Source organism: Ornithodoros turicata, unplaced genomic scaffold (genome assembly GCF_037126465.1).
Source record: "Ornithodoros turicata isolate Travis unplaced genomic scaffold, ASM3712646v1 ctg00001027.1, whole genome shotgun sequence".
Taxonomy (NCBI): domain Eukaryota; kingdom Metazoa; phylum Arthropoda; class Arachnida; order Ixodida; family Argasidae; genus Ornithodoros; species Ornithodoros turicata.
The window spans coordinates 3,386-75,474 of NW_026999439.1; the positions used below are offsets into that span (position 1 = coordinate 3,386).

The 72,089-nt window shown below is 46.3% G+C and overlaps 2 long non-coding RNA genes across 2 annotated transcripts in view; both read left to right on the forward strand.

Annotated features, from left to right (window-relative positions):
• The first annotated feature begins 8,687 nt into the window (after nucleotides 1-8,687).
• On the forward strand, nucleotides 8,688-38,837 carry LOC135376080 (uncharacterized). Its single transcript, XR_010417529.1, has 4 exons — nucleotides 8,688-8,807; nucleotides 14,572-14,692; nucleotides 18,451-18,584; nucleotides 38,750-38,837. It is a non-coding gene; the product is annotated as an uncharacterized LOC135376080 (long non-coding RNA).
• Nucleotides 38,838-60,574: 21,737 nt separating this feature from the next.
• Nucleotides 60,575-72,089, forward strand: part of LOC135376075 (uncharacterized) — a 14,085-nt gene continuing 2,570 nt past the window's right edge. The window contains exons 1-2 of the long non-coding RNA XR_010417526.1: nucleotides 60,575-60,636; nucleotides 66,113-66,233. This is a non-coding gene — a long non-coding RNA (uncharacterized LOC135376075). The remainder of the gene's footprint in view (nucleotides 60,637-66,112; nucleotides 66,234-72,089) is intronic.

Here is a 72,089-nt window from a genome sequence, read left to right on the forward strand (position 1 = left end):
CTGACTTGCCTGAACAGAAATGGTGTGGCAAATCTTCATCGCAGCGTTGTCATTGTGCGGGTCACGGCACCAGCACGCTGGTGGAATGGTCATTCTTTTCATACACCCATTCCGCTACCACACTGCCACAATGACCCGAGCTTCTCCTGTCTGCGAGAGAAGAGCATGTCTCGACTAGAACTTTTGATTCTCGATTATATGCGCGTGCACGAAGGACGTGCTCTTTGTTCCACGGTCACTCAATCCCTGACGACGATGCCTCTCTGGCTCTCTTCCGGTTTTTCCGATGCTGTACAAAAAGGGAGTACTATCGTAATGCGATACACATCAAAACACCAGGAAAGCTTACCGTATCCTCAGCTTCCATAAGGACGGAGTGTACGGCATCCACAAGATAGTGCTTGTCGTCGTAGGGGACTAAGCTCTTTTTGAGTCTCGAAATGGTGTACATTGTTTGCTTTATGCTCTGGATGGTGCACTGCTTCTGAGCGACTGTCTTTTCATTGAACAGAAAATCTTGGTACACTTCGTGCAATAAGTGTTTCCTCACCATGTCTTTCTGAACTCCTTTCGCTCTCGCGATCTGTTTGTGTGTCCCACCCAAGAGAATGCTGTACATTTTAGCTCGGATGGCTACGACTTCCTGAATGGCACCACCTCCCATCTCGTCTTTGAAGTATCCCATCTGGTTCGCGTGCTCCTCGTTGAAAAACGGGTGGTCCGCCGGATAGGAAGACAGATCTAACTCATTGTCAATCTTCATCAGCTGCTCTTCCAGGCTTTCACACGTGAGAGAAAAAATTATGCTGTCCGTATTGCTATAGATCAATTGCACTGGGCACGTCAAGTGAGAAAAGAGCGACTTGCAGATGAAGCTGTACATTCGGACTTTGGATATCTCTAAAATGGCAAAGCCCACGTAAAGGAAGTGCGTCCATTTGATGCGACGCTGTTTCATATCGTACAAGATGCACTTGTCACTCAGAATGGGAAAATGCTGACTGTCAACGGAGCTAGCTTTTCGGAATGCGCTTTGTTTGTCGTAGGCTATACGTACCTTTTCATGCGTCTCACATTTTGTATCGACGTACCGAATGTACTGTTCGACATGGTTTTGTACAGAAGTCGCTCGAATTTTGTGGTCGCTGCATTCCTCAACGTGACGTTTCTCTGCACGAAGGTTCGCAAAAAAGTTGTCTTGGCGGACCGAGAGGATGCTGTGAACACGTTTTATTTTCATGCCCAGCCTCACGTACAGTGAGAGCAATGTATAATGAACGACGTAGCATTCCTTGTCGCAGCACGTCAGCAAGAGTTTTCTTTGTGGGAGGTGCGTTTAGCGCCAACGCGTGTTTCAAATGCTGCTGGTAGGGGGACAGTTCGTTCTCGTCCACGCACCTGTGTTCGCGTGCTAGGGGAAAATCCCTGGGGAGCGCGTGCAGTTCTTCGGGATATGACAAGTCTACCACATAGACGTAACCCACTTCCGAATCGTGAGGAATGTTGAGAAATCGATCTCGTTCCAGCTCGAAGGATCGACCCACTGCTTCGAGCTGTACTTGCAAAGATCGAGGGATTTTCGTCTTGATCGTGAAAGAAAATTGGCGCGCTACAGAGAGAGAGACGCGAGTGTTTCTCCATGTCCCTCGACAGGTGTGAGCTGTAGCAGCCTGACAAAGGGTTCCCGTACGTGCCACCCCTTCGGCGTTTTCAGAGAAGAGACGTTATCCGCGAATTCTAGCGAGGCGTCCGGCTTGTGCATCTGGAAATACTTGTTGAGTGTGTTACGTAGGGACATGGTTGCGAATTCAAAGTGACGCCGCCAAAATCGACTGGTGCAGCGTGATGCTAGCGAAGCATCGAGTGCCTGAGGGAGTCCGAGGGTCCAATTCGAGGGTCTACGGGTAAGGCGAAGTCTTATCGCGATTTATTGTACATGAAAGAAACGTTACATTCCGAAAAGGCTTTTTCCGAAATCTGTCTCTAGATTCGAGGTGACGCGAAATGTTTTTCGCGATTTTCGCATCTTGACTTTCGTATCTGATATTTAAAAAATCGTTGCTTATGCTGAGATCCATCAGACCGACTTGATAGCGATTCGAGAGCTGAAGTGGGCTGTCGAAAGCTATCGTGAAGGCGTTGAGTTTATTCGACGGATACTTCTCCATGCTGGCGTTCGAGAGGAGGTGGACATAGATGTCTGACTTCATTTCCCAATCTTGACCACGTTGCTGCTCGGAACGCAACTGTCGTATTCTCTGTCTTAACCGAACCAGTGAACCAAGGAGAAGCTCTGACCATTCACTTTCTTCATTCTCAGCACTTACTGGCCAAGGCTCATTGGCGTCTCGGGTAACTACGAGTACCTCCTCCAGGTATAAAAAACCGTCCACCTCCTTACCCCGGTATTCTTCCAGATGCACGACGAGAAGGGAGGTGTCTCTCAGGCAGGAGACTGTGAAAATCTGAGGCGACCAACTCCCTTCCGAGCTCTTTCGAAAACATTTTCTGTGTAGTAGGACCCTCACTTTACCCCCCACTTTGAGCTTCTTTTTCACGAAGGGTACGACGGGCTTTCTATTTATCTTATTGAACAGGCTCCAATTCCAGCAGCTCCAACAGCTCCAACGTCCTGTGTCTGGTGTTGTTGTAGTCGCGCATAACCTTGGGAAGCACGGAAACGAAGTGATATTTTCCGGTTACCCTAAAATAGCGGAATATTCTGTTGCGTAAAGTGCGTATGACCCGTTCTGCATGCGATGCCTTGATTACAGAGAGGAAGGTGGAATACATGTGACCTTCTTTCATGCTAGGTACTCCTTGACGATCTTGTTGTAGAATTCCCCTCCTCTGTCGCAAAAGATGCGTGTTGGCGAGTTACCTCCCCGAAAAAGTCTTATCATGGCCCTTTTCATATCAGCGGGATGTTTCGTCTTTAGCGGGAGGGTGCACAGAAAGCAGGAGAAGGAATCGATCGCACGAGAATGTAGCAGTAGCCACCGTTGAACCTCTTGTATTTTGAAAGTCGGTGAGATCCATTTGCCACACTTCGTTGATCATGAGCGTGATGATGCGTCTCCTATTAAACTTTGTCCTCACCGGATGGTCTAGCGTGTAGGCGTCCCAGCTTTCTGAGAATGGCGAGAGCCTTGTTTTTGCCTCATGTGATGCGCTTTTCTATAGCTGTCCACTCCCCCCAAACCACCCTCTGGTTTCTCATATCCCTCCATAAGTCGTCCACGCAATGGAGGCTTGCTGTGGTTGCTGCTGCTGCTGCTGAGGCTCGCGAGATTTGGGCAGAGAAATCAGGCGCAATAGTTTCTAGACTTTGGGGAACCAGGAAGGTTTCTTTCCAGTCTTACGTTGCAACAAATAATTGATGAGTTCCTAAACGAAGGAGTGCCTGATTGGCTTGCCCGACACAGAGACACAACCTTCGCGATCCCAGGAAATAACCTTTTTTAATTCTGAGACGGCCGTTTCCGCTTCCTCTTCGTCCACCTCTGGAGAGAGGAGCGGATAGTCAGTCATTTGTAGAGTGGTACGCCTTGCTTTTACTGTCGTAGGGATCGAATCCGTACTGCTTGCGAATGCGATACAGTGCCTGTAGTATGGGTTTCACTTTGACCGTCATCACTCTCCTTCGAGGAAAGAATGTTTCCGATGGAGGCGGTTACTTCAGTTCTGTTGGCCATTGGCGAAATGGTTCAACACGGCGGAAAGCAGGAGAGGAACCACTCACGAAAGAACGCCCTGCCCTCGCTGCTCAGACAGGTAGCGTTTCAAACGTTGCGGATTCTTGTGAATCTTTTTGTAGGCGAGCCGACGTAAGAAGCGTTGGTGCTTCTCCAAACGCGCGAACGTGTCTGGAGCCAGTGCTACCTTTCCGTTCAATACATTGAGACAAATTTCGGAAAGGTGTTCCATGTAGGACGAAGAAGAATGTCTCAAGGCGTCGCGACGGCGCGGAGTGGGTAGAGTAGAGAGCACTTTGAGTAAAGTGAGGTGAATGCGGAGATTCATTTCGGAGCGTCGATATATTGACGTTCTCCCAGAAAGATATTGCTACGCAACCTGTGATCCTCGTGCGTATAGTTGTGAATATCAACGAGTAAATAAGCGTGGCGCAACGACATCGCTTGTTTATATGCGTCGAGAAAATGCTCCAATCTTTTTTCTGCCAAATAGCTGTTACCCGAAATGTTACATCTGGTGGACGCTGCGCACGGTGCGCCACAGGACGACGTAACTGGCGTTGTAGGATATATAGTTCTAAAATGGGGGGGGGGGGGCTACTGTTAAAAAAGATGTTTTGAACAAGTAAAACATCGACGCGTTGGCATGGTGTGAACCCCGAATGAAAAGATCGGTCACCTCCTTCAAGGAATCAGCGTCGGTCATGTGATCGTCGACGACGATAAATGTAGCGCGCGACGTGTCCCACTCTCGTGGTAGCTCCTTGGTAAATTTGACAGTCCCCAAATTTGTCCTGCATGCCTTGCGAAGCATATTTCTGCACGTAGAATATTTGTGACGGAGGCTTGTCCACGACGCCGTCAGGTTCCTCAGCACGTTCGCAATGAACGTAGATTACCGCACATGGAGAGGCCGCTTTAGATACAGCGAAAACGGCGGGCGGGAACGAAAAGGTTCGGGGGAAGACATGTTGTGTGCGTGCGTACACGTTGCACGAAAAAAAAGAAGAGACTGAGACTCGTAGTACCGCTTTTATTTAGACGTCGTCGTCGTCCTCTTGATCAGAACTGTGTTCCCAATACAGATTATCCAGGCTGCCGCTAAGATGTGGTCGACCGTCTTCATCTTGTCCTGACACATTTCTTGACGTGCTTGCAAGCATTCCAGGCGGTGCACTTGAAAGGCTTCCGCCACGATGCCGCGAATAAATTTGCGAAGTTCTTCGTTTTTGTCTTTCCTCGTCGGCGAGAAACACAGGGGAATAAGCCACACATGACGTTTTCCACGTATCGGTCAGTATGATGACGTGAGCATACTGAGCGCTGCCTTGATACAATAAACACGCGCAACGAAACGAGAGCGAAACTGAAACGGAGAACCCACCCGTTGCACCTTGCCACCTTGGAGCGCGCGTGCGCGCAGTGGAAGGAGAAGAGAGCGAAACCGAAACTGGGACGGCCCGCGACGAGATCCCCGCTGGATGCTGGCGACGCAGAGGGCGCTAGGAGCGCGCGCATGCGTAGCGGCCGCGGGGAGGCGCTCCACTCACTTGCGCGCCAGTGCCGTGTATGCCAAAGGGAGTCTGGCCATTAGGAGGAGGCCTAAAAAAGAGGCTCGACCAGTCAATCAAACTTAGGCGCAGTTCATTGGTTACCGTTTTCCATGGGAGCTGCCATGACACCAGATTTTCTCCAAAATGGAGGATGGTGCTTGGAACGGGGAAGCGGAGATTTCGTGACAAAAAATTTTCACAGTCTACTTTAATTTCATACTGTGAGTATGTATCCTCATGTACGCATGTGCAAAATCAGCTTCAACTTTCGCTCCGCCATCATTATTTACGTGAAAATTGAATATTTCGTCGTAACGTTAGGCCTAGTTAAGATCGTGATACCAGGAAAAATAGCAAGAAGGACGACTCTTATACGTAGGATTTTGCATTATATAATTGCATTTTATTTATACATACACCTTTGCTCCATTTTGATTCAATGTACTTACACTTCGTGATATAAAACTTCATACCGGCTGTCGTCTGCTACGAAGAAGCGGTTGTACTGCCATCCTGGCCATTCACTTCTGCCAGCAACCATTTCTGCAATTCTGAGCCTTCCCAGCATGCCTCTCTCCATGCAGATGGCGTTGATAAAAGTGGACGCAAAATCCGTCGTTGTGGTCTGTCACCAGTGATATCCGTTTCAATCCAAATTAATCAATTTTCTCTAAAATGGTACCGCCCAGTAAATAAGGGTGAGGTATAAGTACGGGATGGATGTAATAATAGACAACTGTATTTCGACCTGTGATTGGCTAGATCCGTCAAAAAGTGGGTGGAGCCTCAGGTATAGGCAGGTCCCATTAATGGCCAGTCTCCCTTTGGCATGCACGGCACTGTTGCGCGCTGGCCCTCGTGGAGTGAGGATGTGCGGTCGGTCGCTCCGCCGTCCCTGTGTTGCGTCAGTTGATCCTTGACTGTCGTCAGGATCGGACGCACCGTCGCCGCGGGGGCAAAGATGAGTGATTTGCCGTGTCCGATGTTACCGCGCTCGTGTTAAGCCTCTTCTCGCATGTTTGTCGTAACGGATAGGCCTTATTCCCCGTACGCGCATGTTTAGAGTTGTTTAGCAGTGACCCGTAGTGTACCAAGCCTGTTGATGCACATTTAGCGTTGTGAGCCTAGCATTTTGTGGTTGTCGTCTTGTGTTACCTGTTGAATTTCGTAGCGTTGTGCGGTGACGCTGAGGTTAGGCCTAACCGGTCGCCCTAAGCCTTTTCCACGCGCTCTGGCATGCTAGACTTGTTGAGCAGTGTTGCAATTTTACCTGCCGCTAGTATCTTGTTCTCTGTCTTTCTCGCATAGAGCTATGATGGTGGCGCCCTCTGGTGTGATGCCTTGCAACTAGGTGGCCACCTGTCGTCGATCCCTGCAACTACCGCCTGTCAACAAGCAACATGGTGGTCGCTGGTCACTCGGGTGTTCCGGAGCGGTTTCTTCGCCGCGGCATCGTTGATTTTCGAATAAATTGTTTCTCTCCACTCTATTTCTATCTATTTTTTTTTACGGACACAGGTTGCCTCCGACACACAGCTGGTCTGGGCACGAGTTAGATGCTCCGCAATTAATGAAACGCATTTATGACTCCCAGGAGGGTGCTGATTAATGTGGGGGGGTCTCATTTAACTCTAATTGCTAATTAAATCGTGTTTAGACGAAGTTGTGTGTTGGCGGGTGTCCATTCTTGTACTATGGCGAGTGCGGAAGTGAGCTCGCGCTGTCTATGCAGCGTTTGCTGGTTTTTGATGCGTGTACCCGAGACATGCCAGTAGAAACTGATAAGGATCGCTGTCGTTGTTTCGTTGGCACACACCTGGAAACTGGTTTGTGAACCCACACAGGTATTCCGTAGCACTCTGCACTGCTTCAGTGAATGAAAATTCGGGTCAGAGTACAGCTGACGACGATTCTCTATGAATGTTCCCTTTGCTCCCTTTCCTTATTCGTTTTTTTTTTGCGTCGCCGCTACTTGTGGAAGTAGGGATGACAGTTATCTAGACAGTTAATTAGACAGTTGACGTATGCTGTCTGCTTTGAGGACGTAACGGGCAGCGTGTTGGTTCTTCTCAGTGCGCGAAGCTCTCCATTTTTTGCGCTGGCGCAGAACCACTAACGATATCCCTTTGATACGTAAAAACGATAGCATACGATGCACTGAACTCTCTAGCTTATATCTTCTAAAGAAGAAAAGAAGACTTGCACGCCGTCACATCTCACGAAATGTTTTCCATTTCGTGAGCGGATATTCCATATCTGTGCGCGTGCTGACACACTTTTCACGAAACACAAATGTGCAAACAGGTGAGGTGAGAACGGGAACTCAGTAGAAGGTGGAGAGTGAGCCTGTGGTCTGTGCAACGTATACTATTCCTTGATATGCTCAAGACATCTGAACTTGCGGTGTCGCTCTGCCAAGGGTTCGTACTTGCTGACTAGCGAGTGTGCTAACGTACTCGGTGATTGCATGCCAATTTGCAGAAAGGCCAAGATGTATGATTCTGCAGGCTGAGCTCTCTTTCTTTCTTTATTGCGAATATGGAACACATACATAGTTTGAGGGGATATGCCAAAAAGCAACGGATGGCAGCTTGACTGAGGCATTATCCCGGGAATGACATTTGTTGTGACAGCAACAGCATATAGAAAAAAGCTCATAGACTGTTCCCCTCCTTCTTGCTCTTCCTCCTTGCAGCTCCTTGTGCTTGCTTCTCCTCAATATTGGCAGCATACAGATTAGTGGCAACTTCATATAAGCGGATCGAGGTGTCGAGTTCAATTCGCTCATGTAAACGACGTTGAGTCGAGCTGAAGCCACGCAGAGTCGAGTAGCGTCAACTCGACAGCGGGGCTGGGTTGACTCGCTCGACGCGATCACCGAAGTGCATGTAAATGCGCTCGGCCGAATTCTGATAGAGCGAACTGTGCGACCGAATCCATCCTATCGCTGCGTCCGAGACAGCCATACGGTCAGTGCAGGCCAGCACCAGGCCAGGTCCAGAAAGAGAAACTGGAAAACGCATTCACTGTGACCGGCTCCCATTTGAGTGACTTCATGTAAGCATGTGTCGGGTCCAGTTCACCTAGACTCGGCAGTCAACTAGAGCCGCTCTGTGGAGTTTATATAAACGCGGCTATTGATGTAGGTCCGCTGTATGAACAGGGGGGTGGGGAGGGGGGTGTATGATTTCGTCAAAAAAACTTGGCCAGTAAGGGCGACACGCTATTTCTCACGGAACATGACTGATTCCGAATCATCTCGACTTTCGTTTGAGGTGGCTTGCCGCTTCGAGTGAGGGGAAAAACTCTTCCATTTCTCCTGCGCAGTTCACTGTGCTGCTTATTCTGCGTGGCTCAATCAAGGGATGTTACGGGATGGCGTCGGAATGTCTCTTTAATTTAGGAGATCCTTGCTTGCGTCTTATCTCTTCCAGTATGATCGAATACAGCAGGACTTGTGTTCCGGAAATACTCGAAAGACAAAGATGCGACGAGACGTTTCTTCTTGAGCATTTCTTTAAGGACATCAACGCCGACTGTGGAACATCGAAGCCAGTCTGTGAGTATCAAATAAAAAAGAATGCCAGGGGCATAAATCATCTTACATGGCTTTTGTCAACAATTGTTTCTAAATCTAGCGATAAAGTGGTCATATTTCACAAGCGCTCCGGCCCCTGCGGCCATTATCTTCCCAATAATAGTCGAAAAATTTGAAGTCTACTTTTAATTCCTTTATTCTGTAATATTTATCCTAATAAAGCTGGTGGTGTGACCAGCCTAAGGCCATTCATACCACCATGTTCAACAACATGACACTCACTGCTGGTAGCAACGACAGGTAGGTACTTTGCGGCGAATTCAGAGCAACATTGGCTTCACTCTTTACGTAAGATTCAACAGTTTATGAAATAGTTGTCTCAATTAGTACCTAAATACAACTCGTGAATGAACCTCTCGTAACACCCAGAATGTTGGACTATTATTCCACTCAAAAGGCCTCAGTAAACACATGAGAACATGAGAAAAAAAAAAAAGAACGAGACAGCGTTCCGGATAAGCAGACAATGTATACAACTGCACCACTCCGACCATGACAAAAACGCCTTGACCATATTCTGCAAAGCAGAAATGACTGCACAGAAATTCGAGACCTTACCTCTACGAAATAAAAGTACCGCAAATACTTTTCCGGTATTTTCGTGCTGCAACGCTGGACGACCAGGCGTATCTGTCGATGGTGGGTTATTTAAATTCCTGAAATAACCCAACATAAAATATACAAGTTACACATAAGATAACTGTCATCGTTTACGACACAACATTGCACGACTAATTCCCTAAAATTATTTGTTTATTTGTTAAAATAGCAGATTTTGAGCCAGTCGTTATTTAAATCCTAACCCGTTTTCTAAAATCCGAAGACGAGCAGACTCGAGAAATAAATCGCAAGTGTCTTCTGTGCAAATGAGTCGAAATTAGAAGTGTACGCAGTTCTCGAGCGCCGAAATGACAAGGCCTTGGCTGTCTGTAGCTTATATGGTCCAGAAACGGGGCCGATCTATCTGAACAGCCCGTACTGCGATGAGCTCCATCGCTCGAAACCACGTGGTTCTTTGACATGGAAAGAGCGTCGCTCTTTTTGTGCTCAAGAGGTTTGAGGATTTTGTTTCGACTCATTTCCATAGCATACTTTTGCGATTTCTTCATTCCGTATATCATGACCATTAATGGGGTAGAGTATCGCCCCTCGCGATGATACTCCCCATTTATCATCCTAAAATAAAGCTGTTGTTTTACCGATTTCTGTTTCAAAGTAAGTGTTTGTTTGAAGATACGTAAGACAACTCGCGTTTTGCCCAAAAAGTACCATGTGTGCAAGATATCATCGCTGTTGCTCTCATTTTTTTCTTTTTCTTGTTACAAAAGTCTAAGCAATGAATTACCGCCCTGTACATAATCAAGCTGCATACAGGTGCACATAATCAAGGCAAAAGATAACTTTCTACTCGCTTATTTAACTAGAACCAGTTGTGCCGTTCACTTTGTTGCCTGTCACGTCATATAGTGCCACGTGATTCGCAAAACGTTGAAAGTGCAATGATACAGCCGTACATTTCTGAGTGACTGGAAGAGAATTGCACGATTTTTTTTCAATTCAATGAACTTGTGACAGTAGCTGAAATCGAAGAGGGCCGCAAAGACATATATACCAGAATGTCACAAATGAAAACGAAAATCGAAAAGCGATTAGTGTACAAGCACGAAATAAAAATGAGAAAGAAAAAAAGAATGTATTATCGGTGTCTCGGTTTGTCTCCCTCAAACTTTTCCCCCTCTGTTATGTTCCATTTTCAATTCTATGGTAAAAGATCGCAGCTGCGCGGAGTTAGGTGTACCACTAGTACACAGGGATATGCAGAAAAAGAAAAGATGTTTCATCATAAAGTATCAGATAAGTCATCATAAGTAAAGAAACCTAAAATCAAGAAGAGCTGCAATCCTTTCAATTGAATACAATAGTGAAAAGCAGGGGAGGTAAAGGACACAGGCATAATCCCAACAACGAAAAAAAAAAAAACGAAAAACGAGGCTCTGTGCCTCGGGCATTATCAAGATCTATATGTCGATGCCAATGACCACACCCTTGAAACTAATAATAATAATAATAACTCAGAGCGTTACGTCACAATTATTTTCCATCATGTTCGAGCATAATAGACGACTGGCAAAGGCATGGTTGAGGCCGTCCGCGCAATGCGTGCGCTGGAAGACCTGTTACCCGCATTTTCATCTAGAACTATACCAATAATAGATAAATAACTAAAACAATACACAGGGTGCTCTAAGATAAACAAAACAAACTGGGAGCAGCAATGCCATTTTTGCAGCCAGACAGACACTCAGCGGAAAAGTACTTGTAATTACTGGAGGACCGAATTACCTAGAAGTCACTATGGTATGGTATTGACTGTTTCCGAGAAAATGCGAGACAGCAAAATCAACGGCAATCATTATTTATTGACCCTTGTCTTATCAAAAAAGCTGAAACAAGCACTACTTTGAGGTTGAAATCGCCACATATTAATACGTAATCAGCAGACACCGGAACTACGCACTTCTCGAGCGAAGAGACATGACGTTCACCTTATCTGGTGGTGGTAGTGGTAGGTATGGGATGCTTATCGTAGTCACATTCAGGCGAGAAACATCACTATAAGGATCGAGCGCCCTTTGCGGACTTCACAGGGAACTGTGACGACATATGTCTTAAAGCGACTGAGGAAAACGCGCCGAAAACACCCAGACAGGACAGGCGGCATTCGGATTCCTACCCGGTTCACCTCCCAGTCACATAGTACCCACAATGCCATGGGAGCTGTTCTCCTTATCTGGGCCTGAAAGCGGCGTATTAGGTCAACAGATCAGCCTGTAGTTCAATCAGCATATAAAAAAACACGTGGCCCTCTGACGTGTGAACACCCGTCGCAGGTTTTGCGCACGAGAGTGGCGTGGTTTCAGTTCTCATTTTACACCACAAAACTGGGCAACTATTATTTATAAATAATATTATACTATAAGCAATTTATGTTATAAATTGTGTTATCGTTTCCGGATGTTTAAAAATAGAGGACAAATTCGTATGATGACTGGGACCAATTGTGCTGTCTTGCATTCCTCCACAAAGGATTAACTCAGTTAAGTTTCACTTTATTTTATTTCATATTCCTCTTTTGCACGTGCATAAATATTATTAGACGTGAGAACAGCGAAAAAAAAAAAACTGTGTTAAGCAGCTTCTGCGCCGCGCCGCTAAACACGATGGCGGATAAATAAGCGCCGTTATTTTGTAGATTTATAACTCTTACTTCATGACCGGATATATCCGCCACAGGGGTTAACCGCCACGGCTTATATAATCTTCCACGTTATACGTCACGTGCTCTATGCGCCGCGTCTCCTGTACGTCCCCAGTGTTATGCGCTGAGCCCTCTATTGGCTTCAGTCAGCATACGCTATGCCTCCAATCACCACACTTCACTCACCTGTGTGGAAAGCAAATTCGGTATATCTTTATTGACCCAAGGCACACAAAGATCATGTACAGCACCAATACTTTTGGCACGTATGAGGCCTGCTGGTGTATTTCTGAGCAGGCAGGTTGTTGCATTTTCACAACATGCCCGTGCGGTTCTTGCAGGTGATCTTGGTGGAAACATGTGCAATGCAGAATAACAGTGTTCCATTTGATATGCTTGAATCGAAATGCATTCCCCAGATGGCAAATTAGATACAACAGCAACACACATTAAGCTGAAAAATCTACCTAAACATGCTGTTCCCTTGCCGATTCGACAAAGTATTTTTACAGCACGTAACAGTACTCTACCAGGAACACAAATTACTGATGAACCGGTGGGACACTGTAGTGGATGAGTCACTTGAACATACAAGGACTTGTTCAATTGAAGTTGAGGGACAAGGATTACCATGGTAAAACCAATGTGGGTATGATGCCCATCCATTCTCACTCTAGTGGGCTGCAGTGTACATAATATCGCACAGTACCTCATAAACAACAGAATTGAATAAGAGCATAGTTATCAACGCTACCATACAGTTAGAATGGCAAGATATTAAGGACACATCCGTTAAATCGCCAAAATATCCTGCAGTAAAATGAAAGCTCGCAGGTGAATTCCACATTATTCGAGATCCCAATAAGAGGCATCTATGTTTTGCATAAGTCTCTCTGGCCCAGGTTTGTGAAAAAAACCAGCGCAGACATTCAAGGATTTCTGCAGTTACTCGAATAATTGGTGACACTCTTTCATTCACATGTCCACAATCTTCTACATACAAGCGCCGTCATTTTTATCGTGTTAATATGCCTCTGTTTCTAATTTGTTATTGAGACCTGAATTATGTCGCATAGATACGATCTGACAAGGTCGTTGTTTGAAGCGGTCAAACATGAACGCCTGCTGCTACGAATGATTCGAAATTTCGTTCGAATTTCGTTCCCCGAAATATTCAGATGAGTGTTCCCCCAGGCCGATTTCACATCAGGTCATGCAGGCAGGTCCCATTGACCTCCAGATTTTTTTATATATTTAGAAGTTCATCATACATGATGATCAACAGTAATCGAACGGTTTCTACCTAATAGCTTTTATGCAAAAAAATCGAGAAAATCCGACCTTGAATTCGGGTGTTTCACTTTTTGCCGTTTTTGGAAGCGATATCTCCCCAGTTTTAGAAGAAATTCTTGCGTTCTTTTAGTATGCATCCTATTTTCATATTTTAATGCTCTTTCATTTTATCATTCATATTATATTTTATCTACCATGCGTGTGTCTCCTACACGTATCCGCTGAAACAGACAAACGTTTAGACATAATTAAAGAAGAAACACGAAATTTTGCGCGCCCGTTTCCCGAAAAGACCCCTTTGTATTTCAATTATGTTTTGCCAATACATACATAGATCTTTTGTCTACCACAGAAAAAAAATGCTTCAAAACCTGCACACGAGCGATTAGCGCGTTAAAAAATGGTCCTATAAACAGCGCTTGTACCTGTCTGAGAGGGGCTGGCGGTATTGCTGGTTGGCGGTTCTCTGTCGTTGTCCTGTGTGGTTGCAGGACGGAGTGTCACCAGTTAAGTATGAAAGAAGGAAAAGTTTGACAGGGAGGAAAACTAAACGCGAGTGCAACATAACGTAACAACACAATCACTGAAAGGTGATTTACCGGTGTAGATGTACAGAGCTTCGTTTCCTTCCTCTGAGGCGACCGCGAGAGCTGTTTGTGCTGGCAGCATGGTTAATATTTCGTAAACATGCTCGAAGGGTATACTTACCGGCGCTTTCATGACCGCCCGGCGAATGCCAATTGTGCACGGATGCCCCGACCTGCAAGTTCGGTGAGAGTTGCACGATATCAACGGTACGTTCAACGCAAGCGATGTCGCAATGTGTCACAGCCGTGGGGAGACTGCCCCAAAAACCAGCGCCGTCCGCCTAACTCTAACCCCCAGCAGGACGCCGACTGGTGCACGCAACGTGATGCAACGTCATCTTATTGCGTTATTTTTCTCGTTGTTAACGTTTCGGTGGCGCTGTGGATAAGGCTGCAGGCAGTTAATGAGGGCAGCAAAATATAAGCGGTTTGACCCGCCACCGGCTTATACCACTGATATATCTATGTGGAACAAGTCAAGCTGGGAACAGGGGATATTCAGGGGATATTCCCTAGGCAAGTTATCAAAGGCGGACTCATGCTTTGTACTATGAGTACCCAAATATATCATACTGTTCGTTTTCAGGCTTGGAGTGCACTCAAAACGCAATATCGGATGCGGAAGATGTGTGCTTGAGGAAATACGAACAGGAACACGGCATCATTTCTAGAGGCCTGATGTCCGGCAACGACAAACGACTGTGCTGGTAAGCTCTTCGTCGCGTGCGTCCGGCGATTTTACAGCGGCATTATGATAAATAAGAAAATGCGTGAACAATTTTAAACTTTGCTGAATGATTTGCTTATATGGGCCAAATGTAGGAGCAGAACTCAGCAGAATGCTTGACACCCCCCCTCCCCCTCGGTGCATGGCAAAGACTTTGTTGTTTTAGGTTCAGACACCTGTCGATAATGATAGTTTAACCTGCCTGCGGTTCCTCATACGCCACTGGCAGCAATCCAAGGAATTAGGAGTACACTCTTAGAAATCGATCTTCTATCGTGTCTAATACAGACACCCGGACAACGGTAATTTTGGCGTTTCTACGTAGAGACCACGCGAAAGCGCGGGGAATGACGTCGCATCACGTGGTTTCCCTCGTAGAAGCCACAAAAGTGGCGTCTGTTTTATGCTTCACAGTTTCCTCCTTTCCCGGTCGTTTCCCTCTTCCCGCGTGCTCCTGCTTCCCCTCTGATCTGGATATGGCAGTTGTCACCCGTTGTGCAGCGTTTCCTCCATGCTTCCCATCCAGGCCTCGAATCGGAATTCTGCTTCAAGGCGTAACTGTGACAAAGTAAACGACGACAAAGACGCATTACAAAGTGGATAGGAACAACATTAAGTGTGATAAAAGTCACTATCGACAACAGTGAAAGGGTACGAACTATAGCTTATAATAAAACGATGATAGGTGAGGCAGCGAGGAGAGAAAAATGGTACATTGGTACCACAGCAGTACCAAGTATGTAGGAGGAGAGATCAAAGAGGTATCTTACTGAATGCGGTCATGGTCGACAGGTGAGTGTTAGCATTGGCCGCATGTTCCGGGTAACACTTGTGCCGTGTACCGGCTAATATCTGTCAGTCTTCGGTATGAATCGCACGCACATTTCCTCCAGGCGGCACGTTGAACACCAGTGAAGTCTTCGTTGGTGACGTCCATACCCACTGCGGCCAGCTGAGACAGAGAATGGTTACTCAAGCCACGGTCGAAACGAGCCCCCGAAAGACAAAAACATCCTGCGCCATACACAAACGTTAGCGCTCGTGAAGTCCAGGTTTAGAGGCAATTCTAACAGAGCTACAAACCGAATACAGCTGATAACACATTAGCGTCTCTCGAATACCTTCACTACTCAACTTCTCAAGCATCACCACATAACTTTCGTTGACATTCTGTCACGACCGCCATGACACTTCCATTTGCGCCTGCACCTTTCAAATGGTCGTTAGAAGCGTGGGGAAGTAACAGGTAGCCACTACGGTAGTAGTGCTGCTAGCATAGTTATCGCAATAAAATTCATTAACCGGAGGTGTCTTACCTGTAAAAGAATCCCAGAATCAGCAAAGCGAGGAAACGCTGGCGGCAAGGCATCGAAGAAGAGGTGTGAGCAGTGCCGCGCCACCAGCATGTCTGGCCCCGTCGCATAGTTCACGTGACTCCTCGACGCCGCTCAGGTGGTCACTCTGAGCGCATAGAAACCACGGCAAAAATTTAGACAACACGAAATAGACTTCACGACGTCCGATTCCTGGTCACGTGATAAACGTGTCTTCTACACGGCGTACGCGCCAAAAAAAGCAAGACTTTTTTTTGCATTTTCTTTTCTCTCGGGTCACGTGGTCATCTGTCGTTTAAAACTCTCGAGCGTGAATCTAGAAGACACGGCAGCTCATGACGGCACGATAGAAGACCTATTTCTAAGAGTGTACTGCTAGAGAGGACAACGCGCTGTGGGGTTTGGTTTGGAGAAACATTAACGCGAATACTCCGCGTCATTTCACCAAGCGCCCTAGCTGCCGGGTCCAGCTGATACATTACGGTTGCGTCTGCGGAGAGGAAAGAATCCGCTAGTATCCGCATGCCTTGTGGATGGGTGGATGAATAGTCGCTTTTCTCGATCGCAGCGCCATGAATAGCGCTGGAGTTAGGGAGGCACCATGAGATGCGGCTTTTTGAGGTGGCCGCGCATTATGCGCGGAATCTGTTATGGCATGCGTTCCCATTCTATTAAATTTTTCATTTTTTTATTAATGCAATTTCTAAAGTTGCTCAGTTACAGGTGGTTGGACAATACAATCCTGGGTGCAATGTCTCCTCGCGTCTTCCAAAACGATTCCAGACTTAAAGAACTTGCAAAACTGGCAGGTCGCACGGTTGCATTTGCAACAATGCAACTCTGCGACCATAAGAGGCACACAACGGGTATAGACGGAAGTGTGTGCATTAGCTCGCAATATGCAGCGCGCGAAGCACGAAGCAAGAACCGGTTGTCTGCGTAGCGTCCTGTCTTCCTTCAACACCATGTCTACGTTTCATCCAACCCGAGTCGCTCGCATCAGCACTCTTTCAGCATTCATTTTATTTCCATCGCAGGAATCGCACACGCTCATACATGCATCCTATATGTATTCCTTTATTTTAAATATAACGAACTACTTGAATGGGATATTCAACAAACAACTGCGCGTTTACAGGGCATGTCAGTATGAAATATGCAAAAAACACATTACATACCGTTGCACACAGCGCCGTTCATAGCGATCTTCCCGCACATCTGGCTGTGTTCTCTCAAGCCTCATATTCGCCTACGAGCAATGCTAAAAGCATCGGTAACAACGTAGAAAAAGTGCCAATTGTACATCCTCACGCTTCGACGTTTGGTAAGAGACTGATGAATACGTCGGCAGGGGGGGGGGGGGGGGGGATTTGGAGAAACGCTTACTCTTAAGCGCTGTTGAATGTCGCACGGAATACAAAAACAATAACTTCAAGTAAGAGCAGTAATGCGAAGTTACCAAGGCACATGTACTTTTGAAGAAATATTCACAAAAATTTTCAACAATTTTCAAGGCGGACGAATCACTATGTGGTGCGGCATTGAAAACGTGTTACAATGCGCCCTCCTTTGCCTTTGCACCAGCGGCCAGCCTCCGCGACATTGGGCAACGGCTATTTGATTTGTTAGGAATAAATTTTAATTTCACATTTCCTTAAGTGCCATATTTTTCGATACAATGCGTATTCTGGAATTTCATTTGTCCGAATAAGACCACTTCCTCGAATTAGTTCATTTTCTGCACGGACGTACAGCGTTCTTGCTAATCATGCCATTACTCAATTTTAGAATGAGCATGTACCGTCGGTCACTATTACGCCCATTCCTTCAACAACTGGCGTCTCACTTATTGTATTACCAATATGCCAAGCAGCATGTTTGATCTCGTTCAATCAATCTGAAAGGAGTTTCTCATTGATACCCATTAGAACAATTCTTCCAACTGACTTCTCATTCCTTGTATTGGCGAAGTCTGCGATACATGAAATGCTGGATCTCATTAAATCAATTGCAAATCAGCCTTTCTCATTGGCACCCATTAAAGCAATTCATTCATTCGGTTCCTTATTCCGTGGTAGCGGTCTTCGCAACACAACGCGGTGGAACCCGGTTTCGCGAAGGCAGCTTCACTGCAAACGTCCAATTCAGTCAATGATAGATAGTCGTCCTGTACACGTTGAACGAATTGGAAGTTTGATTTCTCATTGAATGTAAATAAAATTGCGGAAAGAATTCAATGTGATCACGTCTTGTATTCCCTGCAGGGTTGTGCTTCAATGTCACGTGTTGTCTGTCTTACAATCCGGAGCTGGGTTATAATTAGTGTGAATAGTAATAGTAGAATTTATTAGCCACGAGAAGGTCCGGGGTCATGTAACAGATATTTGTCTGCTATCTTTTGCAGTATGTTGGACTACAAGAAGAATTGTGTTCCAGACCAATTAAAACCAAAAGGCTGTGGCGAACAACTTCTTCAAAATTATGTTGTCAAGGTACAGAGTGAAATGAGATACCAATGTGCAGGATCGAGCTCGATGTGTGAGTATAAGCACAGGAAGAGCGCTGGCGCATAATGCATCCTACATGTGTTTGGGGAACAGTAGCTATTATGACGTCGGTGGCAAAGGTCACCATATCTCAGGAGGAGTGTGTTCTAACTAGTTATAGCCTGTGCTGTCTTCCGTGGTCGTTTGAAGGATTGATGCATTTTCTAATACATTTTAATATTTCGTTAATTAGTGATGTTGATCACAACAAAGGTGGTAGTGTGACCAGCATTATCGCATAATTATTTTCATATTCAAGGTGATCCTTAGAGCAGGGAATTGAGGGCGTAGCATGAAATTTGTGACTGAGATTACTCCTTCGACACGACATGCTTATCGGCAGGGCCTCATCAGCGGTGCAGCTTGTGTTTGAAGAAGCGACACAAGAAGGCCAAACAGAAGATGACGCTTCCCTGCTGGGTCAGATCATGCTGCACAAGCTGAATGCGTCAGTATAAAACCCAATAAGGCACATGAGAGAAAACGCAGAAAATCAACGGCTCCACACTTATGATAGTAGCAACCAAATGGTGTATTTTCTAGAACTTTCTGCGTAGTATTTTTGATTTCCTCGCAACAGTAGAATTGTGTAATATGTACAAGGTGCTTTTTATTCGATACATATATTATTAAAAAGCGGTGAGAGCAGCACTGATGTCATCTTCGCAGCGACTTATGCGGTCAGGCGGATACTCGTAGGGCAGTGTGTGCAAGTACTGCACGAAACATGTTAAATTCATTAATCAACGAAGTCATTGCATGTTTTCTGGGAAACATCCATTACTGAAATCCATCGTCCTTATGGAACAGCCGAGAAGCGAACGAACCTTGATATATGAATTGACAAACGTTTGCTATGCAAGTGAACCAAAATAAGGACTGTGCACGTACCTACGTACTCACTACGCCAGTGCCGTTTTTGTCGGCGGCGATTGGTCAACTTTGGGTATGGTGGTCATGTGGCGTCAGGCAGGGAGGTACTGGGGTTCGAATCCCGGTGTCAGTTGTGCCGTCCCGGTTTTTCGTGGGTTGTCCCTCAGACGCTGTGGTATATATGTCGGCAGAGTTCCCTTCGAAGTCGGCCCAGGACGCACTTTCCCCAATAGCGGCAGTCGTGACGTTGCCCACCCCCATGAGCTTGTGCGTTACCCGCAGAAAAAGAAAAGAAAAAGACAAAAACGAGGCTGGGAGCAAACAGGACACATCTGAACAATGCATGTTCTTCGTGTGCGCTCATTTTGCTGTTATTCTTTTTTTTATCTTATTCGTTAGTGGGCAGCATACGCAAGGGACAGTAGTGGCATACCAGGCGTTTATCCATATGGTAGCCCATAACTGCGGGTAATGCAGTCGATGTTGGGAAACGGAAGCGCAACCAAATGTCACCATCTTGGCTCATCATGAAGATTCCAAAATGCGGATATTATATTTTATCGCGGATTCATTCACACTTAGAAACATAGCGTTCAAACTTATCCGCTAAATAGACTCTTTTCATTGTGCTTGCTACCAAAATCAGCCCCATCTTGCACAGCTTGTTTTGTGTTCTGTCCATTGATCTTTCACTGTTTCCAACGTCAGAGCCTCAATTCGGTTAACAGCATTTTTCTAAACAGTAACGCCCACAATAACGGTTGTAGTGAAGACAGCGACATCGGCCAACATGTGCGTATTAAACACGCACTTCGTTATTTAAACAGGTTTCCTAACAAAAAACGTTCCGACACAAAATGAAATCCTAACAGGTAACAAGCATATTGACCCGTCTCTCTTGTTGCAGTAGAGCAGTCATATAACATAGGATATAAAAAAAAATATTACAAGAATTACAGAGGAAATTACAAGGAAATTACAAGAGTTATTCACTGTGAGACTAGCACAAATACTTGTCATGTTCTTTCTTTCCTTCTTTCTTTTCGTTTTCGTGTCTAACTGACATCTCCAGTTCCCCTAGCTCCGTGGAAAAGACGAAAACTTTTACACGTCGCAACTGGAATCTGACCGAGGTTCGAATCACGGTACCGGCTGTGCGTTCTGGCTGTGCGCTTTCCTTAGACGCTATAAGGCAAGTATTGACACGTTTCCCTGTGAGGTCAGCCATGGACACTGCCATGGACACCATGCCTTTCACCACAGCAACAGACAGATCGCTTGGCAATACTACGCCACATATCAACCAGCAAGCTCCTGCATTTATCTTCTCGCGGATGTGTCCGTTGATATGACACGAAACACCTTTTGGATCAATAGCACGCTGGCTTTAGTACAGTGCCTGGAGTCATTTCTGGAGAAGTGAAGTGGTTTACCCAGAATTTTGTGCATGGGGGTGTATTGGGCCCCGCAAGGGGTGTGACGTCACTGCTCCATGTATTTTTATGTTCTTTGAGGAGATATTGGGTAACCTCACAAAATTTTAGCAAGAGGGGTGTCTTCCAGACTTTTATGGTTTTATGGGTTTGTTTTTTGGCGTTAGGGGATTTGGGGGTCTGGACACATCATTGAAAAACATGTAAACGATCGTATCTGTGTTCACGCCCTCTAAGCTATAAACACAGTCATTTGGACCTCCCCTTTTTTTCAAAAACCGGCATATATCAGTAAAGCATATCTGCGAGCAACAGAATAATCTCCGTAGATCAAAATTCGAAATACTAGTGTGGACATTTTTGCTGATATTATTTCATTTTTATCCTCTTCGCAATATTTTATCTTCTTGTAAGTTCCTTCTTGTAAGTAACCTTCTTTTTTGTGCACATCTATATGGGGTCTCACGCTGTTGGCGGGCACGTAAAACCAATAGATAAATAAACTAAAGAAATACCATCAGTGGTTTACCCACAAGTTTGTGCATGGGGGTGTATTGGGCCCCGCAGGGGGTGTGACGTCACTGCTCCATGTATTTTAATGTTCTTTGAAGAGATATTGGGTAACCTCACAAAATTTTAGGAAGGGGGTGCCTTCGAGACCTTTGTGGGGTGTTAGGTTGGGGGGTCTGGACACATCATTGACCAACATGTAAATGCTCGTATCTGTGTTCACGCCCTCTAAGATATAAACACAGTCATTTGGAGCTCCCCTTTTTTCAACACCCGGCATATCTCAGTAAACCATATGTCCGAGCAGTGTAATAATCTCCGTAAATGAAAATTACCGTTTAAACTGGGTTAATTTTTGGCCCTTCACACTTGACTTCAACACTTCCTTCCATCAGCTACGCTACTCGCGGAGATAAAAATCTATTTCATAGCAAGCACATAATTTCGTGGAGGACTCGTGTATTTTCTAGCACGGTTTCCCAGAACCCGATGCAGTTCCCTTAATGCTCTGGTGATAGAAAATCACACACCGTTCTAAAAGGACGGCACACGTAATTCTGAAATCCCTCGACTGAGAACGCACAGACGCCATCTTTCAGAACACCTGCCTCCCTCACTAGCACGTGTACCCTTCCTCCACCGGCATGCGTTCTGCGAAAAAGCAGTCGAGTCCAAGGCAGAAATGGGGATGTTACTTCTCGCGCGTATCTTTTTGTTAGAGTTCATCCAATGTTCTAAAACTGGCCCTTTAGCAGATCGGAGGGGCTTTGTGATATCCGTTCTGAAACTATGATGAGCCCAGCCCCTGATTCCTTTGTAGTGGCGGGTATCACGTTGTTGTTCATGCCGATGAGCAGCATGCAAGCTTCCTGCTTGCTTTTACATCGAGCGCGTACGATGTCCGAAGCTCCTTGTGTGTTTTTCTTCGCGATTGCGTGTTAGCGTTACGAGTGAGCGACATACATATGTGGAGAGATGAAGAGAGGACAGCCGGAAAGAATGGGGTTTGGTGTGCCTCCTGGTCTGACTTCAGGGGGAAACTGTGGCAACATTCGTCTGAAAGTTCTGCCCACAAAAAACTCAGTGGCGATTCAGTGGTAAATGCGAGAAAAATGCGTTAGCATTAAGCCCCTTTTCCGGTCCATACTTGACTTCCGGGTACCGACTTCCGGTCTAAACCTGACTTCCTGTTCGCCGTCTCCGGTCTATACATGACATCCGGTACGAAACTTTCAATTACCCTTTAATTACCGAAGGTACCCTTAGGTTACGTGAGGTAATCTTGAATTTCATTTAATTCCTTTTAATTACATTTATTTGCTTTAATTTGTCTCAATTTCCCTTTAATTGACAGTAATTACCTTTTATTACATTTAATTAGCTCTGACCACACACGGTTACTTTCGGTAATCTTTAATTTCATTTAATCATTCTCTTAATTAGATGTACCTTACATTCATAACCTTTAAACTCAACTTTCTTGCTTTAATTACTTCGAATTACCTTCAATTATCCTTACTATTAAAAAACCTTCGAATACTTCAATTTCAAATGGCTTACGTCCATTTACATTTACCCTCTTATATCCCTTCTACATGTCCACTTATAAGCAGGAAATGCTGACGACACAGACAACCTTATGGAATGCGATATATGTCTGGTATCTCCGTTCGGCACGCGGCCCTCTGTGAGCAACGCAAGACTGCCTGAGATACGATGCCTACAACGGCACGGTACTTTTCGTAGGAGTAGGATGATAGCGATGTTCATTGTATGACAAAGTGTGCTGTCGGTAAACAGGTATCCTTTGCTTTTTTTTTTTGACAGCGTTGGAATCTGCGCGAGTCTTCCAATTATCTAACATAACCTAACGCAAGCGTAGCTCCCACCACAAATCTAGAAAAACCATAGACATCTATGCGGGAGGATTGACATTGACATGTTTGTCTTCTTCCTCCAACTTTTTACCGCTTGGTTGTGTATGCATTTCGAGTTTCCTCATCTTGTGCATTCTAGACAAGTCGCGCCGTCGCTACCGTTGCTGGACTGTAGTAAATTAACGCTACTCCAATCATTTAAAATACGTGGCTATCTCACGCGGATTACCTGTCGCTGTTTCTCCGCTATTCTGCTTTGGGCTGTTTAGCACTTCAAAATTTAACAACTAATACTTCAAGGTACGTTCATCTCTCAGGGTGTTCAATAAGGGCGATGGAGTTGAATAATGATTGACTCGGATAATGCTATGCCACATTTCGCGAAAAATATGTACAACAACAACAACAACTTTATTTTGGCTTTGGAGAGTGGGGAGGTTCATCGCCACAGGCGATACTCTACCTCATTGCCGGTGGGAATGTGGGGAATAAAATAACGAGCCCCTTCACAATAACGATCGAAGTCCGATGGTGTCCAGAAATGTCAGAAGAGCTTTGAGCACAGAGCGTTGCTGGGCTGGATTAGGCCAGGGACCAAGCAATTTCGATAGGAGAAGGGGCGAGAGTCCAGCTGACGAAGAGACTCGGAGAGTGTGGTTCGGGAAGGTTGGTAGTGGGAGCAATGAAGAAGAATACGCTCCAGATCCTCAAGCACACCACAGTGGCAGCAGGTGAAAGAGTCAACTTGTCTCAAGCGGTAACGCCACTGAGCTGTAAAGGCCACATCGAGGCGCATTCGGTGGATTAATGCAGCATCTTGACGAGAGGTGTTTCGTGGCATGCGGAAGGCGAGCGTTGGATCAACTCTGCTCAACATAGAGGGGGGAATAATGTCGGTTGTCCATTGGCGGGAAGCCAGGGGTGTCACTAGGCGTCGGAGAAATGAACGGCGGTCTCCTCTCAGCAGAACAATACTGGTCTGTTTGCGATACGAGAGTGCTGCTTCTGCGGCGCTGTCGGCCTGCTCGTTCCCCACGACACCACAATGGGCTGGAACCCACTGGAGAACTAGCCTGTGGCCTGCTGCGTATATAGTGTGGTATGCCATTAACACATCTGTGACTAGGGTGTGGATGGGCCTCGTATGCCCGAATTTTCAATTGCTTGAAGTGCAGATTTGGAATCTGTGAAGACTGCCTGTGAGAAAAATATGTAAGTATCTAATAAACAAGTCAATTAACGTATTGTTATCAATTACTCGTGCAGTAGTTGCATACACTGTGCTGCACGCGGTAAACCTGGCGGAATAACACACCTGCCAAAGATGACATCAGCGCTGCTCTCACAGCTTTCTTATGAAATACCTGTGTCAAATAAAAAGAGAAACTTGTATACATTTACATCAACAGTTTCTGAACACAATTGTGTTATGTTGCGTTACAGTTTTCGCAGCCCAGAAAAGAAAAAAAAAGAAAAGCCTGGAGACCGCTAAATAAATGTCGATTGTAGTACAAAAAAATATTTTGGTACATTGTAAACCTTGTATCCCTCACAACCCTCTGTTCAGAGATAAATTTTAAACATTTACGTTGCAACAATGACTCCCAGCAGGAAGTTGATAATACTTTTCTAATTTACATTCCAACACAACTCCGCATTGGGAAGAAGAGGGTATAAATTCAGTGGGGACGGTGTCAGGGTCCACGGCTGTTGGTTTAACGCGAAATAACGTGAAAGCGAAAGTGAATGTCAATATACAGGTGTCCATCCACACAGATGGATGCTGCGGCGTTTTCCGCGCACATCCCCTCAACTTTGAGACGCACCCGACACGGTCTCGCTTCCTCGGCGCTGCACATTTCAATGCGATGTAGAGCCCAGGGGCTTCGCTTTCGAATGACGTGCAGCATCTCTATTTGAGGCTCGCTCTTTGGGCTGCGGCTGATAACTTGAATTGCTTAACTTTTTGCACACTTATTTTAAGTATTTTGCAAAGAAATATCGTCTAAGGTCCACTTGTCCCTATTGTCCAAAGTTCATTCTCACTTAAGGCTATTGATCTCCACAAGCAATAAACAAAGAGACGGGTACTACTGCGACGTCATCTCACGGTCGTGTGACCGAGTTGACTATATATCCAATTGAACGACACCAGTCTTGCATCTCCGGTGTCACGGAATTCCGGACTTACAAAGACGAGACTATATAGACGTGTTCATTTTGATAAACTTTTATCCTGTGTCGGTCTGATTCAAAGGCTGTTTCACGTCAAATATGTTGGCACAGTCACCAAGCATGGGTGTGAACCGCAGTGAAAAAGTGTGTGCACATTACGCCACACGTAAAAATATGTGGGAAAGTTTCTACCAAAGACGTTCCAGGCAGCACTACCGCTCGTAGTAGTAGTATTGGCCTGCGATCAATAAAGCATTTGATTGATTGGGCCATTATCTCAAGGAAGGGTACCTATAGCATAGTTTGGGTAACGGATAGTGATATGGTATACCGCGGCTTCGCCAATTGTGGCGCCGCCTTCACTGGTGAGGCTATCTTCCGAGAGATGTTGCCTAAATTTGTTGATGTCGTACATATAACGTGCTGCCATCAGTCACTCACCATTCTAATTAAGATGCTGCTATTGGCGTGTGTACTTATTAACTAACTCTGTTTAACTGTGATGATGCTGTCTCTATAAAAAGTTATGTGGTACAAGACGTCCTGTAAGTCAAGGTTCATAAAATACTGAACCTATACACATAACACAGAAGTATAGAAGCATAGGAGCCTTTCCATCGGTGATCTGTGCCTTACACGTGGTATAAAAGGGGCATAGACTGTGTAATGAGATATACGTGTTACTTTAGCCCTGGTCAGCAGGCCATCAGTGCTCGCTGATTGTTGCTGAGTGGCGCCCGCGCGGACCCTAGCCCCCTACTCCTAAAGGTGTTATCCGACCATGCCGAGAGGTTGTGAGGTGAAGGGGAGAAGCCTTAAACGGTGGCGGTGGTTTTTTTTTCATGGAGTGATGGGCGGTTGGGTTGGTCAGTCTGTTTCTTTCAATAGGACCATCAGCCTTGTGGCCTGTACATCTGGCATAGCTTGGCATTTTGGGTCCTGAAACTCACGATGGCAATCTTCTGATACGGTGCGAGTTCAGGTTCGGCTAAGAAATCGCATGAAACTCGACATCACGTGTTGGTGAGCTCGATCATGCCACATTTAGCGCACTCACCAGACAACATCGCACTTGTAAAGAGAGCAGGTGTGACGTTATCTGGTTAGTCCACTAATGTGCGGCGTCTGACACGCCACGTCGACCTTCACGTGAGTTTGGTATTGCGGCGCTAAGGGTTAGATTAAAATACTGTGTCACTCTAGTTCACACACCAAGCGTACAAGAGCACACCAGAAGCATTCTGGTGTCAGAGCAGGCCACTCTGATGTGGACATCAAAAATAGCTTGTCAGTAAGTGTGCACATCATGAGAACGTGACATCACCAGAATCGTCTGGTATCGCACCAGACAGTTTTGATATGCACATTACCAACACCACAAGAGTTTAGGAATACCACAAAGCACCAGAATAATTATGGTGTTTTTCAGTCGGGGGTTATCATAACTCTGGCAGCTTCTCCCTGTGTGACTATGAAGTGTGGGTGACCAATCGGAAGACTCATTACGTAAACCTGAAATGGGTAAAACTTCTTATGCTTTGATCAGACACAATAAACGTGTCGGGACCGGCTGTCCCAACAGCCATGAATAACAATCTCTTTCACAGGAATAACTGATACTGTGCAGTGGTCACACACCTCTAGAAGGATGTCTTCGTTCTTTCTCCAGAAGGCAGTGTCATATCATTAGACATTACAGAAATTAACAAACATCATTCAGGGACATATTCATCAAATGTACATGAGGGAGTGACAGCGACCACATCCTCGAAACCATAGAACTAATGAGTACAAACACCCCTGCCTCCCTTCATCGTTTGCGTGGTAACAGCTCTTTCAGAAATCGTCGAAATCTCTGTTGAGGAAATTTTGGAGAACCTAAAAGTTAATTGAGTCATCGATGTCTTGAAAAATTAAAATATGCAAAAGTAATGATCGTCACCAATAGAGGCACCGTTCTCACTTTCAATAGCCCCACTTTTCCAGATAAACTGAAAGTAGGCTATATATCTACCGATCTACGCCCCTATTTGCCAAACTCCCTCAGGTGTTTTAAGTGCTATGGCTTTGTCCACCCATCCGATGCTTGTAGAGGATCTGCATGCTGTGCTCTATGCACCAGGCAGGACCATGATTTCAAAGAGTGTGGACCCAAGCAGCACTCCAATATTGGATCCATATTTTCTGCTAACAACGCTAATATTGGTCCAATAAGGGCTGCTAAAATTGGACCAATATCGGGAGTGCAACCGGGCTCCATATTGTACCAATATGGGCTGCCCATATTGGCAGGCCCATTGTTCGTCAATGTTGCCAATATTTCTGTGATAATGCCAACGGGGAGTCCGTGTAATAATAAAACATTATCCGGTTTAATATCCACCACTGATATTACTTCTCTCTGCTCTTTGCTTTTTCATCTCTGCAAGTCTCATTGATCCCCACGTTGCATACAACCAAAGCGAAGAACAGGCGCGACGCCCGTCTTGCTGAAGGACACATGCAATCGTATTATCAACTGTAGGATGGAACAAGCTAAAGCTTGCCCACAGCACATTTCAAAAATAGTACTGCTCTCGCCCTGAAAACGAAGAGCAGGATTAACCTAGTGCAGGCAATCCCACGAAACTGCCAGCTGTCCCTCAGGAGCCTTCGTTGGTATCACAATAGTCTATGAACCAAAAAGTTCCAACACACTCAGGGAGTACGAAGGAGCAAAACACTTTCGTAACGGTGACGGACATACGCCTCTGCTACTCACACTGCTTGCAGTAACTTGTAAGCACCTAACTTTACAGAAGAGCCATCCCTTTCTACCAAACATTGTGTTTTTTTACTTGACCTAGCCGCAATTCCGTTATCATTAGAGGAACCAGCGACATTTTAGCCCGTACGAAGCGTCGGATCCGACTGTCGCGCATGCGCAGTAGTTGTACGACGCGTGATTTCGGTGAAACGGCCATGTTTACTCTCAGTCGGTTCGACCGATTGGCATTGGCATCGCGAAGCAAGATAGCGCCAGCTTCCAGAAAGTGGAAAGTTGTCGAGTTCTAGTGAATGTTACAATGGGATTGCCACGTATGTTTACTGTTTCGAACAATGTCCATGATGTGCGGGAAGTTTTTGGATGTAACGACGTATTCAATTGGGCATTTCACACGCATCAACGTCCAATCTTGTCGTTCTGCTTGGGCATTTTTGCAACGCCTGAACATACCATTTGCTGCATTTTCAGTGAATATGGGGTTTACACTGGCAATATGGGGCCCATATTGCCAGGATTTTCCCAATAATGGCTCAAACAGTTTGACCAAACCCAATTTGAGCCACTGTTGGGAAAATCTTGGCGAAACGGGTCCCGTGTTGGACCCGTATCGCCGTTGACCAGCCAATATGGGCCCAATATTGTGTGCTGCTTAGGGAGGGCCACATCACTGCGTCAACTGCGCAGGTGATCACTCTTTGTACAGACAGACAGCATAACAGGAAGCACAGAACTCTCACCCCTTCTTCAAACGCCAGCTTCTGCTGCTGAAGTGCCTCTAGTTCCACCAACCCCTTCAGTGGCGTCCTCCTCACAGACGCCACTTTCGTCATAACTAGTGATGTCACGAACCTGGCAAGGTTCGAGTTCGCAAAAGTTCGATACTTTCGAACTTTTCTCTGAAAAATTCGCGAAAGTTCGCAAAAGTTCGACTTCACTGCGCATGCGCTGGCGCGATCTGCCCGGAAACATAAACAGTCTAACGTACGCCACTCAAGGCTTAATTAGGCTTAATCACATCAGACAATATGTCCTCCTGTAAGGTATGTTCAATAAATCAGTTAGCTTTCCTTCGATTTGTACTTTTCTAGCAACAGAAACTTACCTGCGCCTACCACGGTACCACCTAACATTCCTACATACACCTTCGCAGAGTAAACAGACAGTCGGTAAGAAAAACAAAGAACGCAAGGGCAACGGCACAAAACTGTTAGCAGTTAAATCGTAAATGTACAAACTACGTTTACCACGAATCCAGAACACGAGTGGGCTCTGGTCTGGGGACGACTTTCGTCGCTTACCTGTCATCCAAGGCCCCACGAAAAAAAATCAGCTGAATTCAGCTGCGAACTTTTGCGAGCCTTTGCGAAACTGACAAGAAATTCGAAGGTTCGTCGAACCTTGCGAACCACCAGGTTCGCAGTCGAACCGCGGGTTCGCAAAAAGTTCGTGACATCACTAGTCATAACCATCCGTGGACGTGAGCTCGATGGGGTGCGATGAAATGCGAGCTCGCAATGTCCATTCACAAACACGAGCATCCAGTCAAAAAGAAAGGCCAACTGCAATCTATCGGGAAGCGACTCACCCCTTGATAATATCAGCTAAGGAACTGGTTGTTACCCGAAAAAAAAAACTCAGATACAGCCAATAATGCCCGCGAAAGAAATAAGATTGTCTCTGAGCAGCACACTCTCGTCTATAAAGCACACGCGTATTGCACACTTCCATTCGTTTTTGCTGCACTATGTCGATCCTTCAGTGCAATCGTCGAGGGTTCCTGACGAATCATGATGATATAAATGATATCTTAGATAGATATCCTGCAGTCTCTTTTGCGTTACAATAACATACCTGAATCCCCAACAAATACACTACCTCCGTCGATGAAACCTGTTCAATGAAGATTGTTTAGATGCAACACGTTCACCTTGTGGTGTTTCAATCCCTAGACCTAAAACCGATGGGATAATCAATGGGACTCCTTGCGAGACTATAGAAAAGAGTTCCAGCAAGGTATATTTAAAGATGTAGCGCAACTCCCATAGGCCCCTGTGTCTTCAGAATGACGCCATGATTGAGACGGTCAGCGCCATCCATCCGTTGCGCGGACTACTACGATTGTAAATAAATGACCTCAGAGATGACGTCACTAGTATGAATAATAATTAGTGCATAATTAGCCACGCACGTTTACACTGGCCTACTTCGCTTGCTCTGTATTCCCTTTTCTGCGCCCAGTCAACAATACCAGACGAGAACACAGAAAAATAAAGCATATCAGGTTTAATGAATCATAAAAATTCCAAATACATACGGTTATCACAGATTTTGACAACTCCAAACAGAAAGGCATCGTGATGACCATACCGAAATTAGGAAGGCTCACATCAGGCCCATTTCTCACTCAGAGCTATACGTACACCTAGTGATTAGACATTTGCATTTATTCAATGAGTGGCCGTTATAGGTCCATTGCAACAAAACACGACATCGTTGGTGCACAGTTGGTTCCTGCTAACACTCACACTATCATGGCCGCTCGTCCCATGACGAAATCTTTTTTTTTTTTTGCGGGCCCAGCAACAGGGGATGCATTGTATTCACCTGTTCGCACGTGTTAATCTTGGTCTACAGCACGGAGATGTGAACGTCGCTTCCTGTTTGACCCAAAGAGTGTACGAACTCCATATTACAATGCACGGACACACGGTAGGGATACAGAGACGCACGGATAAACACCCCCAACTGTGGCACATGCGCAAAAGAGGGAAATCACACATTCAAGATAAGGCAAGCCGCCATCTTGACCCTGGGAACGAGGCCAACCGGAAGTCGCACGTACGCTAGTAATGAATTATGCTGTAATTTGCAAATTTGTTAGTGAGGTTAGGTTAGGTCAGTACATATTACACGCGCGGGGGGGGTCTGGGGGGTATCCTCCCCGGCAGTTGTTCGAGACTGTGCTCACTTCCATCTAAGCCTCGTTCTCAGGGTTAGGTCTGAACGTGCCCTATCTTGAAAATGTGTTCCACCCGCAAAAGAGCAGGATACGGAAATGTACTGAGTGGTAGATGATCTCGTATATGTGCACGAGCGGGGCAACAGGAAGTTTTTTTCTACATTGAAATTATGAATAACCTATTAGTACACACACAAGCGACGCCCATGTTGCAAAGTTTTTCTGTTTACAACCGTACCTCAACTGTCAACACCCAGGATCACTCGCGCCTCTTGCTGATGGCCTTGGCGATGGGTCTGATTTGGTATTTTCGCTAGTTTTCGCTACCAGTTTAGATATACCTTGGTTCCAGTGTGTTGAGTGAGCACGTGTGGAGTTCTCTGCATTATAACCGGAATTCTGCAGAGAAATAGAATTGATCCAGTGGACGTGATGTCAGTGTTAGATATGGCATGTCATTTAATATGTCAAAATACTTTAAGCACGATGCTCACATTGTGCTATAACAGAAGTTTCCGCCGTTAAGTCAGTGATTCAGCGAACCATTAGCATGTTACGCAGATTGTAGAGGAATGTGAAGGAATGCTGAATGCAGTTGTAGCTGCTTAATAAAACAGTACTCTGTCTAACACATTTAATACTACCATGTAGACTCAGATACATAAATGCATGGGAAAAAACGAAAGAACTATAATTCGAGCGTCTGCTCGGTAGCGAGGTAGAATCGTCTCTGGCCCTATCGCCAGTCACACACAGAACACCAAATTCCCCAAAAGAAACCCGATCCGGACCTTTCTCCAACACAGATGCGCGCAAACGGAGACGTGGCCCATAAACACCCCGCGCAGTAACGGTGTTGGGGGGAAGAAGTGACCTCTGCCGGCGGAACCACTGCCCTGTGTGTCTGGAGTTTGTCTCTCCCGGTTCGGATCGTCAACATCCTCCCCCCGGATGAGCTTAGCTCATTTCGAGAGGATAAATGTGTTGCACTGCCCTCTTTAGGTGTTGGCCGTGCGACAGTTCTAACTTGCAGGACCTTATTTTGTTGTCTCTTCCACGGTAAAGTTCAAGAATTCTCCCCATCTTCCAGTTCAGTCCTATCTTCATGAATGATTCAACATCTCCTACGTTCAAATTGGTAGATAGTTTGTGTCTGCCGTAGTGTGCGGACCTCAGTTGTAGCAAGTATTCACGGAGCCACCTTTTCCAATAGTGATTTACAATTTGCTGTCGGTGTGCTAGTCGGCGGGTCAAATCTTTTGCGTCCGTGGCTGGTGATGTGCGGTATGTCAAGGGTGGCAGCGCTGTCATCCTCCTTCCGATAAGGAAATGAGCCGGTGTGAGCGGCTCCATCTCGTCAACGTCAGACGTTAGGGTCGTCAGTGGTCGCGACTTGACCGCGGCTTCCACTTCATGGAGGACGGTTTCTAGTTCTTCGTATCCAAGACGGGCCTTTCCCAGTGTCTTTCGAAGGCAACCCTTTACCGTCCGTACTATCCTTTCCCAAAATCCGCCCCACCAGGCGGCGCGTTCAACGATGAACCTCCACCTGATGTTGTGGGTGGAGCAGAAGTCTCTGACTGCGGCGCTGTTTATATGCTCCCATAGACCTCTGATGTCCTTAGCCGCTCGTCGAAAAGTCAAAGCATTGTCCGAGTAGATCAGTTCTGGCAGGCCCCTTCGGGATGCAAAACGCCGGAACGCCAATAGAAAGTTCGTCGTCGATAAACTGGATACAATTTCAAGATGCACAGCCTGAGTTACCGCGCATGTAAATAAAGCGATATAGCTCTTTGCCTCTCCGACGGCTGTCTTCACATACAAGGGTCCCGCGAAATCAATGCCCACGACGGCAAAGGGATGTGTGCGTGTGATTCGCTCACCGGGTAAAGGAGCCGTGGGAGCCGTCGCTGGCTTCAGTTTGTATCTGCACCAGACTGTACATCTCCTTACTATCTGTTTCACAACTTGTCGGCACCTAGGTATCCAATACATTTCTCTTAGCTCTGTCATAGTTTCCAGCACTCCTCCGTGCAAAATGCGACAGTGTGCGCTCTGAATCACGAGCTCCGTGAAGCCATGTCGTGGAGGTAGAATGATGGGGTGCCGAACTGCTGGTTCCAACTGTCCTTGTTGGAGTCGTCCTGTCACTCGCAACATTCTCCGGTCGTCGAGGAAGGGGTTGATCTGGAACAGCTCTGATTCAGGACTAACTGAGCGCTGCTTACTGAGTGGGTGAATTTCCGGTTGGTATTGTTCATCTTGCGTGCGACGTATCCAGTACGTCTCTGCTGCTCTTATTTCTTCGGTGGTGAGTGGTCCGGTCGGTGTGTCCTCAGTTCGGCGGCATTTCGCCACAAACCTCATGACCCATGCGGTCACTCTCAATACCCTTGATAGCTTGCTGAAGCGCTCAAGTTGCAGTAGACGGCATTCAATATCTGCCACACCCAGTATAAGATAAGGTGGTGGTGAGGACGCTCCCGCTCGTTCTTCATCGACAACGTTCGGTGCTCTGTCGTCAGGGGCCGTGTGAACGTAAGGCTCCGGCCAGCATACCTCTTCTCGCTGCAGCCATTCCGGTCCTCTCCACCACAACGAGCTCGAAACACAGATTTCAGCTGTGATGCCTCTTGTTACCAAGTCGGCCGGATTGCAGTGGCCGGGACAATGTCTCCACCTCGCTGGATCGGTGATGCCTTGGATTTCAGTAACCCTATTGCTCACAAATGGCTTCCATCTGTTCCCAGACGATCGGATCCAGCTAAGCGCTATTGTGGAGTCCGTCCACATGTGATATTCAGCTGCAGGCGCGTGCAGAATACCTACCGCGTAGCTGAGTAGCCTAGTTCCAATCAGGGCCCCCATTAATTCAAGTCGTGGCAACGTGAGACGTTTGATGGGGGCTACTCGTGCCTTCGCAAGCATGAGGTTCACATGCACTTGTACAGTCTCAGTCCGCACTCGCAGGTACACAGCAGCTCCGTACGCGTGCGGACTGCATCGGTGAAAACGTGAAGCTGGATAGTGTACCGAGTCTGCTCGCTGATAGGAATGAGACACCGCTGCGTATCTAGCAGGCTCAGTTTCGGAATATCTTGGCACCACGTGTCCCACTCTGAGCTGAGATCATCTGGTAGTTCACAGTCCCAATCGACTCCGAGTTCCCAGAGCTTTTGAAACAGTATCTTCACGCGGATCACGAATGGAGAGAGAAATCCCAAAGGGTCAAATATTCTAGCCGTTGCTTGGAGCAAAAATCGCTTCGTGTTCTTTCGACTCGTGAGGAACTCAACGATGGCAGAAGTGTCGAACTTGAACACGTCGTCTTCTCTGTTCCATACGACTCCAAGCACCTTTGTTTCAGCACTTGTTCCCAGTGCGCGGGTCACGTTTTTTGCGGTGTGTTCCTCAAACACATCGTTTAGTGCCTTAGAGCTAGATGCCCATTTGCCCAGCTCCATCCCTGCCCTCTTGAAAATTTCAGTTGATTCAGAACAGATGCGCAGCGCTTCCTCCAATGTTGCAGCTCCAGTAATCATGTCATCAACATACATGGAGCTCTCTAGCACTGTCGCAGTCTCAGGGAATGCCTCCTTCATAAGTCTGAGATGATGGGAGAGGGTTGCCGCTAGTAGAAACGGACTCGCTGCTGTCCCAAAAGGTACAGCAGTCATTCTCCATTCTTCCACAGGAGGCATCTCGTGGCCAGGGGTGGGCGGTGTAGAAAACCATAGGAAACGAAGAAAGTCTCTGTCCTCTTCCTTTATGCCAATCTGCAGGAATGCTTTCCGCACGTCCGCTGTTATGGCAATTCTGTGCAGTCGGAGCCTCAAGAGAAGCCGGACAAGGTCAGGCACCATTTTTGGTCCCTTCTCGAGGCAGTCGTTCAGAGAAGGTGCACCGCTAGCTTGCGACGATGCATCGAAAACGACGCGCAGCTTAGTGGTGGCTGAAGACTCCCGAATCACAGGTCGGTGGGGCATGTAATACACCTGTCCTGTGTCTGCCTCATCAGACGCTGGTTTAACCTTCTCAGCGTGTCCCTCCTCTAGGTACGTCCGGATTGCTTCATCGTACCTGGCGAGCATCTCTGGGTCTCGCGCCAGTCTCGTGCTCATGCGCTTCATGCGTTCGAGCGCTACCCCTCTGTTGCTCGGTAGGTCTACCCTGGGTTGTTGTTTAAAGGGTAGATTCACTCGATAGCGCCCGTCCTGGAACTCGATCGAGCCTTCAAAGCGCTCCATGAGTGCTTGGTCATCTCGGTCTGGTGTCGGGTTATCAGTAATTCCCAGATGCTCCAGGTCCCAGAAACGTCGCAATGCCAATGATGTGTCGTCCTCGATTTCGACGGCAGTGCGTAGAACGCAAATCAGGGTGTCGCTCTGCTCGGATACCGAGCTCCTGGTTTTGGTGGGCCCCTGAAAAGTCCATCCCAACGAGGTGTTGATGGCAGCCATCGCACTGTTGTTTTGGTCGTGTTGCACGTTCCCTTTTACGATCTTCCAAAGCTGGTCTGAGCCGATGAGTACCGATAGTCCTGTCTCTCGAGGAACGCTTGGAAACATGACTCTGTCGGTGATGTCCATTCCGCACTCCCTTAGCTGCGCGACCAACGAACACTGGGTCGGAATCTGTGCCATGTCCCTGCAAACGAACGGAATCTCAATAGCTTCGAGTGTCACCTCCGTTTGGTCGAATTGGCTTCTCAGCTTGAGTCGCACTACATTGCGACGCTGGCTTGGCGCTGGTGCATTGTCAGCGAAGGTGCTCAGTCGCAGGTCGATTTCTCTTAACACAGGCAGTTCCAGTTTTCGAGAGACGTCCGCCCTGACAAACGTTTTTTGACTGCCACCATCGATGACGCCTCGCAAATAGGAGCAGTCCGTGTCTGTCACAGCCCAAGCACGGAATGTCTGGAGGAGCACATCACAGTCCGTGTGGCGGGTTTTTCCTTCATTCGACGCGTAGAGATGGACGCTTTCGACGTTGTCGTCTTTCTGTGCCGTGGACTTCCGAGAAGGGTCACACATGGACGTCGCATGACGCCCGTTACAGGTTGCACAAGTAATCCTTCGATGACAGTCCCTTGCCCTGTGGCCTCTAAGCGTGCATATAAAACACCGCATGTCGCTCGACAGCCGTTTCCTCTTCTCCTCTATGGTTAAGGATGACCGACAGTTTTCCGCAGCATGCGTCGATGCCTTGCAGAAGAAACACTGTGTTGCCACCTTAGTGCTGGTGTGGAGTACAGCTGCTGCCGGGATCCTAGCCTTCGTCCTTTGTGCAGGGCGTGTGCCAGTTCCCTTTTGGGTCGTATCTCTCGCACTATCGTCTGTGAAACCACACCTCTCACGGCTCTCTATTTCAACGCAGAGATAATCCAGGATTTGTGTAAGCTCCACTTCCGAGTCGTCAGATCTTGCTTCAGAGCCATCTGAGGATGCCGAAGAAGTCCGCGTTGCCTGCTTCGCACTTCTGTGATAGCCGACAACTATGTCCGCCGGCAAGGCCTTTAGGAGCACGTCGCACATCATAGAGGAATATGTCAGAGGGCTAACCCCGAGCGCCTTCAGTCCTCGGATATTGCCTTGTACGTGGTCGTAGAGGCGTCTCAAACTCCTTACATCGTTCGATGACTTGACGGGAGTCAGCAGTCGGAGTTTAGATAGGTGGAGCTGCTCTATTCGTTTCTTGTCACCGAACCGTTTCAGCAGAATCTCAACTGCGTCGTTGTAACAGGCTTCTGTAGTTTGCAGGCCTGACACTGCCGCTGCAGCTTGTCCCGTCAACCGAGATCTGAGATAGTGGAATTTCTCTGACGGGGACAAGTTCGGGTTATCGTGAACGGCGCTGCAGTACTGCTCCCAGAACGGTTGCCAGGAAAGCAGGTCCCCATCGAGCTTGTATAGGTCCAGTTTCTGGAGCTTTATACCCCCCGTGCCTGTGGAAAGCGCGGCACGTATATTGCTGGTCACCATAGGAGTTGCAGCGGATTCTTCGCCTCCTTCAGTTACATTTTGCGCAGCAGTCGCTATATGTCCGACATTTAGCTTGTTGATCGCACACTTCAGTCGAGCAAGTGCGCTGAGAGCTTGATCTTCGTACTCAGCGATCACGGAATATTCTTCCTCTATCTCAGCGCTCGGTATTTGTGGATCTATCTCCTCATTTATCTTCTCTAACCTCTTGTTGCTGGCCGTTAATCGTTCCATCAGAACGGTCAGCTCTTCTACAGTTACGTCAGTTTTCTGAAGGGCGGAACTCACCTCGTTGATTATTTTTGTGTTCCGCCCTCGCTGTGCAGTTCGCTTCGGCTTCAGCCTTTCGATGTGCTCCATGCCTTCTGACGATGAGCTCATATCCACAGGCAGTCACCTTCACACAACACAGTTACTCAGTCCACTGAGTCGCTAAATCCCGGGTTTCGGCACCAATAATTTGTAGAGGAATGTGAAGGAATGCTGAATGCAGTTGTAGCTGCTTAATAAAACAGTACTCTGTCTAACACTCAACATTTAATACTACCATGTAGACTCAGATACATAAATGCATGGGAAAAAACGAAAGAACTATAATTCGAGCGTCTGCTCGGTAGCGAGGTAGAATCGTCTCTGGCCCTATCGCCAGTCACACACAGAACACCAAATTCCCCAAAAGAAACCCGATCCGGACCTTTCTCCAACACAGATGCGCGCAAACGGAGACGTGGCCCATAAACACCCCGCGCAGTAACGGTGTTGGGGGGAAGAAGTGACCTCTGCCGGTGGAACCACTGCCCTGTGTGTCTGGAGTTTGTCTCTCCCTGTTCGGATCTTCAACACAGATGGTTCAAGAACACAACAAGTGAGACGTGCGATGGTAACTGAGACATGTCTGGGATCACATCACTTACCAAGTATCATGTCAATCTTCAGTGCTGAAGTCTATGGGGTGGTCATACATTAAATTACGTCTTGAACACACCGCTTTAACTCCATGGTTACCTACCTACCTGAAAGCAATATGCAATTTAGGAACCTAAATAAACTTTCTCGTTCTGAGAGCCCAATGTGTGGCCAGTAAAATAATCAGACCTTTCGTTCAGGTTTTGCTGGGTACTGGACCATGGGGTATAGGCAGAAATGAATTTACTGACACAACTGTTGTTGCCACTCACAAATTTGAACTGTACATTTTTCTATAGAAACTTCTTTCCACGTGCCATTAGACTATCGAATCGTTTACCTTCACCCATAAGTCACAGTTGTAAATCATACATTATATGAAACTGTTCTCCGTTCTTTTTTTTTCAATTGTAGTGCTGCTAATATATGTCACTGTTGTACTACTATATTCCCGTGCTATTGATTTCCTTGTTGGTTTGCTGTACCATTGTCTGTGTTACAAGGCCCTTGGAGCCACACAATTAGTAAATAGATAAATAAACTAGTTATTTCAAATTCGGCTACCTTTCAATACTGCGCATTGCTATTCCTCTGTTGTTAAACCATTCCACATAGATGGCGCAGTTTCCAGGCGCCGAAACCATCAAAGAAAGAAAACCATATATTTCGCTTTCAGGTACCGTTTGCCCAAGAGGATTATTAGACAGTGCAAAAAGTACCTGCTACAACAATTATCAAAACGATCAAACTGCATCAAAACTCCATTGTTGGTAAGCTATTTCTCATATGCGTTTCGAACGGCCACAACAGATTGTGATATAAAATGTGGATCAAGGCTGTCCTCACGCTTCTCCACTCACTGCTAGAGGAAATTTGCCTCCACTATTTCCCATGAGTTGCATTACATTCCTCTCTCCTCGTATTTGAATGGGTGGGTGACTCAGAAAAGTGTGAGAGAATAAAATCAGGGCTGTCACTCGAGCTGTGCGGACCCACGCTTGCCACTCGACAGTGGCGGATCCAGGTGGAGAGGTGCGGCAGTAGTAATGACTGGACACCGACTGCCGGCAACACACAACTTGGTCTAAATACAATTTAATTAGCAATTACAGTTAATTTTGACCCCCCACATTAATCAGCACCCTCCAGGGAGTCATCACATTAATGGGGGAGTATCTAACTCGTGTCCAGGCCAGCTGTGTGTTGGCGGGAACCTGTGTCCATAAAAAAGAAAAAAGAATAGATAGAAATAGAGTGGAAAGAAACAATTTATTTGAAAACCAATGATACCGTGGTGAAGAAACCGCTCCGGAACACCTGAGTGACCAGCGACCGCCATGTTGCTTGTTGACGGCCGGTAGTTGCACAGATCGACGACAATTGGCCACCTAGTTACAAGGCATCACACCAGATGGAGCCACCATCATAGCTCTATGCGAGAAAGACAGAGAACGAGATACTAGCGGCAGGTACAATTGCAACACTGCTCAAAAGTCTAGGCATGCCAGAGAGCGTGGAAAAGGTCTAACTGCTACTGCTAAACAGCATGGAGAAAACAGTACACATCAGGGGGGGTGCCTCGCGTGCCTCGGTGCATCGCGTAAAGGGGGTCCGTCCATTTGATGCGACTCTGTTTCATCTCGTACAAGATGCACTTGTCACTCAGAATGTGAAAATTCTGACTGTCAACGGAGTTAGCTTTTCGGAATGCGCTGTCTTTGTCGTAGGCTATAGCGTACCTTTTCATGCGTCTCATATTTTGTATCAACGTACCGAACGTACTGTTCAACATGGTTCCTCAACGCGACGTTTCTCTGCACGAAGGTTCGTAAAAAGTTGTCTTGGCGGAACGAGAGGATGCTGTGAACACGTTTTGTTTTCATGCCCAGCCTCACGTACAGTGAGAGCAATGCATAATCAACGACGTAGTGTTCCTTGTCGCAGCACGTCAGCAAGAGTATCTTTGTGGGAGGGGCGTTTAGCACCAACGCGTGTTTCAAGTGCTGCTGGTAGGGGGACAGTTCGTTCTCGTCCACGCACCTGTGTTCGCGACTAGGGGAAAATCCCTGGTGAGCGCGTGCAGTTCTTCGGGATATGACAAGTCTACCACATAGACGTAACCCACTTTTGAATCGTGAGGAATGTTGAGAAAATCTATCTCGTTCCACCTCGAAGGATCGACCGACTCAAAACCACCTGTCGGGAGATGGAAAGTCATCGCGTACGGGTAGAAACTGTTCACGTCGAGGTACTGGATAAAAGTCTTTTCTTCCTGGGGATCGTAATCGTCACACCCCTCGTGATTAGCCCGACAGTATCTGTGGAAGCTGTTACAAATGCCTTCCCTGATTCCCTTCTCGATCGTTTCGTACATCTCGCGATCGCTCATGAGCTCGAGTTTGACTTCGGCGAGTTTCAGAGCGCTGCTCCACGCGTAACTGGCGAGGGACATGGCACGTAGTATATCCATCCCATCCGTCTCTAGCGCAATCTTCCTGAAATACAGTACGACATCGCAGAGCTGACAGGCGTCGAGCGTGACATAGAGACGCGTGTAACCGCCGAGGTTCTTACATTCGAACAATTCGAAAATCTCGAGGACGTACTGATAGTCCTCGTCCGTGATCTCTTGGTCGTTCAGGTCAGTTTTGAAAGCTTCCTTTGGCGGTAGTTCGGGCAAATTGTACGCTTCGAAACTGTCGACGAAGGTGTACGGGTAGATGCCCTTCCTGAAGAGGCGCCTGAAACGGTCACCATACATTTGACGGGTAGAACGTGAACATGTTTGACACTGGTGTGCCTGGTTAGGTAGAAACTCAACAGGACCAACGTGGCTCCAACCAAAGTTAGCTCGAAAGAGGGGTCCGGACGTTTCGGAGCCGAATCTGCTCCTTCTTCAGGGGTGACGAAAAGGCTAGTGTGCAGCAGGCTTTATACCCGGCTGGTTATTGTTTTGTTGGTCACGTGACGAAGTGCGTTGACATATATGCTGGGTAAAGTCACCAGGGACCGGTTTAAGTTTCTGGGTGTTGACTGTGTGTGCCATGACTCAACGAGGAGCCTTCTCGTGAGGTCACTTTCACAGTCAAAAAGCTGTGCATTGTCAAAATCAACGACGCGGCCTCTAATCTGGCAGTGCTCAGCGAGCGCGCCGCGTTCCAGGTCACACTTGCGAACATCGTTCTTGTGTTGCTGTAATCTTTGGGGGAAGTTCTTTGTTTCCCCAATGTACGATACGGGGCACTGGGCGCAAGGAATTTTGTAGATTACACCTTGTGTCTTCTCTTTAGGCGGGCGGTCTTTTGGCCGTGGCATTAGCTGTCCGAGCGTTGACACTGCTTTGTGGGCCACGCAGATCCCCTCCTTGGCTAGCACACGTGCTAACGCTTCGCTCGTGCCTTTCATGTACGGGATGGTGATACGTTTTGACAGACGCGTAGGAACGTCAGCCGCACAGGAACGGTCATTTGGCTTGCAATACTGGCGACGTGAGATTTTTCGAATAAAATTCTTGGTGTAGCCATTTCTTCGTAAGTCAGACATAATAACTCTTTCCTCCCTCTTTCTGCTTTCTTCGGTCGAGCAGATGTTCTTGGCCCTTGACATAAGGGACGAGACAACCACCGCTCTGTGGCTCGTGGGATGGTAAGAGTCGAAGGGGAGATGTCGTCCTGTGTGCATTGGTTTTTGTTACCCCTGAAGAAGGAGCCAATTCGGCTCTGAAACGTCGGGACCCCTCTTTCGAGCTAACTTTGGTTGGAGCCACGGTGATCCTGTTGGATTTGATGGGTGCAATGAAACACACTCTCGCCGCCGCTGGCGAGGAAGGTTTCCACCAGGTTCGACAAGGACAGGTTGAAAAACTGCGTGGTATCACGGAAATGGAGATTGTTCATGTCGAACCCTCTTATCTTTTCCGAGCTCGAAGCTAAGATCCATGGTTCACCCAGATTTAGAACGTGCATGTGGCGGAGAAGGGAGCTCAAATCGTACTGCAGGTTGTGCATGCACACGACGAGTTCTTTGGTGTTCCGACACGTAAGGTTACACGTATCACACAGCGTCGAAGAACCGGGCTCTACGAAGCGGGTGTGGTCATGATGCGACACCTTCCGTGTATGTCGGTTAAATTCGATTCGTTGCGCTCGCGTGTCGAAAGTGGTCTTCCATACTCATGACCAACGGCGAGGGACAGTGGTTGAACCTATCGATTTGATCGCTAAATCCCTCGAGCGCGAGCAAGCATTTTTCTGCCGCGTTGGGTCGCAAATAGCCATCTGGGCCTAGTATTTTTCCATCGCAACTTCTCACTACAACGATGCAGTACGAGCTCATCCTGTGCACACTCACGGCGTCCTTAACGAGTGCATCCTTTTCCAAAACGCTCTCCGTGTCTAATACTTCAAAATAGGGGTAGGGATGCATGTCTGTATCTTTGTGAAGGAGATGCTTTCCCCCACTTTTGGCATTTCGAGAATCACTTCATTTACGTCTCGACACAGACGTTTGTGCTGCTGCCATGCTTCTCTCGTCCCGTAACCGGACGTGCATTTCTCACAATAAAAATAGTCACTTCGTCCCATGAAAGTGCTACATTTTTTAATGCCATAGAAATGCTGCCTAAGCTGGAGCAGATGGACTTTATCTTTATGGAGCGTGTAGGAAACCCGTCCGGTAGTACATGGAGATTTTGTTTTTTCTCTCCCACAGGGTAATGTCTTTGTAAGTGACTGGGAAGCAGGGTAGCCAGTACGTTACGCGCGTCTCCGGATTCATGTATTTGCGGTATCTGGCATAATCGTTTGGTTTGTTCCTCAACGGATGCAAGAGTGCCAGCACGCTAGACTTGAAACACTCGTTTTCGTGATTCGGTGGGAGTTTGACGTTTGTGAGAGTCCTTGTTTTTCTTTTCAACATTTCTGGAAGCTCGATCGTGTACCCAATCCGCTTCGGTCTCAAACGCGTTAGTTTTAAGTCGACACATTGGACGTCGTTCGAGGTGAAACCAGACCCTTCTCTCGTACAGTTTTCTACGCATTGCAAAGACTCCGCGATGGCAGCATTTATCGCGCCTTCGATTTCTTGGTGGTTATGAACCACTCTCATGTGAAGGTTCACGTGAAGGACATGAGAAGTCAACCCGTCCTCCGTCCTTAACCTTGAGCGCTTTCGAGCACAGACAAAATTTGAAAAGAATGGGATACGCTTCCAGTACGCGCGTGATTACTGGAGCTATGCTCGGTAGATGGAGTCGCAAATCGCCGACGTTGTCGTCGTGCGGGGAACAGAGAAGCGTGTACCTAGTCGCCGTTCCGTCGAATGCCTCATCTGTGACAAAGAAAGAAAGAAATCGTCTCTTCGTGACGGAGGGATGATTCTACGACCTGTTCTCGTAATTCAACGATTCTACGACCCTGCACAGGCTCTGCTTCGTTTCGAAATTCTGGGCTTGCATCTGGTGATTCATCTCTAGCCCTACCAGACAGAGGAATGAAACCTGCATATGGCTGATCCTCTTCCCCCATGAGCAATTCGTCTGCATTGTCATGCCCATCTAGAGTTTCGTCGTCGTCCGTTTCAGGTATTACGAAAGGTGGACTACTGACTCTGTTATCGTCGTCGCCGCCTGAAAGGACGACTGGACTGTTACCGAGATTCTCTATTCTAGCTCCGTGCTCTCTTTCTGCAGCCACGAGCTCTTTCTGCAGCCACGAGCATGGCATCGATGGGGTCGTACTGACATACGAGGCAGCGTCGCACAGCGGTCAAAGAAAATCAGTACGCGATTCCCCCTCACGAAACAATGCTCACTTTTTCCCTTCAGTTGAGGAACGCTTGTGGTTGATGATGAGAGAGGTTGGGATGAGTCCCTGTGTGCTCAGCGTCATGCGGTGACAGCGGATATTGGTTCCTTAAAAACAATACCATATATAGAATACACTCACGCGGCAGAGCCGGCCAACTTACATTTTGCTCCACGAAACGGCTCACGTCGTGGATGGATGCCCCTTATGGGCGCTCGATCAATCGTTGTAGAACCAGAGCACCTTTTATAGTCGCTACACTGCTCTCCAGCTCCTCGCATTGCGACGCTGTCGGCTGTACCTTGCCCACCCCAGCTTCAGTCTTTCGCGCCTTTTTTCGTTACGTTGTTGCATATATAACAATGATCCCACTGTTGTTGAATAAAACGTTACACTAATGTCTAGCAAACACTCTGGTGCGTTCTGGGGCGACTTCGACTTCTTTATGGCGACAAGAAGGCCCAGAGTGGGATTCGAACGCAAGAACCTTCCCCACTGGCCGTGATACACTAATCACTTGACTAATTCGTGCTGCATGACGTTTTCGTATCGCACGGTTCGTGTCTAAACACGTCAAAACATGTTCAAACACGTCCCAACATGTCCAAACACGTTCAAGAACGTCATAGAGAGTGAGAGGAAAAGCTTTACTATAAATGGCGAAGCGATCGTTCGATCGTCATTCTCGACATCATGCTCAGCTTGGTAGATCCTCGTAAGTAATACCCATACCGTCATCATCGTCGTCGAAATGTTTGAAGAGTTTAGTTTACAGTTTACAACACTTTTTCTGCACGTGAACCCGGTTTTTTCCCACCTCACATATTTCGGGAGATTGGCAGCGCTCGCTGCTTCTCCACCAACTGCGGTGGATTGTGGTCTAAAGGTACGCTTCCTCATTATTTTTAATGCGTTCTATAACCAGTCACATTTTTTCAGAGCAAAAGCATTGGACGGACCGATTCATTCGCCCGTTTCTCTGCTGTCGGACGGTACCATTCGACGTACGTTGCGAAGGACTTCGACTATTGAAGAAAGATGGAGAAGATGGACCATCAGTGTCCCTCTGTGACTGAAGAAGACTGTACGTGTGTGTGTTTAGAATAAAAACGTGCGTGTCTCACGCTCCTTTCGTGCAGATTACGAATGGCTACTGACGGGAGATCTACCCCTGGTCCTAACCTTCAAGCCCCCTCCGAAGACCTTCTATTTGCGGATCGGCGATCAGCTGAGCACCTGTCGTTGTGGTGGACACTGGTCGAGAAACCCCAGCCATTGGCTAGACTCGAGCCTTCGTCCGTATTTCGGCTTTCTTTCCGGCTACAAAACCAAAGGTGAAGGCTAATTCATGTATAACCTCTCATGATAAATAAAAAAAGGTTGCGTATACTCTCATTCCATCTCAGTCATGACGCCCAAGCAGAGGTTTGAAACCTTCGTGCAAACGCGAATGTATCGGGACTTGCTTCGATTACGCGTTTATATTCACGGCGATGGCTGCGAGGGTGAGTTTCGCTCGATTCTCAAGACGATACCCTTACGTAGCGTTTCGTAGATTACAAGTTCGAGCTGTTCGAAAAGTATAAACGAGGACTGGCAATTGACCCGTGTCTCATCAACGCGGGTTTCAACCGACCTATCGTCCATCGCTACTAGCTTCTCCACACATCCTTCAACGTCACGGTGACCAGCGACGAGCGTCGGGTCAGCACGTTGGAAGATTGTCTCGCAAGTGTCTTGTGTATGTCGTGAAAAAAATAAACAGAACATTTTACGACGCGAGTTTGCCCACGAGGAGACGTTTTCGTGTTTCGTCATTCTCTTCAAGGTTACAGGAAAACATGGATTCACAATTTTTCAAGCTGTAGCGTTTCGACATGCGCGTGGCTACGTAGATACAAAAAAGCCCGCAGTAAGGCGAAAAAGGTGATTGAATACACGTGTCGTTATACTCATCCACTAGTAAAGTCCTTCGAAGGTTTGCTTTGATGGGGGGAAGTCCTTTACTGTCGAAAAACACGGCAGACCCGTCGTAGTTTTTCAGGTAGAGCACCCAGTGCTGGCCGCGCTTTCTTCGCTCTTCCGTATTGATGATTAAATAGCCGGGCTTGCGTAGAACGAAGGCTTCGTTGGAAGCGCAAATGCCTCTCAGCATGGAGGAAGTGAGGGGGTTCAGGGACACGAGTTCCAAGATGTCGCTCTCGTAATCTTTTCTATGCGAAGGTGACCGTATGGTCCTTGTCGATGCACATGTGCTTGGGACACTCGGAAATCAAGAGGACGGTAACCGCGTGTGGAAGGACTTTAGCGAAGCGTAATTGCAGGCGAACGTTTCCTTTTCGCCACTCGTTCAAATGTGAAGGAGAACACTTGTCCACGTCCAAGTTGAAGAAAAGGAACCGGTCGTAGCTGTAGTTGAAATGTTTTTCACCCAGTTCTTGCAAAAAATTAAAGTAGGGAATTTGGACGAGGTCGTACATGAAGGTCAGATATGCCGATCTTGAGGTGCCGCAGAACTGAGCAGTACTCGCGCTGTGTGTTCATTAGCGAACACTGAATATGTGTGCAAAATATATTGGTCCAACTATTCGTAGTTTTTAGAAAATATTTTTTTAGTTCCCACGCCCGCCCGTCAGACCGTCGGCAAACCCCGCGCATGGGCGCACCGACGTCACTGCTCTCGGTTTATCTGTCTTTGTCTTGGCATGGACTCTTGCAGTGGCCGCTTGGCTTCTTTCGTTTCGTCCTCTGTGCATCGTACTATGGTAATCGTACATAAGCGTACAGCTGTTATGTTATTGCTAAGCCGGAAACAAAGCATGTGAATGTTTTTTTGACACAGCGTCGTTTGGAAAGTGCACTTCCTTGTTCTGACCTTGTCTTTTACGGGCTGGAGCGGTGTGATGCGTGATATGCCACGGCGAAGCTCTCGAGAATGCGACGGTGCTACGCTGTTAGAACAATTCATCGGAGCATTCAAGTGTTACCTCCTATAAGCTGCCAAAAGACCAAGCAGTACGAAGCTCTTGGCTGACAGCGGTGCCTGCTAAGTTTCGCTCGAAGGATTTCGTCCACGAATGTTATCATAGGCTACGCGCGACTCCTGAGGCAATTTGGAATCTCCGCACGAAATCTTCTGATGAAAGTATGAGATGCCAGACACACAAATTTTGAACGTGCCACGGAGGATCAAGACAAAAGTAAGTCGAGGTTCAGATATAAAAATAGCAAGCTTCATGAATCGATTGTGCAGCTGTCCTACTGCACTTACTCTAATGTAGCCACGATTAACAACACAACAGTATTCATAATCTAACTTGTGAATTACCACAGGTGCATGCTGAAGGTGGAAATGAAGAAGGATTTGGCTTGCATATGGTGCATGGAGAAATTGCTGACACGTTAGTTGCAGTCTAGCTGCCACCAACAGGTATGACAATGCGATGTTATAATTTGAGTATTCACCTATGTTCCATTTTTCGTGGGCGCTCTCATGCAGGCATCTTTACACCACTCTTAAATCTGCCCTCAACGTTACAACCTGTGCTTTCAGGGTGGAAAACAAAGGTCGCCATTCCGACTAGCTGCTATCTCCCAGTTCAAGCACTTTTGCTGTCTGGACACTGGTTCCTGTGGATGGGGTGATACAGGCTTCACTGTCTGGTATAGAAGGTATGTTACATTAGTTCAGTTAATTTGTCTTTTGTGCATTTTTGTTACTGTTAGCTGGATTACTGTTGGGCATACAGTCCTTTCTGACATGCAGAAGCTGATAACTGTTTAGAATTTTCACTGTCATCAGCGTCCATTAAGCTAGAGCTAGGAAAAATGGGAAGTATTTATTTGTCACAACTTCACACTGAATAGTGGTTCTTTCTACATTCTTTACATTTTTAGTGGGTCCACTGCACAAATACTGTGTGCATACTGCATACATGCTGTTCGATAGGCAAAAATACCTGAGCAGTGCTTTGTATAGTCTTTTTATCCAAAGTCCATAATCTTACTGCAAAGTCACAGTACATAGAACAGCACTGTGCAGGTATCCTGCGATACAGATTCACAACAGAAAGAAGACTGTTGAGAGCATCTAAATTTTAATGAGACGAGCTTTTCGTGCAGAAGGCTGCTCTTGTTAATGTCTAACGTGAAGTTACAAAATTCCAGAATATATAAAACATGTTGTAAGGTAGAGAGGGAGGGTTGGTAGAGACATAAAAATAAATATACAAACACATAATACAAAATAAAAGGGGGTACAACTCCATCAGTTTCAAGCCGGCAAGGCATGAGTTGACAAGACACTGTAGCCCTGCTTCCCTGAATGTCTCGCCCGTGAACGCCTTTTGTGCCAAATACTTATCTGGCCACCATGTTCATTCATGTATTGTCCTACACAACTCATCCCTTGTCTGTTTGAAACTGATGGCGTCATACACTCTTTTATTTTATTATACTGTGTTTGTGTTGCTATTTGTATATTTGTACCAACCCTCGCTCTACTTGCTTTCTGCCTTACAACATGTCTTTATATTCTGGAATTTTGTAACTTGATGTTAGACCTGAAGAAGTACAGCGATCTGTGCGAAAGTCTTCTTTCTGTTGCGCACAATCATTATCAAGTAAACATGACTATCCATTTCTTGTCATTAAATAATTTTTTTTTTTTCTGCAGTGGTGAGCAACCGTAAGGACACATCCAAGAAAGGGATGTCTTTGGTATGACAAACCCTCATCACCTCAAGAGGATACAGTGGTTGATGAATGGGTCATGTTCTCAAGCACATGGAAACTTCAACAAATAATTCATGAAAAAGCCAGTCCGTGCTAGCACCAGGAATTGAACGTGGACCGTCCTGCTACCAGTCAGAGATGTTATATTTCAGACACTCATTGACTTTTCGTGAATTACTTGTTGACTTTGTCCCAAGGTGGAGCTCGCCACAGCTCATTTGCCTATCTGTTAATGTTGCGGTGTGTGTTCTGTTTTTCTCTTTGTGTGTTCTCAGAACAGTTACTTTGGATCAGGTCAGGTACGTTTCATTTAGACATGGCAATCAGAAAGTGGTGTTTCTCAACACAACTTAGCAGTGGCCTTCATGCATTACTGCTGCGGCCATTATGCGTGAATCGAAATCTGCACATTATCTTCCCTCTACTTTTATCTTGTGCTATGTAATCTTCTGTCACACGAGCGTGTAATGATATCATATAGTTCAGTACTTCCTTTAAGTAGGATGAATGGCAGCACATGAATGCAGGAAGGAAACTGTCATGTTGTGGCAAGTGTTTATATATTGTACATTTTACTACTAATTTTATTTCTTAGCTTTCGCCGGCGTATTGTGTCAAGCCATGTTATATTAATTTGGAACATGTTCATTTTAGTAGCTAGAGCAGCTGTTACACAGTGAGAACATAGCTCGTGTGTGTTTGTCTTTTCCACCGCTGCCCTTGGTCTTCCTCCCTGATTCAACACATGTCAGGGATAGGTTTCAGGACCGGTAGTTCCAGCCAAGTGAGAATTGCTTTTCAGGGGATCATCACGCTGGCAGGTAAAACGTATGGTTTAAATTATTTGCTGGACAGGAATTGCGTAGCTTCACACAAATACTACTACTACGACATGAGAGTGGTTTCAAATCTAGCTTTCTTGTGTTCCTGACATTATTGCACTAGATGTAGTATCCACCATGATCCTTTATATGGGGGTATGTACAGTGCAATCAACAGATGCTATTTACAAATCTGTGTTTCCTACTGTGTTGAAATGGGGTAGTTTGTATCTGAGAGCCATAGCGAAACACAGGCAGCCAAGGACAGACTTTTGATGCCCTCGGAAAACTTGGCAACACATTGCAGGGACTCTGGATGCTGCCTAAATTTCTAGAACACAGAGATCAAGGCTGCGTTTAAACAACAAGTGGTTAGAGAAATCCAAGACAGTTGCATGTGCAAGCAGTCCGTGGTTGGATTTGCTTCTGTCCGAGATACATTATCTCAAAAGGGACGCACGGGCACACTCAGAATCATACTAGGGCTGCCTGTGAAGAAGAGGGGGAAGATATATAACCCCTTTTTCTTGTCTGTTATTCTGTTGGTTAAATTGTCATTTGTTTAGCAACATATATGTGTATATTCCAGAGTCTGCTAATAAATATATCATTTGAGAGCTAGCAGTCACATTGTAGCTGTCTCATCCGGTCCTTGGCTGCTTGTGTTTCACTATGGCCATGTTTGCTATTGCAAAAAAAGGGGGGAACCAAAAACACGAAAACAGCAACCTGGAAAGCTCCCTGTCCTAGTGCTCACATGGAGGCAATGCAGTGAGGTAACATGTTCCATTCACATGTTCATTCAACATGTTCCACTGTACATAGTAGTACACATCACAATGCCAACCGATTATTCAGATTTTTCTTGCTACTTCGTCTTTTGGCACTTTGATTGCAGAGCCTATTAATGGAACCTTATGTGATTCCCCTCCTGAGATATTTTAAGATTGCTGATGCTGTGCAGTGTGTTAATTTTGAAACTGTACTGTGCTGAGGTACAAAAAGAGAATTGTCATATCTGCATTTGAATACATAGGAATAATTTGTAAGTACTTTCCTTGTTGACATTTATATTTGTAGCAGGGCCCAACATTGTTGATTGATGGAAAATGTAAATAAAGAGATTTATTTACTTGCCCAACATTACACAAATATCGTCTTTTCGAGTGAGATATTCACTGTTCACCAGACATAAATGTGGAAAAGTTGAAAGGGCACAATGATGGTAGAGCCTAGCATTCTTTTTTGCCACTTCACATATATTCACTGTTATTCATGTCCACATGTAGGACTAGGAAGGTATAGCATGGGCATAAAAATAATTTCGTATGCATCCACGCATATGGTTCAGAGGATTAGATAGATGATAGATGTCCAAGCATATATAATTGTGCTTCATGTGCAGTGGATATGCTAACGCATAACTTCCATGAAGGTAAGTTACATGGGCCCTATAAGACTGCCCTCTGCGAATGGTTTGGTAATGTATCTCTAACTGTAAAGCCAAGAGGCAGTCGATAATGCTGCAGACAGGGTTGCAACTTACATATTGCTTATCATGTCCTACATGATAAATATTAAATACAAAGTGATTTGTGCAATAATTCCTGAATACAGTATTAATTCCGAGGCTGGCCAGTGATGTCACCCAGGACGGCAAGTCACATAAATTTGCTCTAACACTTTTACACCCCATGGGCTGAGTTGTGAGTTGAAACAGCACTCTACAGAGGGATAAGGTGCACCCACTTATTTTGATTTCTAGGATCTATGCTATGCCCATGTTTTTGTGCTACGGTGCATGCTTATTACAAACAATATCCAGATGTTACACAAGAAATGCAGTAGTTTGTAGCGTGCCACACGACGCAGCACGACATGGAAGTGTGTGATCCAAACAAAGCTTCTGGAAAATGCACAGAATCCTACAAAAAGTTTAAAATGTGATTTGTATTTCGTTTTACGTCGCTCGTCGTTCCATAACATCGTCGACGGTAAATCGTACATAAAGCTTCTCCCATAGCAGTTTGCAGTTTCTCAAACACTTAGCACGATTTTTTCATGCAAAAATAAAACGCTATCGGCATTTTCTTGCTAAAACGGCTGTTGAAACGTCAGTCAATTTCCTAAGATAATTGACCCTATAATGGGCAAGTGATGTAAAGGGCCGGGATAATGCAGACGCGACTTGATACAAATTGTACGTGCTCACAAAACACAAACGACGAATTCCAGTGACAACATCGCACAGAGCTTGGTTCACAAATGAGTTTGCAGCTGCTGCACTGTTCACTTATCGAGGAACCCGGCTGTCCGCCATCTTCAAGCACAGATATGTGAAGCCACGAAAAGCCGTAGCTGGAATCCACTGACAAGTACGAAGGCGCCTACACGTCAGAATGCCCGTTCGGGTGCATCTACGTCATAAAATGGCTGCGCCCTTGTGTTTCGGAATGAATTATCTATTTTTTTTACATGGTACTGTACCGAATTGGGAGAATGAAAGTGCATTTTGGGGAGAGCTGGATTTGGGCTTTCAGAATATCACAACCGTTCCGACTATTTGGGATATCGGCATAGCTGACCTTTAAAGTCGTACTCGGCTCGCACTTGCTGGCCGTCCACGGAGAGCATCGAATGAGACAGGTCGTAATGGCGGAATTTGTAGGGGTTCGATTGGATGTCGCCGAGAAAGTTGGACGTGGCCAGTAGGTCGACGCATAATTTGGAAGGCACCCTTTCGGGATAGACGTTTTCAAAGTGAGTGTCCAAGCTCCCGGCACTCAAACTCCGCGCTTTGGTTTTCAATCCGCGTAACACGAAGACGGCTGGCGTGGTCTGAAGCTGCCGCTCGTATTTGAAAAACAGGAAAGGTGCCAGCGTCACCTTGTTCAAGTGTAACGTCATTTCTTGTCCACCTCAATGTCCACCTCATAATTGTACGTTTTCTTGTCGTTGGGGGCCGATATGAGTTGAAATTCCTCGTTGTTTAACAGGAAAACGACGCGAATTTCGACGGCAGGCACCATCAGGCGCGGCTGTTCAAACAGGTCGGTTTGTCGCTTTGTAACGTTGTTTCGGACCGCGAGGCGAGACGTCGTAATCGTTTTCTCAATGCTCGTCGTCCTCGACAAAGAGTCCAGCCGCGTGCACGGTCTCTTGAGCCAGGGGTGTGGAATGAAGCACGACGTCCAAAATACTCCTGTAGGCATACAACTCGTTGGAACTGACTAGCTTATTGTTCGCATAAACTGTGACCGTCTTAAACATGCCGCTCAACAGATGCTTTATTGGGAAAATGACATCTTTCTCGTCCATTTCTTCCCCGTCCTCGCGAACAATGTGCGCGGTCAAAGACACGAAGCTGCCGTAGAGATCCAAGTGTGCCCTTTGAAAATTTTGAATAGAAAATTCGATCACTGTATTATTTACCCCATTGACCGGATAAAAGAGTTGGTACGAAGTATCTTCCACGCTCGAATATCATCACATAACTCGTCAGCACAGCGGCGATCGTTGCGACTGTTTTTTGTCTTTCGTTGACGTCATGATGGCCGGAGCGCACAGCGGATGTGTGACCCTCACGGCAAACCAAAGATATCTGCAGGGGCGTCGTGTGTCGGCGCCCTTTGTTGTCTTTTGCGACCTTTCTTTCCTTTGTTGTTTCCAGAGCCCTCCATGAAGTACAGCACGTCTCTCCCCGTTGCTATGGCCGTCTTTTTTACTGCGCGTGATATTCCTTCGCCGTCGGCCAAATTCCGCGCCAAGCGCTTTATTTGTTGCCAGATGGGAACGATAAACTTAGATATGTTGCTCAACACACCGCCCCCTCGTTGGAAAAGGGGTCCCGTGTACACGAGAATTATTTTGGGGGAATTACGGTACATATTTGAAATTCAACGTTAAATTGGTTCTACCCTTGGACCGCAGCGGTAAACGTCTTCCCGTTTCGTCCGCGAGAACAATCGTCACTGAGGGAATTTCGAATTGAGACAGGTTAAAATACTGGATGTTATCTGACGTGTAGGCGACGACGTTCTTGTCTTTCTCGTAATAAAAGGGTAGCATCTCTAATATCGTTCTTTTCCCGCTCCACGATATCCTTCTAGATGATTATGTTGTGAAACTGGGGTTCCAGTAGTACCTCGACGGAGCTTGTGGCATCCTCCTCCCCCGTGAACACGGTGCGCGATTCGAAGCACAAAAGCATGGCCATGTACGCGGAAAGTCTTAAGGTGGTGGTGCCCTCGGAAAGCTGAATTTTACAATTCTGTTCGGTTCCGTCGAAGCTGAAGCGCCCGCGTTCGCCTACGCGCTGGTTAATCGCATCCAGGAGTGCTTGGGGTGTAGCAAAATAGCCGGGAGGCAGATGTACAGCTTGAAGCAGAGTTAATTGGAAGTCCGCTTCGACCGGGGGAGCAAGAGGGGAGCCACCCTGGCGGCCTTTAGCAGAAATAAAGGGAGGCAGCATTTCGACATTTCCATTCCAGTCGGAGGGGTGTTCGCTGTGGTGTGCCAAACAGTGCCCAATCAATCTGGCGTTATCAACGCTGCGTCGCCTGTTTGTGTTTTGGGCGATTGCGTCTGAGATAATGTGGAGAATCGATGTCGTGCCACGTGCCTGGAAACAGGTTGGCTCATGGGCACGCGTCATCCGAAACGCTCATTGTGGGATCGAATAAAATGAATCACAACTTCTCACTTTCAGAAAATTTACTGTGCTCAGAATAGAGGATGCGACGAGACTTGAAATAATTAACGATGTTAATCGCAAAACCATCGTAATTTTTTAAATAATAATAAAACAATGCCTTCATGGTGTAGCATCTCACGTTTTTCGGGAGTTTCTCAGAAGAACAGCCAATTAGTACACACAAACATTTGTGTGCATGCTGGCACACAGTCGGGGAGTCACCGTGAAGGATTTCTATTATTGGTATTTCTATTTGAATGATGATCAGAACTAGATTCACTATGACCGCTTGTGCGTCTGAAAATACTTGTTCAGTGTGTTACGTAGGACCATGGTTTGCAAATTCAAAGTGACGTCGCCAAAAGCGACGGGTGAGGCGTGCTCCAATAAGATGGAGGTGGCTCCGCGTTCGCCCAATTCGGGAGGCTTCACCGCACAACTTGCTTCGCGTGATCCCAGCGAAGCGTCGAGCGCCTGTGCGAGCCGAGGGTCCAATTCGACGGGCTTCACATCTACGGGTAAGACAAAGTCGTATTGCGATTTATTGTACGTTTTTGTAGCGCGCGTGCGCGCAGTGGAAGTAGAAGTGAGCGAAACCGAAACGGGGAGCGCCCGCGAGGAGATGACCACTGGATGCCACCAGCGCTGAGGGCGCTAGGAGCACGTGCATGCGTAGCGGCCGCGACGAGGCGCTCCACTCACTTGCGCGCTGGCTCTCGTGAAGTGAGAATGTGCGGTCAGTCACTCCGCCGTCCCTGCGTTGCGCCAGTTGATCCTTGACTGTCGTCGGGATCGGACGCACCGTCGCCGCGGGGGAAAAGGTGACTGATTTGCCGTGCCCGATGTTACCGCGCTTGTGTTAAGCCTTTTCTCACATGTTTGCTGTAACGGATAGGCCTTATTCCCAGCACACGCATGCTTAGAGTTGTTTAGCAGTGACCCGTAGTGTACCAAGCCTGTTGACGCACATTTAGCGTTGTGAGCCTAGCATTTTGTGGTTGTCGTCTTGTGTTACCTGTTGAATTTCGTAGCGTTGTGCGGTGACGCTGAAGTTAGGCCTAACCGGTCGCCCCTAAGCCTTTTCCCAGATGTGTACTGTTTTCTCCGTGCTGTTTAGCAGTAGCGGTTTGACCTTTCCCACGCGCTCTGGCATGCCTAGACTTGTTGAGCAGTGTTGCAATTTTACCTGCCGCTAGTATCTTGTTCTCTGTCTGTCTCGCATAGAGCTATGATGGTGGCTCCATCTGGTGCGATGCCTTGCACCTAGGTGGCCAATTGTCGTCGATCTTGCAACTACCAGCCGTCAACAAGCAACATGGCGGTCGCTGGTCACTCGTGTGTTCCGGAGCGGTTTCTTCGCCGCGGCATCGTTGATTTTCGAAGAAATTGTTTCTCTCCACTCTATTTCTATTTTTTTTTTACGGACACAGGTTGCCTCTAACACACAGCTGGTCTGGACACGAGTTAGATGCTCCCCAATTAATGTGATGACTCTTTGTAGGGTGCTGATTAATGTGAGGGGTCCCATTTAACTCTAATTGCTAATTAAATCGTGTTTAGACCAAATTGTGTGTTGGCGGCAGTCTGTGTCCAGTCATTACTACTTGCGGTAACAGGGGTGTCCATTGTTGTACTATGGCGATTGCGGAAGTGAGCTCGCGCTGCCTATGCAGCGTTTGCTGGTTTTTGATGCGTGTACCCGAGACATGCCAATAGAAACTGATAAGGATCGCTGTCGTTGTTTCATTGGCACACACCTGGAAACTGGTTTGTGAACCCGCACAGGTAATCCGTAGCACTCTGCACTGCTTCAGTGAATAAAAACTCGGGTCAGAGTAGAGCTGACGACGATTCTCCTATGAATGTTCCCTTTGCTCCCCTGCCTTATTCGTTTTTTTTCGTCGCCGCTACTTGTGGAAATAGAGATGACAGTTAGCTAGACAGTTAATTAGACAGTTGATGCATGCTATCTGCCTTGCGGACGTAACGGGCAGCGTGTTGGTTCTTCTCAGTAGGCGAAGCTCTCATCTTTTCCGCTGGCGCAGTATCACTGACGATATCCCTTTTGTACATAAAAACGATAGCATACGATGCACTGAACTCTCTAGCTTGTATCTTTTAAAGAAGTAAAGAAAACTTGCACGCCGTCACATCTCACGAAATGTTTTCCATTTCGGGAGAGCGGATATTCCATATATGTGCGCATGCTGACACACTTTTCATGAAACACATATATGTAAACAGGTGAGTGAGAACGGGAACTCAGTAGAACCCTGTTGAAAAAAGCCAAATAGGTTGTATGCGGTCCTATTTATCCTATACAAATTTATGTAGGATCCTTTATGTCCTATTTTGTATCATGTGGGAAAGTTGTGGGATCCTTCATGTGCTATATTCATTCACATATAGGTGAGTCATACGATCCTACATGTCTCATATTAGGCTATATATGAGAGTTGTGGTGTCCTACTTGTCCCATATGCGGCAATATAGGAGAGTTGTAGGACACTACATTGCCTATATCCGGCTACGAGGAGACTTGTAGGATCCTACAAGGCATCAAAAAGGAGCTATGGGAGATCTTACGTGACCTGTTTGGTTTCATGTGGGGAGGACGTGGGGAATTATTTTGAGATATGGAAGTGATATATTAACGCAGCAACAAACGTTATTTGAACAAACTGGGCCTCAAAACTGGGGCCCAGAACGAACTAGTCATATTCAATCACGTTTGCCATGATATATTTTTTAGGTTGAAAACAACTGAATGGACTGGTTGCATTCATTTATGGAACATGCATAGAGTATGTCCATTACTAGTCGACGAAACATCAAGCATACAATGATGCGTGCATTCCTTTGAGTGCTATTTAAGCACGGACTTCGACAGCCGTGCGCAACCGGTCGAGGTGGCGGGTGAACCCCATCGAGCGACATTGCGGTGTCGATGGGCTTCTCGGTCTAATATCTAGGACTAAACCTGTTCTATCAGGACGCGGTTTGTTGTGACGGATTCCCCAATCCTTCCCCTTCACGTGCACGCTCACGGCTGGCAGGAAATCCTAAAAGTAGTCGAGATACTTGGAAATTCCAGGCCTCTCTCTGCACTTCCGATAATTCGGAGCTCCGTAACATCCGCCCCGCTAGTGAGGTCGACGCCAGAATTTCCGTCCTAGTAGGACTTGAGTCGCTCTGCGATCGGTCAAATGGAACCATGGGTCGGCCTTTAACGGTTCGGGGGTTGTGGGCAGAGACGCCTTCGTAACTCTGTTTTTCTCAACTTTGGGGTCCTTTTTCGGAAGGAAGCCCGTGTCGGACAGTTTTCATCTTTCTGGAGTGTACTCGCCTCAACTCGGTGAACGTGGCAAAATTTACTACAGCTGTGAGTCTTCTGGTTCTCGAGCTACCGGTTTCTGTGTTTACATTCCTCCCAATACATGGGACTGCCGGCCGTTTTTTCCTAAAACGTTTCCATTGCACCTACAGAGTCGTGTTTGACATAGTTTTGAAGCTCTTGACGTGCTCTTACTAACCGCTTTAATCCCGTAAGCGCGCGACTTTCCGTTCCCCAGGTTTGGGCTTTGGAGTTGGAGGGTCATGGCGCCGGCGCCAGCAAGTCTGGCTGACGCCGCTCGAAGACGCTTCCGTGGGTGCCGTTCCTTTAGTGCCGTAATCTCGCTTATCTAACGTCCAATTTACTGGAAATTTTGGATGCGCGTTCTCCGTTCTTTGCTCTACAACTTTTCAATTCGCACCCCCCATCTATTTACTACAGGTTATGGCGTTATTCCCGAAATTCTTTAGGCTGACTCTCCTTCTGCAACATTCGTCCCTGTTTTTAGGTTTGAATCCTGCGGGAGATCTGAATCACCTATTAATGGATTCGTGCACTCCAAACACCGAACGGCTAGAACCTTGCGGGATCTTTCTATCTCTCTCCATTGTCGAGTGAGGACAACATGGCAACAGCGGCTCGTTATACATGGGGCTGGGGGCATTTTTTTTCGATATCGGTTGTTTGTTGGCGTAGAAATGTGATTGAAGACTTATTTTCACGGGGAAAACGTCCTCTTTCTAATGGCGCTGGTCGCCCGTACGCGCGACTTTCTGCTTTCTTGATGTAGCGCGAGGAGAGCCGTTACAGGCGGCGCGCCCTCGGAGCTTGGAACGCTTGGAATGCCTCCAGCTCATTTGGAAGGGAAATCTTAGAAGCGTTCGGACGCGTGTCCAGAGAGCTCTCGTTCGGGAAGCGTCTTTCGTCGTAGTTTTGGTGGTTTTGGTGCCCCGCAGTGCTGTGACTGTATTTCATGCCTTACTAGTGGTGTCTGGACCTGTTGCTGTGTGTGTACCTTGGAACACCGAAAGCTGTTGGATTTCGTGAATTGAAGGTTAGTTGTGTTCATATAATGCCATGTTTTATGCACCTTTTCCTTTGTATTCTTCCTAGCGTGTGGGTTCCTATAACTTTATCCGCTCAGTGCGATTATTGCCCTATTGTTACCTATTGCCTTATCCTCCATCTGTAATCTCGTGTTCTTACCCTGTTGGTTAACCTGTATCATCACTTAACATCAGGTTGAAGATATCATGTGTGATGCTTCAGCGGCCCTGCTACAGGGCACCAGTGCTCTAAAGATACAGATCTTCCTTTTTTGGTTATTAATTCATAATAACTCAGCTTGAGTCATGCATATTTTCCCAGAGTGTGGAAGAAATATGCACAGAATGTAAATAATCGCGGATATTATAACTCAACGTGCATTGTTTACACCCTGTTCAGGTAATACCTTACTGACACCCTTGCTGTAGCCCCAGTTGTCATCGTTAATTGATCTTGCTGCTAACAAACAAAACAATTATCTTTGGACCTCAAGTAACAGCATATGTGGGAAGTCTGGTTAACCTGTGCACGGGTTTTGGCACATTTTATGTGACACATCATGTATATCCCTTGTTAAATCTAGCTTCCTAATTCGCTTTATTGTTTCAGATGCCTCCAAGAAATATATCTTAGAGCTATCATCTAGCATGATCTGTAAATGTGTTGAAGACACTGTACATCAGGCAAGAGTGTGATTGTTCAACAGACATGTCAGAGAGATGATGAACGATATCAATAAAAAAAAGAAAGAAGCTGCATGATTTGTTATTTCCTAATATACACAGCACAATAGGGTGCACAAAATATACGGGATCTCCACGAGAGACTTGGTATTCCGCCATTTTAGCGTGTATGTAGGAACCTATTTGCATGTAGGACCCAACGTAGGTCCCACAATCAAATAGGATCCTGTTTATATGTAGGATCGCATTTGCATGTAGGTCCCGCAACCAAATAGGATCCTGTTTATACGTAGGTTCCTTCATCATGTAGGACCTGGTGTCATAATACCATATGGAGTCAAGTAGGAATTTCCAACAGGGAAGAGAGTGAGCCTGTGGTCTGTGGAACGCATACTATTCCTTGATATGCTCAGGACATCTGAACTTGCGGTGTCGCTCTGGCAAGGGGTCGTACTAGCTGACTAGCGAGAGTGCTAACGTACTCGGTGATTGCATGCCAATTTGCAGAAAGGCCAAGATTAATGATACTGCAGGCTGAGCTCATAGACTGTTCCTTCTCCTCCTTGCTCTTTCTCCTTGCAGCTCCATGTGCTTGCTTCTCCTCAATATTGGTGGCATACAGATTAGTGGCAACTTCATATAAGCGGATCGAGGCGTCGAGTTCAATTCGCTCATGTAAACGATGTTGAGTCGAGCTGAAGCCACGCAGAGTCGAGCAGCGTCAACTCCACAGCGGGGGTGGGTTGACTCGCTCGACGCGATCACCGAAGTGCATGTAAATGCGCTCGGGCCGAATTCTGATCGAGCGAACTGTGCGACCGAGTCCATCCTGTCGCTGCGTCCGAGACAGCCATACGGTCAGTGCAGGCCAGCAAAAGCGGGTCCAGAAAGAGAAACTGGAAAACGCATTCACTGCGACCGGCTCCCATTTGAGCGACTTCATGTAAGCAGTGTTGGGTCCAGTTCACCTCGACTTGGCAGCAATCTGGAGCCGCTCTGTCGAATTTATATAAACACGGCTGCTGATGTGGGTCCGCTGTATGAACAGGGCAGCGGTGGGGAGGTGTATGTATTATTTTGTCAGAAAAAGTCGGCCAGCAAGGGCGGCATGCTATCTCTCACGCAAATTGACTGTTTCCGAATTATCTCGATTTACGTTCGACGTAGCTTGCCGATTCGAGTGCCGGGAAAAACTGTTCCATCTCTCCTGCGCAGTTCACTGTGCTGCTTATTCTGCGTGACTCAATCAAGGGATGTTACGAGATGGCGTCAGAATGTCCCTGAAACTTCGGAGATTCTGGTATACGTCTTATCTCTTCCAGTGTGATCGAATACAGCAGGGCTTGTGTTCCGGAAATACTCGCAAGACCAGGATGCGATGAAACGTTTCTTCTTGACCAGTTCTTTAAGGACATCAACGCCGACTGTGGAACATCGAAGCCAGTCTGTGAGTATCAAATAAAAAAGAATGGCAGGGGCATACAACATGTTACATGGCTTGTGTCAACAATTGTGTCTCTAAATCTAGCGATACAATTGCCATATTTCACAAGCACTGCTGCCCCTGCTGCCATTATCGTCCCAATAATAATTGAAAAATTTGAAGTCTACTTTTAACTCCTTTATCCTGTAATATTTATCTTAATAAAGCTGGTGGTGTGACCAGCCTAAGGCCATACATACCACTATGTTCAACAACATAACACTCACTGCTGGTAACAACGACAGGTAGGTACTTCTCACTACCTTCACGGCTTCACTCTTTACGTAAGCTACAACACTTTATGAAATGGTTGTCCCAGTTAGTACTTAAATACAACTCGTGAATGAACCTGTCGTAACGCCCAAAATGTTGGACTATTATTCCACTCAAAAGCCCTCAGTAAACACACAAGTGTGTGTCGGTAGCTTATATGGGCCAGAAACGGGGCCGATCTATCTGAACAGCCTGTACTGCGATGAGCCTCATTGCTCGAAACCACGTGGTCCTTTGACGTGGAATAAGCGTCGCTCTTTTTGTGCTCAAGAGGTTTGGGGATTTTGTTTCGACTCATTTGCATAGCAAGCTTTAGCGATTTCTTCGTTCCGCACATCACCACCATTAATGGCGTAGAGTATCGCCCCTCGCGATGATACTCCCCATTTATCATCCTAAAATAAAGCTGTTGTTTTACCGATTTCTGTTTCAAAATAAGTGTTCGTTTGAAGATACGTTAGACAACTCGCGTTTTGCCCAAAAAATGTAGGACCAAGAACCAAGTACCATGTGTGCAAGATATCATCGCTGTTTCTCTCAGTTTTTCTTGTTGCAAAAGTCTAAGCAATGAAATACCGCCCTGTACATAATCAAGCTGCATACAGGTTCGCATAATCAAGGCAGAAGGTAACTTTCTACTTGTTTATCTAACTAGAACCAGCCGTGCCGTTCACTTTGTTGCCTGTCACGTCATATAGTGCCACGCAATTCGCAAAACGTTGAAAGTGCAATGATAGAGCTGTACATTTCTGAGTGACTGGAAGAGAATTGCGCGATTTTCTTTCAATTCAATGAACTTGTGACAGTAGCTGAAATCGAGGAGGGCCGGAAAGACATATATACCAGAATGTCAAAAGAGAAAACGAAAATCGAAAAGAGATTAGTGTACAAGCACGAAATAAAAATGAGAAAGAAAAAAGAATTTATTATTGGTGTCTCGCTTTTTCTCTCTCAAACTTTTTCCCCTCTGTTATGTTTCATTTTCAATTCTATTGTAAAAGATCCCAGCTGCGCGGAGTTAGGTGTACCACTAGTACACAGGGATATGCAGAAAAAGAAAAGAAAAGATGTTTCATCATAAAGTATCGTAAAGAACCCTAAAATCAAGAAGAGCTGCAATCCTTTCAATTGAATACAATTGTGAAAAGCAGGGGAGGTAAAGGACACAGCCATAATCCCAACAATGAAAAAACAAAAAACAAAATGAGGCACTGCACCTCAAGCATTATCACGATCTAGACGTCGATGCCAATGACCACACCCTTGAAACTAATAATAATAATTCCGAGCTTTACGAGCCATCATGTTCGAGCGTAATAGACGACTGGCACAGGCATGGTTGAGGCCGTCCGCGCAATGCGTGCACTGGAAGACCTGTTACCCGCATTTTCATCTAGAACTATACCAATAATAGATAAATAACTAAAACAATACACAGGGCGCTCTAAGATAAAACAAAAGAAACTGGGAGCAGCAATGCCATTTTTGCAGCCAGACGGACACTCAGCGGAAAAGTACTTGTAACTACTGGACGTCCGAATTACCTGGAAGTCAATATGGTACGGTATTGACTGTTTCCGAGAAAATGCGAGACAGCAGAATCAACGGCAATCATTATTTATTGACCCTTGTCTTACCAAAAAAGCTGAAACAAGCACTACATTGAGGTTGAAATCGCCACATATTAATACGTAATCAGCAGACACCGGAACTATGCACTTCTCGAGCGAAGAGACGACATGACGTTCACCTTATCTGGTGGTGGTAGTGGTAGGTATGGGATGCTTATCGTAGTCACATTCAGGCGGTTACATCACTGTGGGGATCGAGCGCCCTTTGCGGACTTCACAGGGAACTGTGGCGACATACGTCTTAAAGCGACTGAGGAAAACACGCCGAAAACACCCAGACAGGACAGCCGGCATTCGGATTCGAACCCGGTTCACCTCCCAGTCACATAGTACCCACAATGCCATGGGAGCTGGGCTGGAAAGCGGCATATTAGGTCAACAGATCAGCCTTTAGTTCAATCAGCTTATTCGATATAAAAAACACGTGACCCTCTGACGTGTGAACACCCGTCGCAGGTTTTGCGCACTAGAGTGGCGTGGTTTCAGTTCTCATTTTACACCGCAAAATTGGGCAATTATTATTTATAAATAATATTATACTATAAGCAATTTATGTTATAAATTGTGTTATCGTTTCCGGATGTTTAAAAATAGAGGATAAATTCGTATGATGACTCGGACCAATTGTGCTGTCTTGCATTCCTCCACAAAGGACTAACTCAGTTAAGTTTCACTTTATTTCATTTCATATTCCTCTTTTGCACGTGCATAAATATTATTAGACGTGAGAACAGTGAAAAAAAAAAACTGTGTTAAGCAGCTTCAGCGCCGCGCCGCTAAACACGATGGCGGATAAATAAGCGCCGTTATTTTGCAGATTTATAACTCTTACTTCATGACCGGATATATCCGCCACAGGGGTTAACCGCCACGGCTTATATAATCCTCCACGTTATACGTCACGTGCTCTATGCGCCGCGTCTCCTGTACGTCCCCAGTGTTATGCGCTGAGCCCTCTATTGGCTTCAGTCAGCATACGCTATTTCAAATAAACGCTATGCCTCCAATCACCACACTTCACTCACCTGTGTGGAAAGCAAATTCGGTATATCTTTATTGACCCAAGGCACACAAAGATCATGTACAGCACCGATACTTTTGGCATGTATGAGGGCTGCTGGTGTATTTCTGAGGAGGCAGGTTGTTGCATTTTCACAACATGCCCGTGCGGTTCTTGCAGGTGATCTTGGTGGAAACATGTGCAATGCAGAATAACAGTGTTCCATTTGATATGCTTGTATCGAAATGCATTGCCCAGATGGCAAATTAGGTACAACAGCAACACACATTAAGCTGAAAAATCTACCTAGACATGGTGTTGCCTTGCCGTTACAGCACGTAACAGTACTCTACCAGGAACACAAATTACTGATGAACCGGTAGGACACTGTAGTGGATGAGTCACCTGAACATATAAGGACTTGTTCAATTGAAGTTGAGGGACAAGGATTACCATGGTAAAATCAATGTGGGTATGATGCCCGTCCATTCTCACTCTATAGTGGGCTGCAGTGTACATAATATCGCACAGTACCTCATAAACAACACAGGCAGTTATCAACAGGCAGGGCACAGTTATCAACGCTATTATACAGATATGATGGCAAGATATTAAGGACACATCCGTTAAATCGCCAAAATATCCTGCAGTAAAATGAAAGCTCGCAGGTGATTTCCACATTATTCGAGATCCCAATAAGAGGCATCTATATTTTGCATAAGAGTCTCTCTGCACCCATTCAAGGATTTCTGCAGTTACTCGAATAATTGGTAACACTCTTTCATTCAAATGTCCACAATCTTCTACATACAAGCGCCGTCATTTTTATCGTGTTAATGTGCCTCTGTTTCTAATTTATTATTGACACCTGAATTATGTCGCATAGATACGATCTGACAAGGTAGGTGTTTGAAGTGGTCAAAAATAAACACCTGCTGCTACGAATGATTCGAAATTTCGTTCGAATTTCGTTCCCAGAAATATTCCCTCAGGCCGATTTCACGTCAGGTTATGCAGGCAGGTCCCATTGACCACCAGATTTTTTTTATATATTTAGAAGTTCATCATACATGATGATAAACAGTAACCGAACGGTTTCTACCGAATAGTTTTATGCAAAAAAAATCGAGAAAATCCGACCTTGAATTCCAGTGTTTCACTTTTTGCCGTTTTTGGAAGCGATATCTACCCTGTTTTAGAAGATATTCTTGCGAAATTTTTAGTATGCATCCAGGCCAGGAGGACAATCGCAAATTTTGGTGCGCTCTGTGATATAGAAAGTGGCCAATATGCTCTCTAGTGGAATTTTGTTCCGAATTCGACACGTGATTTCACTGGTTGTAGGTGTCCCCACTGCTACATTTGGTATCATTTATTTCCATATTTTAATGCTCTTTCAGTTTATCATTCATGTTATATTTTATCTACCATTATATTTGTCTCCTACACGTATCCGCTGAAACAGGCAAACATTTAGACATAATTAAAGAAAAACACTGAATTTTACGCGCCCGTTTCCCGAAAAGACCCCTTTGTATTTCAATAATGTTTTGCCAATAGGGCTGTTGCAGTGAAGTTTGCACAGCGCCATTTCGGGCCCAAACGGCCGCGGATCCCAACAGTAATGAGTTCCATCAGCGGGTTTTGCATGGTGTGTCAAACGGTATGGTGCCAAGGAAGCTACAAAGCCTGTAGGAAATAACAGAAAAAGCGCTGCTTCTTGAAAAGCGCGAACAACTCGAAACCGTGTACTTGAAAGTGCCGCGTCGTCTGCTAAACTGGGGAGTGTTGCATGATTTGGGGCGCTGATGCTGCTGCTCACTCGCGCCACCTGGCCCAGAGCAACAGGCCCATACATTGTAAGGCCTTAGACCTTTTGTCTACCACAGAAAAAAAAACTGCTTCAAAACCTGCACAGGAGCGATAAGCGTGTTAAACGCTAACTAAACGTAACGTAACAACACAATCACTGAAAGGTGATTTACCGGTGTAGATGTACAGAGCTTCGTTTCCTTCCTCTGAGGCGACCACGAGAGCTGTTTGTGCTGGCAGCATGGTTAATATTTCGTAAACATGCTCGGAGGGTATACTTACTGGCACTTTCATGACCGCCCGGCGAATGCCAATTGTGCACGGATGCCCCGACTGGCAAGTTCGGTGAGAGTTGCACGATGTCAACGGTACGTTCATCCTGCCTTTGACAACGCAAGCAATGTCTCAATGTGTCACAGCCGTGGGGAGACTACCCCAAAAACCAGCGCCGTCCGCCTAACTCTAACCCCCAGCAGGACGCCGACTGGTGCACGCAACGTGATGCAACGTCATCTTATTGCGTTATTTTTCTCGTTGTTTCGTTTGGCGTTTAACGAGGGCCGCAAAATATAAGCGGTTTGATCCGCCACTGGTTTTTACCACTGATATATCTATGGGGAAGAAGTCAAGCTGGGAACAGGGGATATTCCCTGGGCAAGTTATCAAAGGCGGACTCATGCTTTGTATTATGAGTACCCAAGTATATCATACTGTTCGTTTTCAGGCTTGGAGTGCAATCAAAAAGCAATATCAGATGCGGAAGATGTGTGCTTGAGGAAATACGAACAGGAACACGGCATCATTTCTAGAGGCCTGATGTCCGCCAACGACAAACGACTGTGCTGGTAAGCTCTTCGTCGTGTGCGTCCGGCGGTTTTACAGCGGCATCATGATAAATAAGAAAATGCGTGAACAATTTTAAATTTTGCTGAATGGTTTGCTTATATGGGCCAAATGTAGGAGCAGGACTCAGCAGAATGCTTGACACCCCCCCCCCCCCCCCCCGTGACGTTTCCCCTGCGCACCCCGTGCAGGGCAAATACTTTGTTGTTTTAGGTTCAGACACCTGTCGATAATGATACTTTAAGCTGCCTGGGGTTCCTCATAAGCCACTGGCAGTACTACAAGGAATTACGATGTACTGCTAGAGAGGACAACGCGCTGTGGTGTTTGGTTTGGAGAAACATTAACGCGAAAACTTCCCGTCATTTCACAAAGCACCCTAGCTGTCGGGTCCAGCTGAGACATTACGGTTGCGTCTGCGGAGAGGAAAGAATCCGCTAGCCTCCGCATGCCTTGTGGATGGATGGATGAATAGTCGCTTTTCTCGATCGCAGCGCCATGGATAGCGCTGGAGTTAGGCAAGTGACATGGGATGCGGCTTTTTGAGGCGGCCGCGCATTAAGCGCGGAATCTGTTATGGCATGCGTTCCCTTTGTATTTAATTTTCATTGTTTTTTACGAATGCAATTTCTAAAGTTGCAATGCAATGCAATGCCTCCTCGCGTCTTCCAAAGCGATTCCAGACTTAAAAAAACTTCCAAAACCGGCAGGTCGCACGGTTGCATGTGCAACAATGCAACTCTGCGACCATATGAGGCACACACCGGGTATAGACGGAAGTGTGTGCATTAACTCGCAATATGCAGCACACGAAGCATACAAACCGGTTGTCTGCCTAGCGTCCTATCGTCCTTCAACACCATCTCTACCTTTCATCCAAACCATGTCGCTCGCATCAGCACTCTTGCAGCATCCATTTTATTTCCATCGCAGGAATCGCACACGCTCATACAGGCTAGCTGCTTACAAGCTAAAAGCATCGGTAAAAACGTAGGAAAAACGAAAATGTCTGACACATCGACTACATATACCTTAAAAACGAAAAAAAAACCTGAAAATAAAATCCCCAAAAGCGCCAATTGCTTGACATTCATCACGCACATTCTCACGCTTCGACATTTGGTAACAGACTGATGAATACGTCGGCGACTTGCAGAAACGCTTCCTCTTAAAGGGACGGTCTCGTACAACCGCCGGGGCGATTCCGAAACTTCGCCAAAACTAGCTTCACGAGTATTGTACACATACAACCGCCAAAGTTTCATTTGGAATAACCAAGTCGTTTTCGAGGAATTTGTCGAAACGTGGCGCAATAGCAGACGACGAAAGCCGCGCTTCTCTAATGCATACGTCACGTATTATTATTATAATCAAATCAAATCAAATCAAACCTTTATTAAACTGAGAGTGGACAATACAAATCAGACGGGTCCGCCTAAGCCCGACGTCTTGTTACGCGGGGCCCGTCAGCAGCGACAAACACTACTTGTGTTTATAAGGTTAAACATACATTGGAAGCATGGTTGATATATAATACGTAATGCCTAGTAAGATTAGCTTGGCAAGAGCATGGCACGTAATGGGAACTGACTGGTGGTTACATTCCAAGTAGGTAGACAGTTCAGTTTACGAACAGTTCAATTCTTGTTTTTAGAGAGCATTCCGTAGGGGACACTTAACGGGGTGCACTGAGTGATATGGTGTCAAGGTGATGTTTATAGAATAAATCCCTCAATGATTGCTTTAGCTGACGTTTCGAATTTATATGCAGTATTTCACTTGGGAGGCGGTTAAAGACTGCTGGCACATAGTAGTTTCTACAATAAGTTCCATATCGTGTGACAGTGGTCGGTGTGAAGAAACGGACCGGTTCGATCCTGCGTTGCCTGGTTCGAACTACAGGTATCTTAAATTGGTCCATCCAGAAATACTTCAAAGCTACCGAATAGACAAAAAGATTATTGGGACAGGGAAGTCTAGCCGTTGCAAAGATGTCGGAAGAGGCTACGGAATCCGAAGCCCGCACAATATTTTTTTAAGCAGTTACGAAGAATAGAGTTAATTTTAGATTTCCACGTCTCGCTAGAATGGCTGAAAAGAGTGATGCCGTAGCGCAGAACACTATAGCCCAGGCTGTCCAAGACCGTTCTTCTGATCTTCTGCGGAGTGATATAGCGTAAACGGTATAGAACGCAGGGCACCTGTCTTAACCTTGCACATACGTAGGCCAAATGTTGGTTCCACGACATGTCCGAGTTAAAGGTGATGCCTAAGTATTTCACGGCGTCACTGTAAGCTAATCGATCGCATTCGCATCTGATACAATGTGAGCTATGTAAAGTTAGAGGGATCAGAGCTGGCAATCGTTTCAAAGGGTTATGGAACACGATCAGTTGAGTCTTTTCCCGGTTAATGCCGATTTGGTTTTTCGAGAACCAGTCCCAAACAGCGCAGGTGTCTTTTTGCAGTAGGCTAACGCCGGTAGCGTGGTCCACATGTACTGATGCCAGTACGGTGTCGTCTGCGTATTGATAGAGTCGGCAACCTGTGATTACGGTCGCGAGATCATTAATATAGAGGTTGAATAATAAGGGAGCAAGCACAGACCCTTGAGGGACACCACTATTGACCGGTAAGGTTGTACTATGTTCTCCACAGACCAACACGTACTGCGTTCTGTCTTTTAAAAAATTTTCAAGCCACTGAAATATTCGACCACGGAAACCGTAAGCTTCGACTTTTTGTAGGAGGATAGAGTGGGATACCGTATCAAAAGCTTTAGCGAGGTCAAGTAATAAACATGTGACAAACATATTCTTTTCGAAGGAAGAGTAAATTAAATCAGCAAAGTCATCGAGTAAGAGGTTCGTGCCTAAGAAGACAGTTAATGCTTTCTTTCAAGGAGGTTAACTCATTTAGCACCTTAGCAAGGGTCGTGCCCTCCGCATCCGTGGTCTCTCTGTTTGGAATTGACCGCACTTCAGCAGCACGACAGGTTTTACATTGCCAGTCTTTTTTTTTTTTTTTTGTGGTACTCATAGATCTGTACGTTTTTTCCGCCACCCCAGCGCATTGTGACCCAAGGTGATAGCCATAGTTGCAGGTAGAACACTGAATGGAATTCACATCGCTAGGCAAATTCCTATCACAAACTAGGCAATTGGACATTGTTGTGCAGTCAGCGGCGGCAGACAGAGTAGAGGATCAAGTAATATTACCTGTATAGCAAAACAGACGTTGTACGTGAAAACAGTCAGTGTTGCCGCTGACTGCCAATAATAATAATAATAATAATAATAATAATAATAACAATAATAATAATAATAACAATAATAATAATAATAATAATAATAATAATAATAATAATAATAATAATAATAATTCAATTCAATTCAATTCAATTCAATGTTTATTTACACTTGTGACGAGGTACATGGAATCATAACAGTCCTGCCTAAGCCCGAGAGAGCTTGTGAGCAGGGACTGGAGTCAGCAGCGATACGCGTAAATACCCACAAGATAACGGGAAAAGGTGCTAAACGGAGTCATGGAGAAAAAATACAGAGAGAAAAGGCACAGTAAATTACAACTTTAACAGTAATAGTATTTTTTTAACAGACGCTTTAGCTGTGATTTTGTACTAATTGTTACAGTCTCTGGAGGTAGGTGATTAAAAATATATGGGACGTAGTAGCATCGACAAAATGTTCCATAACGAGTGAAGCGTAATAATAATAATAATAATAATAATATTATTATTATTATTATTATTATTATAAATGTAACAGTTCTTGTCTCAGAACCTTCTTCTTTATTCTATTCTACCTACTCCTCCTCTTCCTCGTCTCTCCCGGCTGGCTACATGGGCCGGGGGGTCACGGGTTCATCCCTCCTGGGATGGTATCTAAACACATTGGCAATAGTGGCAAGTCTAAACTGTCCGTTGGTGTGTGTGTGTGTACCCAATCGTTTTAAGTATGCCCTGCTTATGGGCTGTCTGGACAACAGGAACAGAACCATGTAAGACTGATAACACAAGGTCACCTATTTGAATGTCAGGGACACTGGCACTGTGCCGACGGTCGAAGTAGTGCTTCATCCGTCTCCTGTACTTCTCTTCTTGCACGGATGTGTTCCTTGCTGCTTTCAACTGAAGTGCGTCAGCTATTCCGAGCTCCTTGTCAGCCTCCAGAACTGGTGGTTTGTTAGTGAAAGCATAATGCGGGGAGCAGCCGATTCCCGTGTTGTGGGAACGGTTGCGGTGGCGTGTGGCCGCCTCGAGGCACAGACGCCATCCACCGGGCAGTCGGGGTAGAGGCCGATGAACTGTTTAATGTCGCGGATGGCGCGTTCGGCCAGGCCGTTTGCTGCAGGGTGGTACGGCGCCGTGAGCTTGATTTTGATTCCCCTTTCTTGAGCCCATGTTGAACGACGTCGGCTAGTAAAGGCAGGTCCATTGTCACATATAATGACTTTTGTGTTCATAAACATTCGGCGCTCTAACATTGCAATAACACTATTAGCGTCTTCACCACCAGGGCGTGTGGCTACGGTACGTGTGCACCTCCAGAATGGGGGCTTTCGTGGTATAATCGAGGGACTTTTTGCCGTAGTGTCTGCGGAACCTCAAATCTTCCATTAACAAACTTCAGTTGTTCCGTGCCCTCCCAAAGGGTCATGTCGTTAAGCGCTGCCACGGTGTGCTGCTCGATTCCCAATCGGGACAGCGCGTCCGCATCAAGTAGAGTTCTGCCGGGCTTATAGTAGACCTCCATCTCGAAATGTTGGAGCTCGCAGACCCACCTAGCAAGTCGACCTTTTAGGTCTGCGGACGAGATAATATGGGTGATCGGTTGGTGGTCGGTGAATAGGGAAAACTTCCTCTCTTCTAAGAACGTCCGGAAGTAGCGGAGGGCTTGAACCACTGCGAATAACTCTTTCTCCGTGGTCGGATAGTTTAGCTCTGTTTCGTTGAAGGGATAAGAATGGTATCCTACCACGCTGAGCTGCTGTGCTCGGTCCTTGGAAACGTTCCGTTGATAGAGCACGGCCTCCGTGCCATAATGGGACGCGTCAGTACAGAGCTCAAAGGGCAGCCGAAAGTCTGGAATAGAGAGCACAGGGTTCGAGGATATGGTCTCTACCATGTCCTGGTAGGCAGCCTCGCACTCTTCTGTCCAAAGAAAGGTGGTACCCTTTTGCAGCAGTACGTTCAGACAACGCGTTCGTTTGGCATAGTCCTGGATAAATGCTCGGAAGTGACCGGCGAGGCCGAGGAACACTCTTAACGAATGCGTGTCAGTCGGTTTTCGTAGCCGACGAATTTTTTCTACGGACTCTTGTTTCGTGCTCTTAGTCTGTCCGTCGAACAGCCTGCCCAGGAAAACGACACTGGACTTGAAGAAGTCACTCTTCTTTAGATTGATCGTGAGGTTCGCTTCTCGTCTCTGGAGTACCTGTTGGAGATGCCTGCTGTGCTCATCCATCGATCGAGAATACACTAGTATGTCGTCGATATACATATGAACAAAGTGTCCGATGTAAGGCTCGAGTACGGACGTCATCAATTTTTGAAACCACGCGGGCGAATTCTTCCAACCAAACGGAAGTCTATTGTATTCATACAAGTGGAAAGGGGTAACGAAGGCAGTGTAACGCTTGGTTTCTTCCGTCAGTGGCACCTGCCAGAAGCCTTTGCAGAGGTCGAGGGTAGAGAAGACTGTGCTACCACCTGTATCGTTAATGATATCATCGATACGAGGCATAGGGAACGGAAAGATCTCAGTTTGCCTGTTGACGATTCTGTAATCGGTGCACAAGCGAAAGGAGCCGTCTGCCTTGGGCGCTATGGTGATAGG